This window comes from Amia ocellicauda, chromosome 3 (genome assembly GCF_036373705.1).
Source record: "Amia ocellicauda isolate fAmiCal2 chromosome 3, fAmiCal2.hap1, whole genome shotgun sequence".
NCBI lineage: Eukaryota > Metazoa > Chordata > Actinopteri > Amiiformes > Amiidae > Amia > Amia ocellicauda.
In genome coordinates this window covers 2,281,266-2,350,664 of record NC_089852.1, presented here as the reverse complement: position 1 = coordinate 2,350,664, position 69,399 = coordinate 2,281,266, and the positions used below count along the sequence as shown (strand labels likewise).

Here is a 69,399-nt window from a genome sequence, read left to right as displayed (position 1 = left end):
TGCCGTCACGGCGCGCCTCACAGAGAGCTGACAGGCCGGTGGTGCACATTCTCAGGCGGCTTATCAAGGTGTCAGTGTAGACCCCCCCCATGCGGAGACGTTAGCCCAAGCCTCTCTGCGCTGCTTCCTCTCCTATAGCTGCATGATCGCGACAACACAGCCGCTTGAAGGGACAAGACTGTGGGCGGGCGGGGGCAGCGATCAGAGGAGACGGCGGAGAGACGGGACGGGAGGATGGGGGGGACAGAGGGACGGGGGCGGCAGGAGCTGAGCTGAGAGGCTGGCAGGTCAGAGAGTGCAGATGGCAAGTAGGTGGAGGTGTGAGGCTGCGGTGCACGGGGACGCAGGGGACACTCTCCCGAAGAATAAAGATTAAGGCTGCTGGTGGCAGCCATCTGTGGGAGTTTGATTCGGTGCGGCGCTGATGGCAGCGGCAGTGTGAGTGACAGCCGCTCGTCTTCAGAGCGAGACTTCATCTCTCCAGGGCTGGAGTGGAAGCCATTGCAACATGGCCGCCTGTTTTAATGACCCTCTCCTGTTCCCTGGACTCAGTGTGTGGTTCCCCTCTATTGCCACAAGTGAAATGTAATATAAACGCATGTACAGCGGTTATAAATATAGAAATATGTCAAGACCATGAAAAGGGATTCATTATCAAATAACTTGTCTGTCTCACAAGCAGGCACTTTGCTCAGAGAGATAGTGACCCGGTTCTGTAGCTTGTCTACCCCAGGCAGGTGGCTTGAGAGCGGCCCGGGGTCCCCCAACATAATGTCCAGCATTACTGGTCCCCAGGGGAGAGGGGAGCGGGGGGGGTGTCTGAGTGCCAGGACATTTAATACGACCCTGTTTTCAGAATTAATCCTGGTTCGAGATTTCAAATGTGTTTCAGCCCCCGAAGGCAGCTCAGATCGCTTCGTCTCTCGGCGTCGCTCGCCTCCCGGAAACCCTGTTTGAATCGCACGTTTCATCAGGGGCCCGTTTACCTCCCTTTCATGAGTGTTTTGATGTTTCTCTTTTTTTTTTTGCTTGCCGCCTGAGCATCAGAAACAACAGAAACGTGTTCAGTTCGCACAGCACCCGTCGCCCCCAGGCACTGCGAGGAGGAAATGAATAAAGTGGTAGAATTCAATAACACAGCCGGAATTTTTTTTTACTTTTTTGAACACTTTGTTTTTACCTCTGCTCTTCAGAAGCCGCACACAGAAGCGGCAGGGCAGCACCGCGCTTTGAGGGCGAGGCGGGGGGGAGGGCTGCGGTGGACAGTCACAGAGCAGACCCCCGTGCCGTCCTGTGGTCACCGAGTCACCGAGGTCCCTGCACCGCGTTACACATTCCTCTCAGACAGTGGATACCACTCCATGGAGATCACACAGACCATTAGACATAGTCCCTCTCGGTTAACGTGCACAGAAAACCTTATGCTGGTTCTTTGCCCACTACTGTCGGCACCGTACTGTGATGGGGGTCCGATGTCAATGAGGTGAAGAGCCCAGGATCAAGGCTTCCCAATTCAAACCAATTTGGTGCTACAAGCTGTGACTGGGAGCTGCTGGGCGGTGGCACACAGCTGGCTGGCAAGACGGGGACGCGGTGAGATACAGTACATGACAAGCAAGTTACACAAATGCGTTACACAAAGTGAAATCTGTCACAATGCGTTCTTCATTTGCAAAGCAATATCATCATATTTGTTTGGGTTTTGTGAAGGTCTCTGTGCACGCTGTGATGTCATGACTATTGTTGTTTACTGGTATTGTTAAAAGAGCTTACATTAATGCACCATCAAGCCTGGAAATCATACTGGGAGCAATATATCTGTGATTTTCCCATGTCCATTGACAATGAATGATACCATTTCTAAAGCACTGTCGGGACCCTAATGTCTGCGTTTATGACTGAGGTGAATTTGAACGCGAAACATCTGGCCAGCTGACAGGGAAACTGATTGATGCGCCGAGATGTTATCAGATCACAGTAAGATCATCAATGTAACGTGCAATAAATCACTCCTGATGAAGACAGTCATCCTGTTAATTAGGTTTCCATGAAGGTGTGGAGGCTTGCTGCTGTAGATTTATATATATTATATTCTCTGCCCTGATCTGGAGATTTAACTGGCTGTAGGTGGAGCAGCCGGGGTCTGTGGTCTCCGAGTCAGTGCGTTCTCGCCCATCCTGCCTTGATTCAGTGTCAGGCAGGAATCTGAGGTTTAAAACTCACTTTTTTAACTAATTGGTTGTGGGTTTTCAGAGCCCACTGTATAATGCGCTTGCAGTGCTGCGTTAGTCAACTCTGCGCCGCGAAACACATCAATTCCCGGAATATAAATGCATCTCAGCAAACAAGAGGAAGCGGATCTGTCACAGCTGTCACCCAGTTACAGCTTGGAAAATGTCATCATTAGGCAAAGAGAACCGTTGTGTGACATATTTATCAATGCCCCTCTCCGCCGTTCACACGCACGCACACACACCGTCTCTCACACACACACCGTCTCTCACACACACACACTCGAACAGAGTTATATATATATACGGATATTAGGGGCTTTTAATAATGCCAAATAAACATCCTGCAAATGGGTCCCATCAGAAATTAATCAACATTTCTTCCTCCCCCTTCTATCTTTCCTTCTTTGCATTTCTCATTTTATCCGGCGCTCAGTTCCGTGCGAGATTGCTTCTGAGTTATCAAAGCTGGCACAATGACTGCAGCCCCAGCCGCCGGTTCTGACAGACCCTTAATAAAGAAAATGGAGTGCCAGCGTGAAGCAGTCAGCCACTCTATATTCATTCGCTTCTCCTCGAAATAGCTCCATGTAAAACCAATTTCCCCGCCGAGGCGTCTGCTATCCATTTTGAGTGCTGCTGTCCGCGGGCCGCTTTGATCGTGGTGTCTCCAATACTAATTGGCCCCGGGAAAGGGCGGCCCGGCGCGCCGTTCCAGCGGCACGCGACTCGTCAACAGGAAAGCGCTCCTGTTCAGAGGTGGACAGGAATCACAGCAACACAGATTAGACCGCTGGAGAGGAATCGGCCCGGTAATGGGGAGCCGTTCTGCAGTTTCTCTGCCACGCCGGCCCGCCGCAGTCCTAACCGGCGCAGGCAGCACGGCACTCGCGAACAGGAGCCTCCTCACGTGGGGCCACACCACACCACGCCAGATGTCTCTCACCACAAAGAAAAACAGTAACCGAGCACAACTAAACACACAATTAAAACATAGTTATCCGCTCACAACAACCAACACGCTGTTTTCACGCAGAACTGACATGTGTACGTCACGCAAATGCGGTTTGGTGTCCATATGACAATGATACACTTGGAGTTTATTAACTTATGTTATAGTACCGATAATATGTTAATCCTAAGGAAGTTATTTGAAATATATACTTTAAATGCTACTTGCAAATGGCTTCTGATGTAATTACAATACACTGCTGATTTAATATCAATCCTGCGTAGTTAATGTCCGCTTAACAAACAGGAAGCAGGCGAAGCTACGGAGGGCCCTCTGCGTCCTATTCCTACAAATCCAGTCTTGTCCGCTTATTTATGTATTTGTTGATAACTGTCTTTATGTATTGACGTATTTATCTCTGTATTTATCTTTGTGGAGACCGGCTCCTTTATCTGCAGCTCACACATGGAAACGAGGAATAATGAGCTTTTGTGCTTATGTGGCTCCGAGCCGGGGTTTTCTCTAACTGATAATGGCGCGGCGCTCGGCGTTGATGCATGGATATGTATTTATCTTGCCGGGCCCTGAGCCGCTGACAGGACGCCTCCATTGAGACGCGCCACTCCATCACGGCGTCAATTCCCATCTCCATACGCTGAATACCTACCAGGGAAAGTGGCATTTATTTCCAGCTGTCATTCATAACTGCTGTATTAAAGAGTAACTGGAGCGCAAATGACATTTTGATTGCATTTCCTGAAATGTATTTTTTATTTTTTTTAACCCGTCGACTGCCCGACATTTTTTTGTTTTCCCGAACGGTGCCGTCAACGGAAGCCGGCGCTCGGGAGAAAGATTACCCGGCGCAATCTGCAGCCCAAGACAAACACCTTGTCATTACCCTGCCCTTGGCTGCGTCTGAGCCGCGGCACTGCCAGGGGGATCTCATGTAAAAGGACATCTGTACATTACCGCTTCTGCTCCAGCGCGCTTCTGCCGGAGACGGATTCCAACTCTGAAACGGAGGCTCGGGTATTGGAAGGGGAATAAACTATTTATACTTCTCCCCCCAGTGACACAATCCAGCGGCTGAAATCGCATAAACTTCCCTTCCTAATAAATAAACAAATAAAAAACATCTAAACACTCTTTCAGGTTCTTTATTAAAAAGATGGCAACACAAACCTGAATAATAACCCCGGCGTAGTCTGATGTGTTAAATTGAATTCCGTACAACCGCAGATGCAATTGGAAAACAGATTAGTCAAATCAATCAAATAAAACCTCATGCCGTCGCCCACCTCTCCGGTGAGTTCCAGCCAAGCGATTTCCACCTCAGACCTCCCGTGTCTTGTAACTCGGTTGGGAGTGAGAATGAGGGATTGGATGTTAAATTTAACCTTCAGCACCGTTATAAATTGTCACCAGTGATGGAGCTCCCTGTCGGGCCGGCGAGTCTGAGAGGAGAGGCAGTGGACAGACGTCTGGAACCCCGATCCCATTAGTGGATATGGATGCAGTGTCAATTAACAGCAGTAAATGAGTATGCTAGGGGGTCGTTAGGTTAATCGTTTGTACAAAGGGCCTGCTGGGAGGCAAGTGGAACTCATTTCCGGCCCCCGAGCCCCCACGGCGCTACATCCTGAATGAGGACAGAGGCCCCTCTCTCTCCCTCTCTCCCCCTGGCATGGTGGCTCTGCTGCCAGGTAGCAGTGCCTGAAAACCACTCCATACCGACTGGGCAATCGATGGGTTTCAGATCTTGTGCCAACAGGCAAAAACTGCGCCAGAGGATCCTCACAGGCCCACCTCTGGGTTTTGGTTTCAAGGCAGAAGCTGGAATTGAGAAATGCATGCGAGGATGGGGGTAGGGGGGTTGTTCTCCACCAGTGGCTGGTGGTGCCGCTGTCCCGGGGCGGACTCTGGGGTGCTGACCCCTCCGCTTGCCCTTAGTGCTAACTGTGCGGTCTATTACCTATATGTTTGTTCCCGCTCGTTCGGCAGGGCACGTCCTGCGGGAGGATGTTTAAATTGCTGCTGCACAGGCAAACACTGAGTCAGCAGACTGGGAGAGCCGGGCCGGATACTCCACACCGACAAAATTAAAACCCATTCATCAAGTGCTCAGGACACCAGGCGCAAGACAGGGATGGCAGTGTGTCTGTCCAGTGAGGGTTGGGGCAGCGTGGTGGCGCGTCTGTCCAGTGAGGGATGTGGCGGAACTGGGGACTTTGCTCCCGTGGAAGAAGCTCTGTTAGAGGAACTCATGGACCCTTGCTAAGGGCCAGTCCCCGGGCCAGGTCAGGGAGGTCAGGGTGTGAGCTCAGACTGTGAAGCAACATAGACGCAGCTGGCGGAGCAGCATCCCGGGAGCCCGGCAGGATCGTCACTCACTGAGACGCATAGTCCTCGCTGCGGTCCCCTCTCACACCCCTGAGGTCACTGCCGTGCAGCTGGGCGTCGGGGGGGAGACCCGCACAGCTGCCATGGCTGAGATAAGCAGCTGTCTGGCTGGCAGTCAAACCTTTCCGGCCACCTCCCAGAGTCACCCACTGGTGTCCTCCGAGGGAGTGGCGTAGGGACACATAATCCAGCCCAGCGTGGATGACCAGGGCAGGCTCAGGGACTGATCGCACAGCTCCCTCCCGCTTCCCCCACCCCCTCCATCCCTCCATCCCTCCATCCCGTGACCTGAGCGGGGAGATGAGCCTGCGTTTACAAAGGACCATGAATTATGTATGGCTGCCGAGCGGCAAATTGAAATTCAAGAGCTTTGAGAACAATATATATAGGAATCAAATTAACTGGGATATGAACAAATCTGGATGAATATTGTATTAGCCATCAAATCCGGCTTTTTCATTATCTGGGAAGCCGCTGCCAAGCTTAAGCTCCAGCCCTCAGCCTCTTATTATATTTTCTCTTGAAGTTATTCAGCAGTCTGGAAGAGCTGCAACGCAGACATCGGCGGCCCAAACCAGCCCAGAGACACACTTCCTGTCCCGCAGACACAGTCCAGTGTGCCTTTACAAAATATATATTATTATTAATTTGTTTTCATTATTAGAGGTCCACGAGTTAGACTCAAAACAAAACCAACCTAAATATAAAAAAGAAACCCACTAAAACAATGGAACAAAGACAATGAACAGACGTTACCGGAGGATGAAAGCTGAATCGTTGGATGGAGACCCTGGCCAGAGCTCTGCGACACACAGCCCGAGGGCCCCAGGTCAGAGCGCTCCCTGCCTCCATAGCAGTACCAGCGGCAGGTGTGCTGGCATAGAGCTGGGGCTGCAGGGTCTATGTGGGACCCTCGAGCACAGCAGAGGGTAAGCAGGGGGTGGGCAATGATGGCCACCGACCCGCAACTCACAACAGCCTGTACTGAGGGAGGGAGGCAGTGATCTGACCGTCTGACAAACATTACACACCATGGCCAGTCTACCGACCACATCGAACCCCATTACTGACCTGCTGGTCATCGCAGCCCGCCGGCCCTGGGGGCTATAAGGCAGTCAGCGTGGCTGGGAGTCGGCTGATTACTATTCCTATTGCTATTGCTATTCCCATGGCTGTGAAACCTGGTCTGTGATTCATAGCAACCTTTTTCAGAATCAATTTCTGAAAAAAGAAAGGCAGAAAAGAACAGAACTCTGAGAAGACAGTTCAGTCAAATTAAACGCTGTTTGATCCTTCTCTGTTGAGCAGTGATTGGCGGCACAGGGGGACCAGGGCCCTGTGCGGACAGAGAGAGGGCTTCATTCCCTTGCCCCCCAGCAGAGCCGTTTCTGCTCCAAATGGCGAATTAATCTCCCGGGAGAGCGGGCCTCAGGGTAACCAGCCCATTAAAAGCCTGTCAAGCCCACTGAGGAGGTGCACTGCGGTCCTGGTGAGCATGGCACTGGCCGGAGGCTCCCCACTCCCTAATCCCATCCGGACCCAGTTGTCCGGGTGTCCGGGAGTCCCGTGGGGAGCCGGGGCCGCCCTTTCATCCCCAAACCCGGGTTTTGTTCCCGCTCAGCCAAGCAGAAAAGGCTCAGGGGCGTAGGGGGTGGGGGGTGGGGGGCGGTTAGGCGCTGCCTCCTCGGTTCCTCTGTCTCATCTGCCCGCCCGCCCCACCCTCGGGAACAGGTGTCCCCTCACGCTCAAAAGGACCAGTCAGACGGAAAGACTCTGACAAAGGACTATGAACTGCCTGGGAGGGAGGTGTAGAGTGCGAGCCCATACGGGCTGCATGGAGCTCCTCGCTCTCACGACGCCACGGCTTCGCCGGCTATTTAACTCTGACAGGGTCTCTGTGTATCGACAGGGGGGAGCAGCCGAGCATCCAGAGATGAGAGACACCGCCACCGAGTCACACTCAGCCCTCCGCCGGTATGAGGGACACAGAGCTTTTCCGGCACATGACTCGGCATCATCAACGTAGCCCCTTCACTGGGCAAGAAATAAACCGTGGGGAAACAGATCCATTAGATTTGATCAACCACACCAGAAAGACTGCCTGCCCTATGCAAGCCCTCCCTTCCATCCTCAGGGGTGTAAGACTCCCCCGTGCCTGGGAACCACACAATGACCTAACCACACAATCGCCTCCCCACAAACCTGTAGAATCATCTTAGGTCCGTGCAGTACACCACATTATTGGACCACTGCACCCCTGATGACAGCTCAGAATCGCAGGATATGCCATGACCTAAGCTTGACCCCTAACCCAGACTGCCAAGGGTTGCACAGATACCCTGGGAGGAGGGGAGTGTCACATGATCAGTCAGCAGCCCTGAGTGATGCATCGGTAACCTGGTGGAACTGACACCAGAGGAGCTCCAGGGGTGTGTGTGTGGGGGGGCTCCGTCGATACAGAGTTGTGGCAAGGTGAAGGTGAGCACTGCGCCACATCACGCCAACATCTCCTGAGCAGAAGTGCCCGTTCTCCAGGGGCTCCTCATTAGCACAGCTGTGTTTCACCTCCTCGCCTTGAAATTGAACAACGGCACGAACATCCTCGCAATCACAGGCATTAATTAATTTATACAACAGCAATGTGTTCCCCTGTTAATTGAAACCCATTAAAATGCCGCAGCGTTCAGTGCGAAGGCCGGGGGGGTTCCGCTCGCCGCATTAGCCCTCACCGGCTCCCGGCTCTTCACAGCTGAGCAGCGGGGTCGGAAAGCGGATCCTCGCGGACGCTGCGAGTTCACAGGGTCCCCTCAGCCATCGCTCTCTCGTGCGGATGCACAGAGAGGCGCGGCCGCAAACGAACGCCCGGCGTAATCTGCCGACGGCTTTCGAAACGTACCGGTCTTCCTTGCTAGACAGATGCCAGAGCTACACGATGTTATGGCGAGACAGAGCAGGGAGAGCAGAGCATCAACCGCTATAAACAAACTGAGAAAAACAACTTAAAGGAGCAAACTTCTTAAAAAAACAAATAAATAAATAAACAGCACAAGCAGTCGAGACAAGCTCTGAAGCGCGAGAGAGCGGAGAGACGTGGGCGGCGGGGGGGGGAGAAAGTTCAGCGGTGGAAGAGGAGTCACGCAGAGGTGAGCAGGAGAGTAATGGCCCCGTCCAGGAGTTCAGTCTGTGTGTCAGCGTGGTTTCTGTCTGAGACGCAGACCCATCGCTCTCCCTTCGAGCCTGAGACGCTGCGCCCCGCGGCCCCACTCTCATTATTTAAATCCGGCCCATTACGGAGTCGCGTCGCTGGGCGAGGGCGCTGAGGGGCATTGTCTTTATGGCTCCGATACCTCCATCAGCGAGAGAGAGCGGCCCGGCCTCCTCCTGCCGAGAGAGAGCGTGCATCCCGCCTGCCACCTTGCCCTGCCCAGCCCACCCCCTGTGTGTCTGCCCCTCTCGACTGCAGGTCTCCACGCCGTCTGCACGCCCACCGCCACTTCCCCCGGACCGTCCCCGACTGCTACGACTCTCTAGACCAACTCGCTATTATAGTCTTTTACTCGTTAAACTGGCCACCTTTTGACACCTTTTCCCCTCATAAAATGCAGAAAGTTCCCTTTATCCATATTGGTACTGATATTATTACTTTATGACTCCTGACTGCACCCACCTCCCTCAAGGGGCATGCTGTCTGCTGCCACCCTGAGTGAGCGGCGCCGGGCCGGAGGACTTTTAAAACCACTGCAGCAGTAAAACCAGGCCACATGGCCCTCTGATCTGTCATCGCCTCCCACTGTGAAATGCACATCTTCCCTGGCTTTCCGGCGCAACCCTGGCACTCCGGCAAGATGAAGCGGTTCTTTAAAAAGAAACAGGCGCCCGGCTTCAGAAGATCGTCTCCGCCCCCATGAACCTTTGTGCCGGCAAGAGAGATTCTCCCCGGGCACATCTTCCCAGTATCCATGTCAGAAGGAGTATTAGAAATGCGTGCATGAAAGCATACTTGGAGAGAGTTTCCTTGCAAGTGAACCGTTCTGGGTGACCTTTTGAGTAGAAGAGCAGGGCAAGAATTCAGGCGTGGAGAGGAGATGATATTTGCTGCTCTCAATTCGCTCTCCTCTCTTTCGGTGCAGTTCAGTGCGGCGCCAAGTAACGTCCGGGACCCAGGGTGAGGGCACCGGCCGGGCAGGGTGGAATCGATGATACAGTGATGCTGTAACTAACATTCCCTGCTGCATTTCTCATATGATTTGGGTAGATTTCATATTCAAATCATAAGAAGAAGAAGAAGCAGGAATTTTGCCATTTCTGTTTTGGCGAAGTTTTCCTACGCAAAAGCAAATGCCTTTTCAAAGAGACCTCCGCCTCTCTCTCAACCTCCCCTTCCCCAACAACTTAAAAACACCAGTGTGGAGAGAGCAGGGTCGCCTTGAATTCCCAGGGAGACGCTGACAAAAGAGAAGCATTCTCCGAGACGGGCGCAGAGAGCTTTTTACGGCGTCTGGGCTTTCTTGTCCTCTTTCTTTCATTCTTAATGCTTTCCTGCTGTCAATATTGGCCTTTCGTTCTGCGTTTTACCGATTTCAAGTGCCTGCCTATTGAAGCCTCCTTGTCAGGATCTAAAAATAAGCAGCCGCCAGGGCACTCGAGCCCCAGGTGTGCCAGTCTGACGGGATGCGTTACTCTCCCCCGTTCGCACAGAGCCACCAGTCCCTTTGTCCAGTCCAGGCCAAAGGGTAACAACATTGATTATCCTAGAGGCTGTTTTATCAGAAAAGAACAAAAAATACAGTTTTTGCTCTCAACTTTTGAATTCATTATTTTTTTCAATGAAGGCATACACATACAAACGCACAAACACATTCCTGTAATCTACAGTTCCTCCTCCGTGGTTCGGTTCATTTCGAAACCCAATAATCGATCTGTGCTTCAGACTTTCTTCTCAAGTGCGTGATTCTGATTTCCTCACCGACGTCCTGCTGTTCAGATGCCCTGATCTCCGGAAGACAGCAAAGAACATTCCCGGCTGCGAAAGGACCGGGACGTCCCCCCATATTCAATACTGTGGAAGCCAGACTCGCGTGTCCTGCAGACAGACATTACAGACTGCACCGTCAGACACACGGCCTGGGCAAAATGTCAGCGCAAGAGGCCCTCCTGGCCAATCGACTGGGAGAGTCGAGAGAGTTCCCACTCCACAGCGAGAGCCTGTTCACAGTAAATCAGTGCCACTCCACAGTGCATTAGTGTCACCGGAGAGCGGCACCCCAAGCGGCGTTTCTGTCCCATGGAACCTGCCAACGTGCTCAACGAGGAGAGGAAGCTCAAGCGGATTCATACATAACTCACAATGACAAGACCGCCGTGCTCAGGCACCTCCGTTCGGAGCCCCAGGAGAGCGTCAGGGGGCTTCTGGCGTCTCATGACAAAACTAAAGCATTTAAAACCACTGCAGCAGTAAAACCAGGCCCAGTTGGACCACACCCCGTTGACTGAGCTCTGCGGTGCTCCCGTTCACCAGCAAGGGGGCCTGGGGCTGGACTACTGTGGACTGGTGCATGAGGGCAGGCGGCTGCATCCAGTTCCGAACGTCTGAATGCCCTCCCTCCAGGTGACCCCAGGGAGAGCAGTCTGGATGAGGACTCTGAGAAAGACGGCTATTTTTAACGTCCCCCCAGCAGTGCTGCGCTCTCCCTCCATCACTCCACAGCCACACGCTCAGCCGGCCCTAGATGAACTCATCAGTTCTTCACGGACCAGACTGTGGTCACAGAGCGCACGGACAGCCGCAGAGACCAGCTTCTGTGGAGACGGAGATGCCCTCAGCCTCGTCACCAAAGAGAAGCGCACGGGGACGACTCAAGACCGTTCCTGAAAACTGCCTGTCGATGGCAGAGGATGCTGCCAAATCAAAGCCTCTGACGGGCTGATGAAGCCGCCCCTAGAACACTCCGTATCTGGGCAACTGGGGGTCTCAAAGCCCACCCACGAGCAGGCATTAACATTCCCCCGGCACAGCCGCCCCGCTGCTGCCCCGCTGTCTCTGCTCCGGCATCGCCTCGTTATTTATTTATTTATTTATTACACTGGAATGGCCTGGCAAGGGGAAAATAATGAGCATGAAATAGGATCTGTAATTAAATTCATGCTCACCAATTAAACCCGATTGTTACAGAAGCTTTTAATTTGAGGAAACGGTGACTGACTGGCAGCAGAGGCCCAGCACTTAGTGAGTGCGTGTGTGTGTGTGCGTGTCTGTCTGTGTGTGTGACTCTGTGTGTGAGTGTGTGTATGTGTGTGTGTGTGTGTTTGTTTGAGTGAGAGTCCACTATGTATTTGCCTGTGCGGCACTGGACTGGTGTTTGCGGCGCTTGTGTCCGTGTGAGTGGCATGTGAGGGAGGCAGTTGTCCACTGAATTGTGTCTCCTGTCAGGCGCAGCAACAACAAAATACAAAACCATTTCTCATAGACGGCCCTCTTCCATTAACTGCGTCTCTCAGCTCATTTATAAAACGGCGTGGAAAACACCGGCTCCTGCGGCTCCGTCCCTCCGCTCAGCTGCCCGGCGGCCACTAATGAAGATTGAGCGCCGGTAATGATTTCCTTCTAGATGAAGAACCTGGACTTGTATTGGCATTATGCAAATAGCGATGCGATCAATGTTTGGACTTCTCTGATTATTATAATTTTTTTCCCGACAGAGCAAGGAGTGAAAATTAAAATTATAATAAGCATGAAGACGGACAGATCTCCACAGTGCCGGGTGTGACGAGACCAGTGCCTACACCGGAAGCAGCTGTCCGGCCCCTGTGTGGTCAGAGCGGTCCCCCCCCCCAGTTTCATCACATTCCTCAGTTTGTGTGTCGAAGGGGGGGATGTGGGGGGACCTGAATGGAGTCCAAAAAAATATCTGAAGAGGCCGTTTTCATTATCAAGGCAAACAGGGCGCAGCGCGGACAAACAGCGGCGGGACAAAGGAGATAAATGGAAGTGTTAGTCGTCATGGCAACACGCGCCGTGTGTCTGTTTTAGCGGGGTGGTGGGGGGGGGGTGCAGCAGCGGTTACAGGAATTCGAGGCAATTATTTACACTGCGAGACCTGCAGGATCCGTCGCCGTCCCCCTCTTTCTGTCTCTCTCTCTCTCTCTCCCTCTGAGCCCGGTCCCCCTTTCCCCATCACAGCCCCACGTCTCTCTCTCTCGCTCTCTCTCTCTCTGTCTCTCTTTCTCTCCCCATTACAGCCCCACGGCCCTCTCTCGGGGCAGTGGCAGAGCATAGGGAGGGGAGCTGTGTCCAGCCTCCCACTCAGACACACGTGTGACGGGTGTGCCGGCCGGCCCGGGGGGGAACGGACGCCCCCCGCTTCCTTCTCATGGTCGAAACTAATTTCGACAGCGAGAGTCAGACCCCGTCCCCCTCCACCGCCACTGCTTAACAGAGACGTCAGAGTCAGATGGGAGAACTGCAGCGATAACCAAGCGCCCATCGCCCGTGAGAGGGGAGACGCAAAGAGTGATGCCCCAAAATAAACCTCAGGTGCTCAGCATGCTTATACGGGTGTGTGTCCCGGTTTCTCCAGCCCTGCACCCTAGACACCTGAGGAAGAGGAGCGAGAGGAAGGTGGCAGGGCGTGAGCAGTGAGACGGAGGGGCTCTACGGACCACCGGGACTCTGGCGGCGCCTATTGGTCTCAGCCTCTTGTGTCTGAGGGGCAGCGGTCAGCTCTGCATGCTTGCTGAACTTGCTGGACTGTCCCTCAGTGGGGCCAGGGGACCCTCCAGGGTGTGCTGGAGGTCCGCCAGCGTGCGGGAATGCACCTGGCATGGAGGAGGGTCTGTGGTGCCCGAGTCAAGGCTGGAGAGCTGGGGAGAGAAGTGGCAGGCAGGGCACGGGGTGGGGTTGGGGGAGAATTTACATCACTATGCAGCAGCAGGGCAGGGGGGTGTTCAGAGAGAGATCAAAGTCTCTATGATGCGTCTCTAATGGACTGTGCCGTTTCTCCAGTCTCTTCACAGCGAACAAAACACTGCGGCGCGGACACGGAGCATCACCGCAAGCGCTCAGTCACTTGGTTACACACAGAGCGTCACACACACTCACACACACCGAGTCTCACACACACACACACACAAACAGACACACACACACAGACACACACACACACCGAGTCACAGACACACACACACACACATACACAGCGTGGTGGTCAATGAAAACTGCAAATAACATGTTAAAAACAAAGGTGCATTTTGCTCGTGTATGTTTCTTTATGACTAATTGGCAGACAAGGTGAAATCATATCTAATGATTGGAAAAACAAAAACTCAGCTAAACGTAAGAGGATCATTCTGCGTTCCACATCGGATGCGAATGGATTATCTCCCCTCTCCCTCCGAGGCGCCGCTACCTGACGCAATCGACAGCAACTGCAGCAACGCCAGCTTTCCCAGAGCAACAGCTTTCCCACCTAATCTGCCGAACAAGACAAAACCCCGCCGGCGAGATCGGCTCTGCTAATACCGAACAAGACGCGCGGGCCGATGCGCCGCCAGACAACACTTGGCCGCGAGTTGTATTGTGAGACACAAACCGGAAAGGATTTATAGACAGAAGGAGGTAAACAGAAAAGGAAGACAGGACTGAAATGCAGAATCAGCTGCCGCCCCACCCCCCCGACTGCTGGCTGTGGCCCCGGGGCCCCCGCACACAGGGGGCTTTACTGAAGGAAAGAAAACGACACATTGCCATTTAATTCGATCACACTTTCCTCCAGGGACCCGGTCGACCTGTGAGGATGGATTGCAGGAGATTGCAGAGTTCAGAGCACAGACACAGCCCCAAAATAACACACACACGCACACGCACACACACACATACACACTGTACCGCAACGGCTCTGTTGATACTAGTAACACAAGCAGAACAATATGCAGCGCAATCATAGAGCTGCCCCCCCACCTCAGCGCACCCCTCGCCGGTCGATTCAGCTGGTGTGGGAATTATGTGTGTTGACAAGATTTGTGTTTCTTCAGCGAGCGTTTATCCCCCCCACTCACCCGTCTCGGCTCCCGAGCTCCTCTTCAGACCTGGCGCGGCTCCCCCTCCGCTACTCGCTCGGCAAGAACCGGGCCCACCTGAACAGAGCCTGACGATATTTAAACCATCAGACAGGACAGGGCTGTGGTCACTGTATTTCAACGGCCCTGATCCTCGTGTTGATGCACAGAGAGCAGTACAGGCGGGGCACAGTCTCCTACACTGTTCAGTCTTCTCTCTAATATCACCCCCTTAAAGGACAGGATCCGTGTCTTTCAGGTGAGAAAGGAGCCGACAAACTGTCTCTGGTGCACCGGCAGGGAGGGTCACACCTGCGGATCTTCAGACAAGCATCGGGGTCCACCTGGGCTCCGGCTCCCCCGCGCAACGACACAAACCTCATCTGGCATCTCGGAGTCCTGTGACTGTCATCAGCCTGCGAGTCTACGTGCGTATGCGTGTGTGTGTACTTGTGCGTGTGCATGTGTTTGTGCGTGTGTGCGTGTCCAAGTGTGTACTTGTGCATGTGCATGTGTGTGTGTGTGTGTGTGTACGTGTACATGTGGCTGTGCATGTGCATGTCTACCTGTGTGTCTGTATGTGCATTGTGTGCATGTGTGTTAGTGTGCATGTATGCGTATATGTGTGTGAACATGTGGGTGTGCATGTGCATGTCTGCCTGTGTGTGAGTGTGTGTGTGTGTGTGTGTGTGTGCATGCTTATGTACATGTGTATTTGTGTGTACGTGTACATGTGGGTGTGCATGTGCATGTCCGCCTGTTTGTGTGTATGTGTATTGTGTGTGCGTGTGCGTGTGTGTGTGTATGTACGTGCGCAGGCAGATGTAAACGGGGAGCCTGGAGTTGCATTCGCGGTAACGAGATCACAAGAATGATTGGAAATCGACCGAAATTCAAAAGCTGTTTCAGGGCCTTTGTGTGGTTTTGATTTCAAGTCAAGTGATTTGATGAATCTGAGATTGCCGGCTGATGAGATTCTATTTTGGTTCGAGGGAGAGGGCACCGCGCCGGCCAGGCTCCACCGCGGGGATGTTGACTTTACATTACAGATCCCTGCTCCGCGGTTATCACCCTGAAATTGCTTTTCTTATTGTGAGGATCGCCTGACTGAGATTATTTATGTTAATGAGGATGAGAGCTGACAGCGATATCAGGGCTGAGGCGTTATTCCCCAAACCCCCTCCTCGGTGTATCTGGTGCTTTTAAACACGAGCCGCATTCGCCACACCTCGATTAATCCCCTTTCACTCCAACACGTTTTTATTTTATTTGATAGAGATGCCTTTTCCTAGTGATCACTACATAAGTGCATTATTAAATATCGCCCCGCAGGGGAGTGACGGTTCAAATCGCTTCAAAATCACTTCCATTCCAGCGAAACTCCGCAGAGTCTCCAAAACACATGCCGTAGATCGGAACACCACAGTACCAATTAGGAGAGAGATCATTTCCAGGCCAGTTAAAGCCCCAAAAGTTAACGAGACAGGGTCAATTAATATACTGAGACAATAACGATAAATACAAAAGTGTGGCACACACGACTGTGTCCTGGTTGCCTTCACTGGCATCTGATCCACACAGTCAATATTCCTCATTAGCTGCTGTCCTGTCGCAGGCCGCAGAGTCCGCCATCGCCGTAACTGCCGATACGGCTGCACCCGAATCGCCAACGCACTCTTCTCTACTTCTCCGCCGTCGCAATTACTCCAGCTGTTTTATACACCTCGTCTAGTAAGCCTTTACAATTAAATGATCCCGTTAGTTGGCACTGACCTCATTAAGCAGACGTGTGGGTTGGCAGGGACGGCAGGTGTTGGGATAGAGGACGCCGGCGTGAAGGACAGTCTGCGGTGGCAGCAGCTCTCCTGCCGAACTGTAATTAAAACAAACGAGACAAACCGAGGACGGAAATACCGAAATTGTCTGTGCCCATCTCTCGCTGCCGTTTTGCACTCTAATTCATTTCAATGAATCAAATCCAAACAAACAGACTGTAAATCCTGATTGCTTTCGCCCACCAGCTGCTTGAGTTTTTCGGAGAAACGACACGCTCTCCCGAGCACGAAATTCAAAGTTCAGGCAGGGAATCCAGTTACTTTTTTGTCAAGATTTCAGAAATTGTCCACACTGTATTATAGACCTTGCTGGGGAAAGTGAAATAAAAGAGAGAGATTTTGTGGTAGTTTTTTGGGGGAAAGTGTGCAAGGCAGACCAGAGCATCTCACAGCGCTATTAAATAACCATCGGCTCGTGTTAATAATTCATTCCCGATCTGAATACAGTGCCGCGATTCACCCGCACACTTAAATGTTTCAGTCGCTGGACCTTCAGGGGTGAGATTCACTTAGTTAATTGCCGTGGTTCAGAACTGCCACAGCACCGGGGGCGGGAAGGCTGTAGGATTTCTCCATATTTAGTCTGTCCTTCAATTTTACAGACAGACTGTGTTCCCCTGTGCTGAGAGGACCGGGGATGCCGTCTTCCTCCGTGGACAGACAGAGAGGAGGGGAGACGTCTGCCGGATGACAAGAGGGCCACCAGACGGGAGCAACGGGCAGGGTGGGGGGGCAACACCATTGAAGTACACAAATGCCCCGGGCTGGGGAGGGGTGGCGATGGCACTGGCCTATTGTTCCTGGCAGTTTGGGGGCTGCCATCCGCTTCGACGCCCCGCTGCTCAGTGCCGGTCTGGCCCCCAGCCCAATCAGTCCCGCCCCGGACCGGAGACAGCGCACTGGCTCTGCCCTCTCAGCACCGAGGTCCGGGCCGCTTCACTCGCCCCTCCAGGCCTTCAGGGGGACGAGCAGGAAGTCTCGTTCTGCACTATTTACTTCTTAAAAATCTCCTGGCTCTTGTGTGTGTGTGTGTGTGTGTGTGCTTCTCATCGAAACATGCTTCAGGGATTCGATTTTCGGTAATAAGGGAGACCATTAGCCCGTCCACACCGCTCAGCTCAGCACAGTGTTCACCGGCAGTTCCGGTCTGCTGAACTGAGAAACTGCCGAGCGGAGGAGGAGGGGAGCCGGAGAGCTGGACTCCGAGGCGGCGGGGAGCGCCCAGGTGCCGCGGATGGGCTTTTCGCACAGAGATCGTTCGCCTGGGGCTTTGATCGATCGGGTTTGGGTCCAATTAGCACAACAGTCACTGCCTGTGAATCTGTGCCGCTTTAAATCACACACGGTGCAGTAGAATAAAGAAGCACACAAGATATTGGTTTTTAGAGGCAGTGCAAGGCAGTTTCTCATTTTTCTACTCAATGGGAACAGAGACACACTCTTCGTCTCGTTTAGGGAGATCAATTAAAGTACAAATAGTGCCGTAGCTTTAGCCCGGGCTCCACTTGTTTTTCTTTTCTTCAGAGTCTGGTGCAGAAGCCTGTAAAATCACAATCCATCACTCAAGAGTCTTAGAGAGAAATAAAAATCCTGGGCCTGATAGGCACATGTGAGAGAGCCGAGTTGCAGGAAAGTGAAAGAGAAGTAATTGGCGGGTCGGGGCTGGGGGCCACAACTGAGGGACACAGATCTTGACACGACACAGGAGTGAATTCATTATGAAGCTGAAGTGATAAATGGGGAAGATACAGAATGCCCGGAGAGATGTGTTTGGTTCAGATATTATGAGGCGACACAAGACGCACAGCGGAAGGCTGGGAGACTGAGATGTGCTCAGGCAGGAATATAGTGTGTGTGTGTGTGTGTGTGTCTGTCTGTGTGAGATTGTCTGTGTGTGTATCTTTCTGTGTGTGTGTGTGAGATTGTCTGTGTGTGTGTGTCTCTGTGTGTGTGTGTGTGTGTGTGTGTCTTTCTCTGTGTGTGTGTGTGTGTGTGAGTGTCTGTGTGTGTGTGTCTGTGTGTGTGAGTGTGTGTGTGTGTGTGTCTGTTTGGGTCTTTCTCTATGTGTGTGTGTGTGTGAATGCGTGTGTGTGTGTGTGTGTGTATGAGTGTGTGTGTCTGTGTGTGTCTGTGTGTGTGTGTGTGTGTGTGTGTGAGTGTGTGTGTGTCTGTGTGTGTGTGTGTGTGTGTGTGTGTATGTGAGAGTGTCTTTGTGTGTGTGCATGTGTGTGAGAGTGTCTGTGTGTGTGTCTGTGTGTGTGTGCATGTGTGTGAGAGTGTCTGTGTGTGTGTGCATGTGTGTGAGAGTGTCTGTGTGTGTGTGTGTGTGTGTGTGTGTGAGAGTGTCTGTGTGTGTGTGTGTGTGTGTGTGAGAGTGTCTGTGTGTGTGTCTGTGTGTGTGTGAGAGTGTCTGTGTGTGTGTCTGTGTGTGTGTGTGTGTGTGTGTGTGTGTGAGAGTGTCTGTGTGTGTGTCTGTGTGTGTGTGTGTGTGTGTGTGTGTGAGAGTGTCTGTGTGTGTCTGTGTGTGTGTGTGTGTGTGTGTGTGTGAGAGTGTCTGTGTGTGTGTCTGTGTGTGTGTGTGTGTGTGTGAGAGTGTCTGTGTGTGTGTCTGTGTGTGTGTGAGAGTGTCTGTGTGTGTGTGTGTGTGTGTGTGTGTGTATGTGTGTGTGTGTGTGTGTGTGCGTGTGTGAGAGTGTCTGTGTGTGTGTGTGTGTGTGTGTGTGTGTGTGTGTATGTGTGTGTGTGTGTGTGCGTGTGTGTGAGAGTGTCTGTGTGTGTGTGTGTGTGCATGTGTGTGAGAGTGTCTGTGTGTGTGTGTGTGTGTGTGTGTGTGTGTATGTGTGTGTGTGTGTGTGTGTATGTGTGTGTGTGTGTGCGTGTGTGTGAGAGTGTCTGTGTGTGTGTGTGTGTGCATGTGTGTGAGAGTGTCTGTGTGTGTGTGTGTGTGTGCATGTGTGTGAGGGTGTCTGTGTGTGTGTGTGTGTGTGCATGTGTGTGAGGGTGTCACAGGGGTTCGCTGGGTGCAGTCGGGGTGATGCATTATTGAAGCCAGGGCTGGTGCTGAGAGCCCAGTTGCCATTGGATACGAGCCGCACACAGGGGAGGCTGGGTCAGCGCTTCTCTCAGCGCTGATCTCTCACGGAGAAGAGCGAGGAGCGAGAGAGTCCAGCTGGACGGCTGATCAATTAACCCCCCGACCCTGCGACTCGAGCACGCCTCACACGTGACACCGGGTTGCACAGTCAGCGCTGACAGCGGCCCCTAATCCCAGACCAGACAGGGTGTAATTACTGGACTTGGGTCCCTCGGTGCCAGCGTCCACCAGGGTCCTCTTGGGAAACAGACGAGGTACACACACCCCAAATCCCCATCCAAACAATGTGGGGAAGCAATAAAAAAGACAAACACAATGCTAGGGTATATTGTCAAAAGTGTAGAATTGAGAACAAGGGCAGTGATGTTCAGACTGTACAATGCACTAGTTAGAGCTCATCTGGATACTGTGCACAGTTCTGGGCTCCACACTTCAAGAAAGATATCGCTGCTCTAGAGGCAGTTCAGAGGAGAGCAACCAGACTTATTCCAGGTCTGAAGGGAAAGTCCTACTGAGAGACTGAGGACCTGAACCTTTTCACCCTGGAACAGAGGAGACTACGTGGGGACTTGATCCAAGTCTTCAAAATCATGAAAGACATCGACCACATCAAACCAGAGGAGCTTTTCCAGATCAGTAGGGACACACGCACCCGGGGACACAAATGGAAATTGGGCTTCAAGGCATTCAAGACAGAAAACAGGAGACACTTCTTCACACAGAGAGGCGTCACAATCTGAACCAACTCCCCAGCGATGTGGCTGAAGAGACAATTTGGGAACATTCAGAAACAGACTGGATAGGATCCTTGATCACTTAGTTATTAATGGACACCAAACGAGCACGATGGGGTGAATGGCCTCCTCTCTTGTCAACTGTCTTAATCTAGAAATTTCAGAGCCTCTGTGCTCCAAATTGGGCTGCCAGGTTCCCATTGCGTTTCATCTGCCCTTCCAACTGCATTCACTAAATAAACACAAAACATCAACAGAGGGGTATTAAAAACTCTGAGTCATTTTCATAAGCATCGTTTGACATTTGAAGTGAATATCAATAGCAGCGAGCCGCGGTACGAACAGCTTTTTCAAACCTCGTTTCACCAACAAAACAGTGATACGCCGAAACTTCAGCTCGGCTCCAATCTGAGTTTTTCAATGTCATTCACCGCATCCAGCTGCTGAACGCAGAAGTCAAGCTGGCTTCTGTCATCGTAGCCGGCAGGCAGTGTCGGGGTTTTAGCCAATGGGCTGCCGGGAGGAGAAGTCGAAGGGGCGCGTGTGTGACTCCCCAGATGAAAGTGACGCAACACACCGAAACATCTGTAACGTTGCTCCTGCACGTGCAGTGAGACCGGCCTCCAGCTCTCTCCGGCACGGCAGCAGGAATTGGGAGTGCAGGGTAGTGCCCCCCCCCCGAGATCCACAGCGGGAGGCCCCCGGTGCAAGAGAACGGATAACTGGCCGCTCGGGACTTGGACTCTCAGACCTGGCGCTGATCCTCCTGGGGGGGTGGTTGGCACAGAGTCTCGGTGCCGAGCCAAACGCACAGAGCCACTGAGGAGTGGGGGTGTGTACGGAGGGGGGGGGGTTGCCTAAGGGACGGAGCTTCACCTCCACAAGCTGCTGCCCGTCGCTCCGAGCCCACCCCCCCTCCATCAGCAGCAGGCCAGGACTAGTCTCCATGGAAACCAGGTCACGGTGCCACGGCAAAGCGAAGCGTGCGATTCGCGGCTGCGACGGTTACAGGAATCTGTATCGATTTTGCCTCCACATGGGCGTAAGACTTAAGTACATCACAGCGCCAGGGAGGACGAGAGCCCGGTATCCCCCCCACACGCACAGGCAGGTGACCCGAGTGTCTGCAGTCAGTGCCCAGCACAGGACCGGTTCACCGTCCGCCACAGCCTGCCCACACCGCCTCCACTGCCGCTGACCCGACTCTCGGTACATACAGCCGGAGTCACTCTGGAGCCACGGGCACCACGGAGGAAGAAGAAAAGCAGGGGGAGAGAAAACCTCACGCTTTCTGAAAGCGGTTCGGTGAAACGGAAAAGTTTAATCGCATTAGGACATTTCCCCCCCCCCCGCTTTCACTTGCAAATTCCTCAGCCGGATTTTCTCCCGCTCTGATCTCGCTGCTCAGGGACACAGATACCGGGGAGATAAGAGTTCTTCACACTGGCGGTATTACTGATGCAAAATTAAAGCAGTTTTTACCACACCTGGGGTGGGGGGGGATGGGGAAATGACCTCCAATTATCTCCCCTCCCCCCTTTCCTCTCCTCTCCTCTCATCCCCTTCCCCGTTTCTCCTCCACTGCTCTCTCTCTCTCTCTCTCCTCCCCTCTGACCCCCCACCCCCGGTCTTGTTCTCTAATTCCATTTATCCTCTTATAAAAGACAGAGATCAAAGGTGGGGGCGCCTTACCACTCCCGGCCTTTGTGCCGTCGCTTTAACAGGGAGACACATTATCTGCCGTGAATATAGCACTTTTGGGGGGGGGAGGTCGATCTTTGTCCGTCTTTTCCGGTTCGTCCCACGATCGACAGCTCCCATTGTCGTGCCCCGCCAGCCTCTCCACCGCCACACCACCTGAAGAGCCACGAGGATTAGGCAGTAAAGTTCAAAGCCGCGCCGTGTGGAGGGGGGGGGTGACTAATGGGAATGTGGCGTGCTCTTTGCTCGGGGGGGCGGCAGCTCGCACAGACCCTCGGCCTCCTGGAACCCGTTCGGCTTGACAACTCCAATCACAGGCAGGCGCTTGACGGTACAGACTGCCTTTGATTGTTGAAAAGAAGCAGAGCGTTGGGGGAGGGAAACGAATCTTTAAATCCGGGGGGCACCCAGCCGGGCAGACGAGTGAGCCGAGCCGGACAGAGACGTGGGGTCTGGGGTCCTGTGTTCGTGTTTGTGGTCTGTCCGTGTTGTTGTCCGGGGGCTTTGCCGTGTTTGTGTCGACCGCACCGTTCCCGGATCCCGGCGACTATAATTCACCAGCCGCTGTGCTGTAATTTCCTCATATCGGGCCCCGCACTGCTGCTTTAAAACCGCGATGAGGTCAGAGCGGCCGAGCTCTGTGACTCACTGCCGCCCCCCCACGCTGATCCTAACGAGCGTGGATCAATGAGGGATTGATTGGGTGGATTTTATACAGAATAAATAAATAAATAAATAAGTGAAATTCCAGCCTCGGAATTTGACCGCAGCCCTCATGTGTTGAGCCGGGCACACAGACACAGCGTCGTAATGAACAGTACAGAACATCTTCCATAAGGACCTGTACCCCGTGTCTTTGTTTCTTAATTGTCTGTTCTCCTTTTCTGGTGAATTACACTGGGGGGAGAGCCGGCCAGGGAGCTGAACTATATATATTGTTTAAAGTGAAGAAATTAAGCAAAATGCTCGAGGAAAGCCCTAAAGTATAGCAACAGAGCTCTCCAGACACGACAGCTAAACCCCTGAACTTCACTCTCTGCAAACCCCGGTGATTGTTCCGCACCGAGCAGGACGGCCTGCCAGAGGAGCCCCTAGAGGCGGTGTGGGGAACTGCAGGAGTCCACTGCGGGAATTCCTGGACACCTGTGGGGTGCGAGTGTGAGTGAATGTGAGTCTGTGTGTGTGAGTGCGTGTGTGTGTGAATGTGTGTGAGAGAATGAGTGTGTGTGTGAGTGTGTGTGAGAGAGTGAGTGAGTTGGACTGGGGCCTGGACCTCGTGATGCCTTTGTTGGGGGAACAATCCCGCACCTGTTCCCCAGTCCAGCCGCACACATTAATAACGCAGCGCTGCCCCCCCCCCAGTGTGCAAGACTGGCAGAGCGCCAGGCTGGAGGTAATGAGTCGCTGCCCCCCCCCCCCGAGCCCAGCAGGGGTCCGGCGGACAGGCCGCGTCTCAATGGGAGATAAAGTGGTTTACAGACCGGCCTCTCACTGTAGCCACACATTCAGACCTGCTGACACAGAACAGCGGCCTGGTGCGTCAATCTGAGGAACATGCTGCTGTCCAGCGTGTCGACTGAACACGGATGAGAAGCAACACACAATCATAGCACAGAGCAGGGAATGGCTTCCTCTCACCTCACATTGTGTTAGTGTAATATTGTGAGCTGACAGTTGTGTTTATGCGTGTGTGTTTAGCTGTGCATGTGTATGTGTGTGTGTGTGTGTGTGTGTGTTTGCGTGTGCGTGTGCGTGTGTGTTTGGGTTTGAGTGTGTGTGTGTGTGTGAGTGTCAGCATCTGTGCCGTTTGCTGACCTCTAGTCGCCCGTCCCTCGCTGACCTCACTGACTGCTCCAGCACATCCTCCGTAACCGCGGACCCCCATCAGCACCGCTCGGCCCCCCGCCCCCCAGCGAGTGCGTCTGAGCTGCCGTGTGCCGCGCCCGGCAGCCTGACTCCCCGGCCCCGCCGCTCGCCCTGCGCTCTAATTACTCCGCTCTCCCCGGCACCGAGGCCTCTGTATGATAATGAGCCGCGACGCTGGCCTTTAAATGTCAGCCATTCAATTCAAACAAAGCGGCCCGTCCCCAGTGCGTCGTGGCTCGGTCCCAGCCGCGGCTCCTTCAATATTATGACTGGCCGCCGCAACGCGAGCGGTAATTAGCGGATTCTAATTAAGATGAATAAATATTTTATCTCAGCCGAGCTAATTACAAGGAAGCATATGAAAGTGGGAGGATGTGCCGGTCTCCAGGGAGACGGAGGGCCGGGGGGGGGCGGCTGCCGTCACCGGAGCTCGGAGACAGAGGCTGCTGTGAGGCCGGCCCCCCGCGGCACCCCCTCGCCCCGCACACACACACACACACCTGCACAAGCGATACACACACCGCTACACAGCACTGGCAGCCACACAGGACCGGATATGGGTTTCAAGCGCAGTTCATATAGATCCCCCTCCCTGTTCTTGCGCATTACATTTAATTACCCTTTACAGCAAATCCCCCTTGACAGTAAAACAGGAATGCATAAAGCTCTCATTTACATCTCTCTCCCATTATTATCATTTTCAAACTGTCCTTTCTGGCCTCACAGCCTTGTTTTAAAAGCAGCCAAAATAAAACTATTGAAAAGTTAACATTAACTATCGAAGGCACCCCAGTGGCGGTTCTAGACCCTTTCAAATGGGGGGGCATGGCTAGGGCCAGTTGTAATATTAGGGGGGCCATGAATTTCTGCGGGGGGCGGCGGGTGTTTTGTCCGTGATGCTCGGTTAGCTCGGTGGGTGTTAGTTAGGGGGGCCACAGGGGGCGCCAAGCTTGCTGGCCCCACCCCTAAAACCCGCAGTGTTGTCAGATTCCAGATGCACCGCTTCCTCTTCCTGTCCCCCGGTGACGACGCTCCCCCAGACCCCATGGGGCAACGACGCCGGGGTGCGGGCGGGGCGGAGGCCCAGGACAGCCGCCGGGGAGTCTGGCACAGCTGGCAGGGCGATGGGGATGGGGAGCTCAGAGGCCGTGGGCTCAGATCCTCCTGGCTCTGCTCTGGACAGCTGTTTCATCAGACATTGGCATTCACACAGCAAGCCCCCCTGCCCCCTCGCCTTCTCTGGTGCCGTCAGTGCCGTCCCCATCCATCATCAGAGCCGGCCTCCGTCCCCCACGTCCCTCTGCCCCCCCACGTCCGCGGTCCTAAGCAACAGTATCGAGGCTGAGACGTCCTGGCGGGGATCCCACAGGCCAAGAGGGACTGTCCAGAGCCCTGCAGACTCAGATACGAGGGCAGAGTCCCAGCTTTTCTCTGCCCCCCCGCTTCGTCTCCTGCCCCCTGAAAATGAAAACAGCTTCCTCCTCCTCCTCCTCCTCTCCTCTCCTCCACTGAGAGCATTGTCCATTCCCTGGTCACTGGTCACTCGAGCAGCTGAGCAAAGTGGGAGCCACAATTTGAAACCGACTCTGGAACAGAAATCAGATTCAAACAGAGGAGTTTGACCCCCGACTGTCACCCCTCCACACACACATACACTCTCTCTTTCTCTGGACGGAGGTCTGGATTTTCCTCCTCATACAATAAACGATAAACCAACAGCACAGACTGACCCAGGCGGGCAGTGCAGGCGCGGCCCAGGGGAGGCTGCCCGTGTTCACACATCTGATCTGTTCTCACTCTACGTTTCAGTGTCACGACTGACCCGTGTGGAGTTCAGCAGGACACTATAGAAATAAGAAAGAAAGAAAAGGAAAAGAGTGAAGGAAGGAAGCAGAAGCAGAGAGGAGAGGACAGCTCAGACACCAGAGATTTATCTTCTCCAGATAGGCAGTCAGGACAGAAGGCAGTAGCGATGTCTGCTCCAGATTGGACCCTCGCAGCTCTGTAGCCCAATTCCACACGGGACCCCCGTCAGAGGGGCTCCACTCCTCTCCTCTCCTCTCTGTCCCCAGAGTGCGCAGCATCCCCAAACTCTCAGGGGCCCAGAGCCCAGTCACAGCAGCACCACTAGGCTACACTGCCCCCTTGTGCTGGAATCAAGAACTACACCTCCTGCCACTGACACCAACGATATACACCAATCAGCCATTACATTATGGCATTATATAACATTATATAATATTGTGTAGGTCCCCCTTTTTCTGCCAAACCAGCCCTGACCCGTCGAGGCATGGACTCCACTAGACCTCTGAAGGTGTGCTGTGGTATCTGGCACCAAGACGTTAGCAGCAGATCCTTTAAGTCCTGTAAGTTGCGAGGTGGGGCCTCCATGGATCGGACTTGTTTGTCCAGCACATCCCACAGATGCTCGATTGGATTGAGATCTGGGGAGTTTGGAGGCCAAGTCAACATCTTGAACCCGTGATTCATCAGACCAGGCCACCTTCCTCCATTGCTCCGTGGTCCAGTTCTGATGCTCACGTGCCCATTGTAGGCGCTTTCGGCAGTGGACAGGGGTCAGCATGGGCACCCTGACTGGTCTGCGGCTACGCAGCCCCATACGCAACAAACTGTGATGCACTGTGTGTTCTGACTCCTTTCTATCAGAACCAGCATTCACTTTTTCAGCAATTTGAGCTACAGTAGCTCGTTGGTTGGATCTGACCACACGGGCCAGCCTTCGCTCCCCACGTGCATCAGTTAGCCTTGGCCGCCCATGACCCTGTCGCCGGTTCACCGCTTTTCCTTCCTTGGACCACTTTTGATCGGTACTGACCACTGCAGACTGGGAACACCCCACAAGAGCTGCAGTTTTGGAGATGCTCCGACCCAGTCGTCTAGCCATCACAATTTGGCCCTTGTCAAAGTCGCTCAGATCCTCACGCTCCCCATTTTTCCTGCTTCTAACATCAATTTTGAGGACGAAATGTTCACTTGCTGCCTAATATATCCCACCCACTGACAGGTGCCATGATAACGAGATTATCAGTGTTACTCACTTCATCTGTCAGTGGTCATCATGTTATGGCTGATCAGTGTATATAAGAACATAAGACAGCGTCCAATCGAGAGGAGGCCATTCGCCCCATCATGCTTGTTTGGTGTCCATTAATAACTAAGTGATCCAAGGATCCTATCCAGTCTGTTTCTGAATGTAGATACACCTCTACCCTGATATAATGTGGTCAAGCAAAAATGTTTTCAAAAGTCGAAACACAAAGCTGTGCGCATTTACACAGTTTTTTCACTTTCACTCAGATCTTCACTGCATAAAAACAGTCATCCGCAAATCATTATTAAAGTCATATCGTTGACAGTTTAAATCCCTTCATGAAATTTGTTTAGCGTCATTGTAACCTTTTCTATCAGTCTCCAAAATATTTTCAAACTATTTCATAATTAACAGATCGTATTACTTAACAATGTCCGTGTAACATAGTTGGCCCAGTGACAAAGTGGCCTGTGCTCCTGTCTGCTAAAACACCCAAATCCTTTTTCACAACAATTTGTAAGAATGTGTCCTTACAATTTTCTGATATTTTATGTGGATTTTTCATTTTCCTAACCAATACACACAGACCAAACAATTGCTGTTGATGAAACCACGTGGTTGCATTTAGCAGTGTTCAGTACATGTTTTAAGTAAGCTTATAAAAGAAGTGTTTGTATATAAAGATAGGAGACACAATGTATCCACTGTAAAACAGATTTATTTACTCTATACATCCTGTGAGCTCTGACAGAAATTATTTGCTGACTTTAATACCGGAAATACTCGAGGCCATAGCATTTTCCATATATCGTGGTTTCACCTGTAATTCTATAAGATGTTTGGCTCCCGAGGGCCACGTTATATCGGGGTAGAGGGTGTGTATATATTATTGATTTGTATGTTTGTGTTTGCATTTCTTTCCTGCATTTACTTTACAGTTCCATCTGTACAAGACAAACTGGCACAGAGAGAGGGAGTGGAGATCAGGATGTGGTTCAGCACCCGCGGTCAGAAACGTCCCACACAGAGGCCCCTCCTGGGCCGCGTGCCGGGCTGCAGTCACACAGCCGCTCCTATCCTCGCCCCCTCGCACGCCTGCCGCGCCTCGCACTCCTCCGCGGTCCCGCAATCGCTCCCCATCCACCGCCGCCCCCGCGCTCCTCCCCACAGCCTGGCCGAGGGTCAGCCCGGGCGAGCTTAACGCAGCCTTCCGCACCGGGGAGGGACGCGCACAGACTCCCGGGCTCACCAGCTGTTTCTGTGACTGTAATCCCGGCACAAAACCTGCAAGAGGCCAGCGCCAGGGTTTCACCACACTAATTATCACACCCTGAGTTTACATACTTTACAGGGAACAATCTGGGAACATTGACATCAGTACATAGATCACCACGCCACCCACACGCTTAGGATACCAACAAAAAAAACACCTCTGAACAACAAAATTATAAATCAAGGAAATGCGTTAACACCCCCGCTCCACCAGGCCTGCTGACCCACTCACACTCTCTCAGCTGGGGCCCCAAGTGTGGGACAGGCCCCAGACTGCCAGGTGTCTTTCTTGTCCGGGCAGGGGGATTTCGCTTATTAATAAAAGACACGTGGACGGCGCTTCCTGCGGAGGAGGAGCAGAGCGGGGGGGTCTGTCAGCCCCCAGACTGGGAGGGTTGAAACCGATCTCCCAGGTAACCGGCCCGGCGGTCAGGCTAAGCTGGAGAATCAGAGCCAGCTGCTTCCCTGGGTTACGGCACAGGCGCGCCGCCGGTGCAAATCTCCTGATTGCGCCGGTCACATGACAGGAAGCCAGGCCAATAAAGAGGCAAATAACAATAATTCAATAAATAGACAATGGAATGAATAAGCCGTAGAAAAAGCCTGCTTCACTTACCGGCAGGCGACACACAGCCAATTTACAATAACCGTGCAGCACAGTAAAACGTGGACAGCAGCCACAGGGTGACCTGAGCGCGGTTCTTTGTGACAGGTACAAAAGACATGTATAAGAAAACAACAGCGGTAACGAATCGACTGCCGAGTCTCAGTCCGGTGCCGGGGTGTTCTGACTGGCAGGGCTGTGCTGTGAGACAGGTGAGCGGCGGGATTGATCTTCCAGGATCTGCTGTTTGTTGTCAACCAGGTGAGGGGGCCCACCCAGTTGTGGCCCCCGTCTCTCTCTCCCTCCCAGCTGGGCTGCGCGGCCCCTGGGCAGGGTGGTCCCGGGGTTGGGGGGGGCAGTGCAGACACACCTGCTTGCCGCAGTGGAAACTTGCAGCGGAGGGATTACAAGATAACCAGCTTACTGAGGCGCTCATGTGATGGCTGTGGTCGCTGCTGACCCTGCTTACACACTCAGATTACCCAAAAGGTGGAAGCAGCTTTAGTGCACCTGTGCTCTATGCCTTGGGACCGCCGGCGCTGAGGGCCCTGCATCCCGGAGACACCGTGCCGACGCAACCAGGACCTTCCAGCCCCGAGGTGAGAACCAGCCTCTCTGGACCCCCGAGCCACCCTCTCAGTCTGTTGTAGCTGCACACAGCCCTGCCCCGTCTCACTGTCTCCCTCTGTCTCTGTGTCCCTCTCTGTCTCTGTCTCCCTCTCTCTGTGTATCGCTCTGTGTCTCTGTCTCTCTCTGTGTGTCTCTGTGTGTCTCTGTGTGTCTCTATCTGTGTCTCTGTGTCTCTGTGTTTGCAAGCATTGTGTTGTGTGAAATGCAGTTTTATCGCAATCTGTGATATTTACATTGCTTTACACAATTTTGCGTTTGTTGTTGTTGTTAATATTAATGGAGATTAAGTTAAACAAAATCTGACTGCCCCAGAGTGGGAAAACTGCCACACTGTACTGCTGGGATCCCAAGCAGGAATTGTGTCCCAAGTCGAGCCTCTTCTAACTTCAGCACAAACACTTCAGAGCAGGACGTACATAGATTATTGACAGCGCTTAAACACTCTCAGAACAACACCTATAAAATCTGCTTTTAGCACGGACACACGTTGATATTTTCATCAATTACAGGTGGAACGTAAATCAGACATTCGTGTCTAATGGTAATAAAACTGGCCCAGGGAGAGTCAGCAGCTGTGCGGGTCGACACACTAAACTGCTTCTCTCAGACGTCCTGGATTCCTGTCCTGCTGTTTCATGACCCGTATTAGCTGCCATCCTGATCCGCCTGCAAATTATACTGTCCCTCAGCTGAGGAAACTTCAGTGCGGCCAGTGGATGGACTTCTCTGAGGAGGAGACTTAAATCCTCGTTTTACTTTTTTGGAGGGTGGAAAGTATATCTGTAGAAATGTTCACAAACACGACCACACGCACCACACACACACACACAGACCTATCACAATGAACAGCTTATTGTGTTCAATGTCTTGCGGTTGAAAAGTGCCTGCCTGTGAGCGCTGTACTGGATCAATGGATTAGTCAGCAGACAAAGGGGGATTTTGTCACAGAATAAGGATTGGGCGTCTGTTAGGAGAGCACTAAAGAATAATCTAATTAAAGAGACATTTAATTACCTTAGCAAGCAGCCCTGCTTTTCCACCCTGAACCACGAAAGCAAAACAAAAACAGTTCAGCTGGGACGGCATGGCCTGCACGAGCCTGGGGAAGGGCGAGTGTTTGAACGTGGCCCCACCACCGGGCCCTCAGCACCACAGTGCTGACACAGCACCCAGCCCTGCACCCCCAACCCTCCGCTGATACAGAATGGAAGTGTGTCAGGGATCGTGGTCCGGCTTCAACAGAGACCTGAGATTAAATCCTAGACCTACAGACTCCAGCTCAAGAAGAAATGTGAACACAGACATATATTTTAAATGTCATTACAGCTCACACCTCTATCTGTGCAGATTCACTCAGAGTAAGGCAACAAGTGCTGTGTATACAGCTCTGTATGAACTATACTTCACCACGTGTGTACCATGTTACACCACACTGCACCTTGCTGTATTTTACCACAGTGCACCACACTGCAGTCTTCTAGGGGACAAATGTGTCACAGAGTCAAATTTGGCCAGAAGTCCCTTAGGAAATGTCTTGTTCCCTTATGACACCTTGAAGCCGCCTTCTGTCACACGGTGTCTTTTCCTTATTGGGTGCGAATTTGCATGGGGCTTTCCATTGTATGATCAATAATAATAATACATACATATAATCAAAGTAACTGAACACACACGCTACACTACAGCTACTAACCTGCTTAGTAACTTTTACACACTATTCGAGATGCACACGACTCCTACGCTAAACTCTACTCCTGCTACTGCTATTACAAACTTTACAAAATAACACGTCCAATAATATACCCCGCGCACATCACTGGCAGGTCAAGTATCTTCGGATAATTTCAATTCTGTTTCAAATATAACAAGCCGCAGTGGGTACTTACCTAAGAGCAGAGAATCAGCGACACAGAGGCGCATCAAACACTGAACTAACCTGCAGTGTGACAGCAGGCACACAATCATCGTGGCTATGAGTTCAAAACACTTAGAAATATAAAGGTTTAATTTACTTTCGTTGGCTTAATTGAGCTCTTGCGAGGCTACAGGTTTAATACATACGGCTGCCTCTTCAGGAGGAAAGGTGCCTCTGTTTGCTTGCTTGCCGGACCCCCGCGCTGTTAGGGGGGTGCTGGACAGCGCCGCGGTGTCGCAGGTCCGTCCCGGCGCTGTGAGCGGAACACCGGGGCGGGTCCAGAACTTTTCAAGTGTGGTGGGCAGCCAGGACGGGACAAAGATGTATCGTGGCGATTTCGCCTTGGCTTTGTCTAGATCGGATAGTTCCCTTGTGATTGTGACGTCATACACATCATAGCCATTTAAGAATTGCGTGTTTTTTAAGTTCGAAATGACGAATTGCGTGGCGGTTAGGCAGTATGGCTTACAGATCAAGCTACATGATACATACAAAACATGTAAACATAAAGTGCTTAGCTACCTACATTTGTCATTTATTTGTAATACCTCAAAAATCACCAAATGCTGCTTTTATCAATTTTACTATAAGTGTAATTGACTCATTCACAGCAGTCCCAACCCTGATTGTGAATCAAAGCTATTGTTTCTAGGTTGTAATAGCTAGCTGCTAATCAAACAGGATGCACTGCTGGCATGCTCATACAGTCAACATGTAACAGGTGACTGTTAGCAACAAACGAAATCCTTCACGTTTAGCTGTCAAGAAGTTTCGTACTTACGTGAAGAAGAGGTTACTCGCAGATCTCTCGGGTGGATGCGGTCCGTCGTGCATGGGTCAGGTGGGAAAGTCTATTTCAGCCTGAGTGAATTTGCTACTATAAAATAGGCTCACGTTTACCAAACCTACCACGATCATGGCAGCCTCACACAGTCAGAGGCAGGGAAATATTGATTATACATTTTTGTAATTAAATTAATTCACGTTCATTATTAATTAAGAGGGACTACTACTAATATCATTTTTACAGTTTTAGTGATAAAATAAGCTGTGGCTTTGACAGGAATCTTTGCCATTTCTTTAACATGGCACACTATACACTTTAGTATGTTTTTACCATGTTTTTTTTTCCCCCTTGGTTTTACATAATATCTATTTCATACCACACCTCAAGTCTCACACACAGGTCTCACGCCTCAGCACTCATCTCACTCTGACACTCATCTCCCCGCGTCGACAAATCCCCCCCCGGAAAAACACCGCTGCCAGCTCCCACGTTTGGAGATGCCCTTTGTAGGGTGCATTGTTGTGAATCAGAACACAGCCAATGTCTGTGTGTGTATGTGTGTGTGTGAGTGTGAGTGTGTGTGAGTGTGAGTGTGTGTGAGTGTGAGAGTGAGTGTGTGTGTGTGTGTGAGTGTGAGTGTGAGTGTGTGTGTGAGTGTGTGTGTGTGTGAGTGTGTGTGTGAGTGTGAGTGTGAGTGTGAGTGTGTGTGAGTGTGAGTGTGTGTGTGAGTGTGAGTGTGAGTGTGTGAGTGAGTGTGTGTGTGTGTGTGTGAGTGTGAGTGTGTGTGTGTGTGTGTGTGAGTGAGTGAGTGTGTGCATGTATCTGTGTGTATGTGAGACAGTGAGTAATACCAAACGAGCTCAATGGGTCAAATGGCCTCCTCTCGTTTGTTAACTTTCTTATGATATAGAATCGCTGTGCAAAATGTATTGAATAAATATTACTATGAAGCACAAAAGCTGTGGGAGAAGTTAGTGATTACTGGAACAGACTATAATAATAATTATTATCATTATTATTATTATTACGCTCAGCCTGTTCCCTTGGCTGAGGGCAAATAGCTATTTAGAGACAGCAGGAATCTCCTTCATTCATTAATAATAATAATAATAGTGTGACACAATAAGTGTTTAGCAGGCTTTGTGTTCCCCACACACACCTGTTCAGTATCCAGCTCAGTCCCAGCAGGGCATTGTGGGAGCAGCAGACCCCCAGTTCCTCAGCTCCCCTGTGAGCCACACAGCTGGGGGAACACACCAAGTTCCCAACCTGTCAATCAATTAAATTACATTAAATTACATCACATTAAATTAAATTAAATACCTACACACTGAAGTCCGTGCCTGCCCGTGTGTCTGCAGAGTGATGCTGCGGTGCGGGCAGCTTGTGCCCTGACTCCGACTCCGAGCTGCTGCTGTGAGGAGCATGGCTGCAAAAGAGCGGGGGCCCCTGAGAGCCCTCCTCCTGCTGACCCTGGGGGGGGTCCTTCGCTCCCTGGTGGGAGGTCTGCAGCCCGCGCACCCCCCCCTGCTGCCCGGACAGCCCTTCCTGATGCTCTGGGGGATCCCTGACACCCTGTGCGAGGGTCGCCCGGACCCCAGCGCCTTCGGCATGGTGGTGAAGGGGGGGGGCGCCACACAGAAGTTTGCCATTTTCTACCCAGACACTCTGGGGCTGTACCCCTACTACGACCTCCAGGACCAGCCCGTGGCAGGGGGGCTGCCCCAGCACAGCAGCCTGGACATGCACCTGCTGAAGATCGAGGCCGACGTGACGGCCGCCCTGCCCCCCCCGGACTACGCTGGCCTGGCCGCCATCCACTGGGAGGAGTGGGCGCCGCAGTGGAGCCGGAACCGCGGCAAGAGGGAGATCTACCAGCAGCAGTCGCGCCAGCTGCTTCGGCAGTTCTTCCCCGACTGGACACCCGCCGAGCTGGACAAGTGGGCACAGGTGAACATCCAGCTCTGATCTCCCCTCCATCTGATAACTGTCCCCTGTCCCCACATAGCTCAGTTATAACCACAATCATAGCTCAGTTATAACCACAGTCACATTCATGGCTTAGTTATAGCTATAATCATAGCTCAATTACAGCCAGTCACAGTTTGTGTAGTTGCTGGGCTGGGGGGGGGTGCGTGGCTTGTGCTCACCCTCACTGTGTCTCGTGTCCCGGTGCCGCTCTGCAGGTGGACTTCGAGGCTGCCGCCCAGGCCGTGCTGCTGGAGACGCTGCAGGAAGCCCGCAACCTGCGGCCACAAGCCCTCTGGGGCTTCTCTCCATACCCCGACTGCTACAACTCCGGCCCTGGACAGCGCCTGGCCAACTACAGTGGCTGCTGCCCGGCGGCGGAGATGGCGCTGAACGATGAGATGCTGTGGCTATGGAAGAAGTCGGCGGCACTGTACCCCTCCCTGTCACTGGACAAGCTGGTGGGTGGCACCCAGGGGGCGCGTCTCTACTCCTCCAATCAGATCCGAGAAGCGCTACGAGTGGCAGCCCTGGCTGGGACCGCCTACGACCTCCCCGTTTTCCCATTGGTCAAGAGCGTCTACTCCTCCACCAACACCTTCCTGTCCGAGGTGAGCGTCAGCCGGCAGGGCAGTGCCATAACTATACAACCGATTGTGACTTCAATTATTTATTCCTTGGGCTGATAATTTATTCATGTGGCAGCTTGTTTCCCTGCAGGAGAGTGAATGTATCCTCATGAAGAGGTATCAACAAGGATCACAGTGCTACGTGTCCGATCCCAGGCTGCAGTGATTCTGTCACCGTGATTGTTTTCAGTGGCGGGGAGTGAAAGGCCCTGATCTCAATGGCTGGTGGCATCACCACACCAGTATTGCAGCTGTGGAGAACTCAGGGCCTGATAAGAGAAAATCGTTTTACAGAAAATCTCTGAACTTCAGATTTCTGTTTACCGAAAAACCTGAACCTTCTGCCGCCCCCCTCCACACAGTCATCCATTTTAAACAGCCGTCGGCTTTTCAGGGTTTAACTTGCTGTTCCATCTCGGGCGAGAGCGGAGGCACAGAGCTCCTGTCAGCCAGGAGAGTGATAGATTAATGGGGTTTGTGACTCACTGCCAGATAGTATCTCCCCGTGCATGGGCGGCGGCAGCCCTGACAGAATCTCTGGCGCCGTGTTAAGACTCTGTGTCATAAAGCAAAGGCACGGCCAGACAGAGGGGCGGGGGGACGAAGGGTGGGCGTGGGTGCGCTGGGGGGGGCTGAGCTTCACTTCAACACAGCTAACTTACTTTGGGTGTCTTGGCACTTTCTACGTCACGCACTGTTTAACCAGATGGGTACCCGTGCTGTGTGCTGTGAAGAGAGAGCGAGCAACGCAGTGTCTACTGTCCCACTGTGTCTGACCCCCAGCCTGTCTGTCCCGCAGGCGGATCTGATCAGCACCGTCGGGGAGAGTGCTGCCATGGGGGCCGCTGGCATCATCATCTGGGAGAAGTTCTTCTCCACCAAGACCCAGGTAACCATCCCAGTGTTCATCCCTTCATCCATCACTCTGTCTCCATCCATCCATCTATCTCTGCATCCATCTATCCATCATTCCATCTCCTGACCCCCCTGACCCATCCCTGGTGTTTTCGTTGGCAGAGAGGCTGCTGGGAGCTGGCAGACTTTGTGCGGGGGGTGCTGGGCCCATACGCGGTGAACGTGACAGTGGCGGCACAGCTGTGCGCAGAGGGGCTGTGCCGGGGGCGTGGCCGGTGCGTGCGCAAGAACCCCGAGGAGCCCGCCTACCTGCACCTGCCTGCGGGCAGCTTCCGGCTCTCGCCCGACCCCAACGGCACCCAGGACAGCCTGCTGGCGCTGGGCGAGCTGCAGCACGGCGACCTGGAGGCCTGGCGCCGCCAATTCCACTGCCAGTGGTACGAGGCCCTGGAGGGCACGGCTGCTGACCAGGTGTCTGTGGGGTCAGGGGTCAGCAGGAAATCTGAGAAGAAGCCCCTGCTGACAGAGAGCCCTATGCTGACCGGGAGCCCCACCCTGATCTTGAGCCCCACCCTGACCTCAAGCCCCACACTGACCGGGAGCCCCACGCTGAACCACGGCGCCCCCTGTCTGCTCTGCGGCAGGCCCCTGCTGCTGCTGCTCGGGGTCCTGGCCTGCCTACCCGCCTGCGGACTAAGCTGACACCCCTGTCCCTCGGCCCAGCTCGGCACGTCTCCCGGCTCACAGCGTCCGCACACCCTCAGAGGCCCAGGAGTCTGGCACTACCAGCACCACACCGGGAGCAACACCCGCCCCCCACCCTATTTCTGTCCCAGTGAACGGGACGCACTGACACGGCCCCCGTACCCCACCCTTCAGTGCGAAGTATTGTTTCTCTTTTTCGTTTATTTGATTTCCCTTTTTTATTTTCTTTTGTACTGTATTTTTTTGGTTTCTCAGCAATGCTTTGCTGTGCTTGCCTATACTGTACTGTGGGTGTTTGTTTGATTTGTACATGTCAGAAGACAGGGCTGGGGGGGGTGGATAAAAGCAAGAAAAAGAGGAACAGAAAAGGGCTAAATTTATCCTGCACGGACACAGACTCTGCAATAAGCGTTGGTGAATGCAGAGCCCCTCCTCTCGGCTGTTATCCTCGGGGAGGGGGGGTATATATTTCTAATTATAGATATTCACATTGCAGTCACGGGACCAGTGAATACACCTAGAGCACAATAAAGACTCACTCTGCGATACACTCACTCTACTCAGTCGACACTGTACATACCGGTGATCATTTTGTATGATTATTGTACAGACACTGAATAATAAAGTTTACAATAAATGTCGATGTGTGTTCCTGTATAATCCATTGATTTATGAACACGTCAGTCGGGGCACAGATCCCCACAGCCAGCGGGGGCTGAGCTTCACTGCAGTTTTACTGGAAAAGCCCCCAGTGTGTGATCAGCACACAAACGTACACGCACACGCACACACACAGACAAACAAACACACAGAGATTAATTTTCTGTCTCTCTCACACACACATTGTTTTTCTCACTCACACACACACACAGACACACAGAGATTAATTCTCTGTCTCTCTCACACACACATTGTTTCTCTCACTCACACACACACACACACACACACACACACAGTGGGTGTTAATTCTTTAACCGGGTTGTGTGGACCCTGTGAACAGGTGGGGTTCCACTCCCTCAGAGACAGGGGGTCCTAGGAGCTTCTTCGGGAATGATATGCAGTGCTTGTTGTGTCTAAGGCTGGCCAGAGGAAATCTGGAAATCCTCCTGGGATATATCTGGTTCGGCTGCTATATCGGGAGCAATTAACAGCAGCAGGAAAGAACACCCCCCCCCCCCCGGAGAGCAGCCCTCGAAGTGAACACAGCCAGTGTGACGGCCGACACCGTTTATTTGTACAACACTGATTAGAAGACAACTACATCTCAGCGAAAACAACAAATCAATGCTAGGAAAAAAACAAACCTCAGCCCGTGGCTGGGGCTGCACTGGGGCTCCTCTCAACTGTCTGGAAGGTCTCCTGGAGTTTCCACAGCCCTGCGCTCCACACCTCCGCACTCACCACTCACTCCACTACTTTAACTGTAACCCTGCCTGGATATTCATCATGAACGACTGCCCAAGACTGAGCCAAGGGGCAGCCCTCACCGCAGGGTCTGTGCACTGCAGCAGCGGGGCCACAGTGTAGCTGGAGGGCAGTGCGTTGGGCAGTGTGTTGGGCAGTGCGTTGGGCAGTGCGTGGTACAGCATGTTGGGCAGTGCGTTGGGCAGTGCGTTGGGCAGTGTGTTGGGCAGTGTGTTGGGCAGTGTTTTGGGCAGTGCATTGGGCAGTGTGTTGGGCAGTGCGTGGGGCAGTGCGTTAGTATGTTTCAGCCTGAGAAAGGAGGAGGCAGGAGGTAGTGCTGTCTGTGGTTCAGGTCGCATGTGCCCGAGTTGCTAAAGTGCGTTCAGTGCCGGACCCGGCGCCACACTGACACATGCTGCAGGATACAGGTCTGGTCTTTGGTACAGTGTGTTTGGGTGGCAGTGCTGCATACGATGACAAACTGTCATCATGTTTCTCATTTAAGTGTCTTTGCTATAAAATCCTCAGCATAGCTTTGAATTCATATCACAGTGCATTGATATTGTAAACCTCTGTGCAGACCTACGAGTCTCTGACCAGCTGTCAGTGTCCCTGTGTCTCTGAATACCTGAGTCCCCGAGTCCCCAGCCAGCAACACAAGCCACCCCTCTCCCCTCAAGAGAGTCTCACAGGTGTGCAGCTTCTTCTGTCTCCTGATCTGGGCAGCAGGGGGCGCTGTGCCCTGGCATCCGCACCCCCCTCAGATTGGGAGAGACCACAGGGTGCTCAGGTCAGCGAGGAGGAGGAGGAGGAAGAGGAGGGTGCTGCCGGGCTTGGGTCTGTGCGCCAGGCTCTTGCATTTGTCCCCAGCCCAGCCCTGGTAGCACTGGCACTGGAAGGCGCTGCGCATCGTTGCCCTGGCAGCCCGGCTGAGCTCCCCACGCACCGAGACCCGCCCCCCCCCTGGCTGCACCGCGATGGAGAAGCTCTGGCTATCGAGGTGCAGGAAGGCGTCGGCCTCGGGGTCCCGGCGCACACAGCGCCCCCTGCTGCTGCACAGCTGCTGGCTACACAGGCGAGCCGCCGTGGTGACGTTGGCCACGTAGGGACCCAGAGTGAGCTCCAGGTAACGGCCGAGTTCCAGGCAGGCGGACTGTGAGGGGAGACAGAGAGTCAGAGGGTCATGGGGGCAGAGCACACCAATACACACATATACACACTGAACACACACATGCTGACACACACACTATGCACACTGCACAGACACAGAGCACACTGCACATACATACATACACACACAGAACACTGCACATTACATATATGTCTGTGAGCATGTGAGAGTGTGTCTGTGTGTATGAGAGTGTAAGTGCATGTGTGAGTGTGTGTGAGACCATGAGAGTGCGTGTGTGTGTGTGTCTGTGAGTCGTTGCCTGTTGCCCAGGGCATCGTGCCCTCTTACCCGGGTACTGGAATAGTCCATGCCGCCCCACAGCACCACTCCACTGGCCCCCAGCGCTGCACTCTCACCAATACTGGACACCAGATCCATCTGAAACAGCCAGACAGACACACTGAGCCCTCTGACCTCACGGCAACACCGGCAACAGGTCACAGAGTCTCAGCAAGGTGAACAGGGACAGTGTGGAGCGCTGGCAGCACCGGAGCCCCGAGCCGGGCCACAGCCCCACTGCTGCCATTACTCAGTCATTATAGTGACCTTTGAGATGTTTCAACCACTCATATACATTAATATGGACGACATACACACACTGCTACAGTACAGGTGTTCATGTGAACGGATGTGTCCTGCTGTGTTCACTGTGAGCCACTAGAAGAGAGCACTGAGCTCAGACACACGGTCCTGCCACTAACAGTAGGAATAACAAAATCTATGCGATCAGCGGACGCTGTTTTTTGTCAACTCGTTTATAGTTTGCTATTCCTTTGAAAATATCGTGCATTTCCACCTACCTCTGTCACAAATGTTTTGGACACTATAAAAAGGTAAATGGATGTTTCATATTACTTGAACACATCCTGTTTAACACATCCCCACTTCCTGTCAATTAGCAATCGTAGTATCAGCTCCCAGTGCGATTCCGCATTAATTACTGACGTGCAAAAGCTAACAGAACAGACTCTGATCTTATCCAGCGGTATCCCCAGCCCTCCAGCCTGTCCTCCACTCACCAGTGTCAGGGGCGTCAGGGAGTAGGCGTAGAAGGGGCGGCTGTAGACGAAGACGGGCAGCGCAGTGGGCGACTCAGTGGAGTCCGCCACCCTCAGGGCCTCTTGGACCCGTGCCCGCACAAACAGCCGGCCCTGGGGCGAGGAGCGCAGCGCCTCCACCAGGTACACCGAGGGGTACAGCGCCTTGCTCTCCGCGAACAGCCAGCCCAGGGCGTCGTTGCGCCGCAGCTCCAGAGGGGGACAGTGGCCAGTGTAGTTGTGCAGGCCGCGCTGGTACTCGTGGTTGTAGCAGTCGGGGAACAGGTACAGGCCCCACAGCCCCGCCGGGCGCAGGCGCCGGCCCTGACGCAGTGTCTCCACAAGGAACTGCTGTGCCGATGAGTCAAACTCCCAGATGGCCTGTTTCTCCACCTTACAGAGAGAGGGAGAGAGAGAGATGGAGAGAGGGACAGGGATAGGAAGAGGGAGGGAGAAAGAGAGGGGGAGGGAGAGTGATGGGGAGAGAGGGAGAGAGAAATTGAGGACTATTAAATGGGGTGAAGACACAGAGACACAACAAAAGCAGATGAGAAGAGAAGACAGAGACGGGGGCTCAATAAGGTTTGTTGTAGACAGATGGACACAGACAGAGGAGCAGACAAAAACACTGACATACAGACAGGAAGGCAGAGACAGACAGACAGAAACAGAGACAGTCACACAGAGAGACAGTCACACGCAGAGACACAGTCACACAGAGGGTTCTGTACCGGAGCTATCAGCGGGCACTGGGGTGGCAGCTCACCTTGCCAGGGGGCCAGTGCGGGTGCAGCGCGTGGACAAGCTCCCGGGACTTGCGCTGGTACACGTCCTTGCTGGCCCAGTTGCGCTCCCACTGTGGCCGCCACTCCTCCCAGTCCACCACGGCCAGGCCGGAGAAGCTGGGCCAGGGCAGGGCGCGCTGCACATCGCCGATCATCTTCTCACTGTGTGCCCGCAGGCTGGCATTCTGGGGGCACCCACCGTTCACCGGCTGCCCGCCGCGGTTGTAGTAGGGGTACAGGCCCAGCTGGTCCAGGTAGAAGATGGTGAGGCGATTGCCAGAGAAGGCCTGATCGGGGTTGGCCACAATGCCGTACCCACGCAGGGGGAGAGGCGCCCCATGCCGGATGTGGCACTGTTGGGTGGGCGCATTCCAGTACACCAGGAAGGGCTCCCCGGGCAGCACAGGGGGCACCGCCTGCTTGGCACCCTGGCACAGCACCACCTGCAGCACCTGGGCGAGGAGCAGGGCAGCACAGCGGGACACGGCACAGCCCAGCGGAGAGATGGGAGACCTGGCCACCTGTCTCTCCTCCTCCTCCTCCTCTTCCTCTTCAGCCTCCTCTTCAGCCCACAGCTTAGCATTGACTCTGCGGGGGGCAGTTAGAGGCAGTGAGGGACTGCAGGGCTGCACAAACCCTCTCTCTCATTCTCTCTCTCTCTCTCTCTCTCTCTCAGTGACAAAGAACTCTGGGAGCGTCTCAGTAACACAGAGACGCACACACACGCATACAGATGCAGACACACGGACACAGACATGGACAGAGACGCCTTCACACACACACACTCCCACACCAGCGGCCCTGGCGAGGGGGGATTCTGCGAGAGCGTGGTGTGGGGGGCTGTGTGTCTGTTGAAGAGAGTGACTCTCGTCCCCGTACTGAAGACCGGTATCTGACCCAGGCGCTGAGCAGCTTATGAAGATGAATGTGTTTGTGTCCCCGGCGTCACTGTGCCCCTGGACTCCTGACCTCTGGGTGGAAACTGAGCCCCCCATCCCCTCCGCTCCCACAGGAGTAACTGGAGCCTAGTCCAACGGCTCTATCAATAGAAAGGGTTCCCCACCCCCTCCAGACTGACACACACAATGCAGTCTATCAAATGTGTGTGTGTGTGTTCAGTGTGTGTGTGTCTGTGTCTGTGTCTGTGTCTGTGTTCACTGTGTATGTGTGTGTGTGTTTTCAGTCTGTCTGTTCAGTCTGATTTTGTGTATTCAGTCTGTGAGTGTGTGAGTGTGTGTTCAGTCTGTGTGTTCAGTCTGTGTGTGTGTGTGTTTTCAGTCTCTGTCTGAGTGTGTGTGTGTGCGTTCAGTCTGGCTGTGCAGATGCCCCAGGGGACAGGCGTGCTGTGTGTAGGTGCAGCCCATCCATCAGTAAAGACCCACAGAGCTGACCCAGTGCCTGGTGCCGCCCAGCCCAGCCTGGTGCCGCAGCAGCTGAACCCACTGGGCCGGAGAGCAGCCCCTCACCATCAGATGCTGATGAACCTGCAGGGATGAACCCGAGAGAGAGGGGCAGGATGGGCCCGGGGCAACCCCCCCAGTGGCATTAAACTCACAATAGATTATGAAATGCACTCTGTGATGGAAAAAGTAAAAACATTCATATATTAAGAATGGTGCTTTACAATATAAAGTGTCCCCCGGGTCCAGAGCTGCGTCCCTCTGACTGGAGATCACAGAACCTCAGAATAGATTTGCTCTTTCGCAACAGTGATGTTTTATTAAAGCTCCTCTGCGCCTGAAATATTCATCAGTGTTGTGTTGTAACACGCAGGTCCACTTTAACCCTTAACAACCAGGCACAGATTGGGGGGCAGTGAAGTGGGCATGGCCAGCTGTGGCAGCCGCTGTGTCGGGGGGGTGGGGGATCATGTTTAAGAGAATAGCCCTGGGGGTGTGGGTGTGGGGGTGGGTTATAGCTGTCAGCCTCCAGGGGAGCAGGTGTTTTACTTATACTGAGAGCTGGAGAAGCATTAAGATTCATTCAGCTGAAGGGGGGGCAGTGTTTTGTCATCTGATGCCCTTGAGCAGCGTCCCTGGGGGGGCGCCGCAGACAGACCCCTCTCAATCTGGTCCCCTGGCTGCTCTCATCTCTCAGCTTCTGTTAATGGGGTTCCCTGGCAGAGCAGCTGAGCGGCCGCGCAATTAGGAAAAAACTACAATAACATTTAAAAAATACACGGAGAAAAGAGAACATCATTGTAGCTACATGGCTCCAGTGAACGTACTTCCAGTTTCCATCTGTTTCCCTTTTAGGAAGCTGAAAAACTTGTCATAAAGGCAATTACAGCCATGCAGACCTGCGCTCACACACCGGGACCGGGGGTTCACAGCACACCGGCAGCGCTGGCTGGGGCACGGCTGCTCCGGCACCGAGAGAGACAACACCAGGGTAGCCTCCCTGCTCCTGGAGTGAGGAGTGTCTCCTGGTGTTCGGTCCAGAGAGACTCTGAGACACTGCGGGGGTTGTGGAGCTCAGGGACACAGGCTGGAAACACCGGCCCAGCTACCACAACCCAGAGCCCCCCACAGCCGGCCCTCCGCAGCCTCCATAAGGCAGTGTCTCTGCGAGGAGCGACTGGACTCGCCCTGTTAGACACCCCTGATCACTCTGAGCACAAAGCACAATAACCTACGGTGAGTACAGCGCAGCACAGCACAGCACACTACAGCACCACAGCACCACACGACACGGTACAGACCATTTCATGTACAAAGAAAATGTACTTTATGAAATAAACCACACACAGGAGAGAATGAGAGATGCCCAGTATAACACACGAGGGAAGCCGAACTCAGGTGCGCTCTGGTTACCTGCGCACCCCCCACCCCCTGCTCACAAAGGAAGCTCTGTCTGCCCGTCTTTGTGCATGTCAGACAGACACCTACACTCCAGCTACCGGCTCCACAGACTGACTCACTGACTGTCTCTCTCCTGGGGTCCCTGAGAGAGACTGACAGGTGTCCAGAAAACCAGCACAGAACACAGAACACAGAACACAGAACACAGAACACAGAACACAGAGCACAGAACACAGAACACAGAACACAGAGCACAGAACACAGAGCACAGTATACAGCACACAGCACACCCCCACTCCAGAAAAGACAGAGACTCACCGGCACAGAGCAGCAGCCATGGCTGGTCCAGCCCCCCCGTCACACAACACAAGTCACTGCTGTGCTCTTGTCACATAATATCAGGTTAAGGTTCAGTGAGTCAGGCTGCTACCGTTCCACCCCCACCACCTCCCCACCGTCACTCCCACCCACCCAGCCTCCCTCTCTTGCTCCCTCCCTTGCTCTCTCCCTGTGCTGCTCACTCTTGCCGGAGGAGCAGTCTGGGCGCTCTGAGGTGGGGTCCCTACACTGGGCCGGCGGTCCAGACCAGCCCACTGGAGGCTGGCAGGCAGGCGGGGTGCACCTGGCTCTCTCCCCTGTGCCAGGAATGGTACACTCCATGCCCATATGTTTGTGGGGATCAGGCTACTACCCTGTGGAGCTCCTCCCCTCACCACTCTCCCCCCATGTGCCAGCTATCACTCCTTCTCTCTATCTCTCCATCTCTCTTGCTCTCTCCAGCTGTCTCTCTCAGTTTCTCTCTCACTTGCTTTGTCTTCCAGGCACTCCCTCGGTCTCTCCCAGCCTGGAGATTGTGCACTTCAACATCACAACCAGCAAACAAGAACACACTTTCTGTCCCGCATGGCAAAGAAGGACACTGCTTCTCCTGGATACCTCAGTTCCTGCAGCACTTAATCACCGGGGCGCCGACCTCGCCTGCACTTACCAGCAGAAGGGCCACATGTCACTGTGAACCGAGAGAGGATCCAAAACTGGAATTATTTTGCATAACTGATCCAAGCTGTCTATTCTGAGCAGCTGGGCGTCTTCCCAGCCCTAAATATAGTTACTGGGGCTGTTTTCTCCATCTCAGACAGCTGAGGCTGCGGGGGGATCTGCAGCTCAGGAAAAACCCCAGAGACACAGGGGGCCTCCTGTCTGTGTCACAGAGAGGGCCACACGTCAGAGATTTGTAGTGCTGTCATTCTTCCCATCACATCACAGGCACACACTCTCACTCACACTCACAGCTCTCTCTATCACTCCCCTATCTGCCCCCTCTCTCTCCTCTCCTCTCCACTCTCTCTGTCTCCTCTCCTCTGTCTCTCTCTCTCTCTCTCTCTCTCTCTCCACTCTAGCCAGGCTTGCATTGTGAGCAGACTCTATAGCAACACATTCATTGAGACACAATCCTCTGTCTCATGGCTGCAGATCAGTCTCCATTGTTCCACTGAGCTGATGAAGGCAGGTGTTTAGGGCTGTGATCGTAGAAATGAATCAGTGTGATTTTACCTGGACCGTAAAAGGCCGCTGTGACCCCTTCGCTACAGCTGTGGGAGGGACAGAACTGACCACAGGAGCGGTCAGCGACGGGGAGAGCGGCCACAGGCTGGCCTCGCACCCACACGGGAGTACAGAACACTCACAACCTGCAACGGCACTCTTGTGAGTAGTTTTATTATCATTATAAGATGAGGATATTAGAAGAGGAAGAGAGCCCTGACGTAAAGAAAAGGTGGACAAATCACAGAGTACAAAACAGAGCACGCCAGCTCCAGCCTGCAGCCGCTCCCATGTGTGTTGTCAGGCAGACACACTAACCGAGGGGGGCTGGTGACTTCATGACAGAAGGTCTCCCTGACGATGACACAGCCGTTCCTATTACCAACAAGAACGGCTGCCCATGGTGACTGGCAGCCCTGGCGCTGTGCCCTCTGCCAGGCTGGGCAGTGCCGGCCGTGGGCAACTCGCTGCAGCTGCTCGGAAGCAGAGACAAGCTGGGGATGGCGGGGCCGGCTGGGAGACAGAGCACGGCTGGTCCTTCGTCACTCTCCCTGTCCCCCACTGCCACTGCCACCCTGCTCCACTCCCCAAGGGCTGCCCTCCAGCACCCAGTGGCAGCCCTGCGCCCAGAGATGCCCAGCCACCACCTGTCGACCGCCAACCACAATACAATGCCCTCTGTGTCAAGAACCCCCTCCCCAACATACCTCCCACCCCCCCACACTGGCCAAAGGCTTAGGCACTTGCAGACCTGGCCGGAGTATCTTTTATACTCACAATGTCAATCTGGAGGTCCATCAGAGGGGCAAGGAGGAAGCCTTTAAGAACTGGCAGATACAAGATCTGGGGGAGCTCAGGATCCCATGATGGGACCCACCTCCGGGGACGGTCATTTCCCCCTGCTGGAGCCCGAGTCCAAGATCTTTTAATCCTTTTATGAATGATTGCCTTTTAAAATTACTTTTAAAAATGAATTTTAACTCTTTTTAAAGATTTAGTTGTTTTTAAAACACTAGTTGTTTGGGTTTTTTTTTGGTTTAGTTTTGTTCTATTTTTTTGTCAAATACATTGACCGTTTTGGATTTAATTTTAAATGCATTGGACCATTTTGGTTTGTTTTTTATTTTTACCTGTTTAATTGTTTCTTTATTTTGTCCAGTGCATTTTCAGTTATTTTCAATGTATTTGACTCTTTCGTTGGTAGCATTTTTGCTTTAATCACGTTTGTTTTGTTGTTTTGTTTAAGCACATGTTTATTTGAGTTTATTTGTTATATTAATCACAAAGATTTTAAAAAATTTAAGTGATTTTAAGAATTGATTAAAAAAAAATTTAATCACAAGTATTAAAATTTGATTGAATGTCTTTTATTGTAATGTAAAATACTTTTACCAATAAAACAGTATTTTATACTCACAAAAAGTGCTGGTGTGTTGAGGCACACACACACACACACACACACACACACACACGGCACGCACATGGTCACGTGACATGACATGACCCCTAAAAGCAGGAATGCAAATGGATTCTGCAGAGGGGGGAGCGGCACACAGGAAAGTGGAGTCCCTTGCGGACCGATGCTCTGCACTTAGTGTTCTCTGGCTCAATGTTAAGACTCTCCTCCCAGCTGACCCCCAGCCGTGCATTATGAGAGATATGAGGGGGGGTGTTAAAAATAAACCCATACACACTGTCTTTCTCTCTTACACACACACACACTCTGCATGATATTTTTACAGCTTGGCCTCATTTAACTAATAGCATGATTAACCTGTTTGCTTTGGCTTCCTTCTTCTTATTAATAAGTAATTGGTAAGTAGTTTATTTATTTTCATATTTCTTTATTATTCATTTCAAATCACGTATCCATCATTATTATTATTATTATCATATTTGTATTCTGCATATAAAGCACTTTGAGGTGCCCTGACTTCTTCTTAATATTATTATTCTGGTTGCTGCTTCCCGAAGCCCTGAGCCTCATCGGTACCCGGGCGTCCCTCTCTCCTTCCCAGGGGGCAACAGTGACCTAGGAAGCGCTCCTGCTCAACATGCAGTCCTGGCACCTCTGCTGCCACACACACACACACGCACGCACACTCACACCTGCTGCCATTTTCCTGAGCTGCACGGAGTGAATGCCCATCTACTGGAACCATCTGCACAGCCTCATTTCCAGCTTCTGCACTACACCCAACCTGTTTATTTATAAACCACTACAGAAATAGTCAATTTCTGCTCAGGATGGTTATGCAATAGAAACAACCCCCTGACATACACACACATACACACACACACACTTACTCCTTCCCCCCTCCTCCTCCACAGTGATTTAAATACGGGTTGAGCCCCTGTGACACTTCAGAAGCTTCACACATGCAGGAAGTGAGAGAGCAGCTGCACGCACCCTCCTGAGCTCACAGCACATCTGACCGCCGCACCGCACCGGGACCTACAGGCCGACTGCCCTTGCAAGCATGGTGCGTACCGACTACCACCCGACACCAGCACGGGCACCGCACACACACAGTACACGGCACACAGCACACACAGATATATAGATTGATAGAGACAGACAGACAGAGACAGACACACACACACACACACACACAGATAGTTAGAGACACAGACAGACCGATAGATAAAGACAGATAGAGAGAGAGAGAGAGATAGAGACAAACAGACAGACATACAGACAGTCAGTCACAGTAAATAAAAGGCAGCTTTACGGCACCCCTGCCACTGTAAATATATTGCAGGCAAAACACGTGATTGTCAGTCTCCCTAGACTGCGTTCATGCCTAAACTGCACCTGTGTGAAGAACTGGAGGACAGACTGTTAGACTGTTGATCCAGCCGGGAGCCGGGAGACTGAAGCCGGGCCGGTCAGAACAGGGATGTCTGGATCAACTGCTGCTTCTGCTGCATGAACCCCGGTCACTCCCACTTCTGGACAATTCACACCTTTATTCACTGCATTTCTCTGTGTATCGTCACACAGATGCCCACATTGTATGATATAATAGTGTAAATATAGAATTGTTTATATACACTCACCTAAAGGATTATTAGGAACACCTGTTCAATTTCTCATTAATGCAATTATCTAACCAACCAATCACATGGCAGTTGCTTCGATGCATTTAGGGGTGTGGTCCTGGTCAAGACAATCTCCTGAACTCCAAACTGAATGTCTGAATGGGAAAGAAAGGTGATTTAAGCAATTTTGAGCGTGGCATGGTTGTTGGTGCCAGACGGGCCGGTCTGAGTATTTCACAATCTGCTCAGTTACTGGGATTTTCACGCACAACCATTTCTAGGGTTTACAAAGAATGGTGTGAAAAGGGAAAAACATCCAGTATGCGGCAGTCCTGTGGGCGAAAATGCCTTGTTGATGCTAGAGGTCAGAGGAGAATGGGCCGACTGATTCAAGCTGAAGAGCAACTTTGACTGAAATAACCACTCGTTACAACCGAGGTATGCAGCAAAGCATTTGTGAAGCCACAACACGTACAACCTTGAGGCGGATGGGCTACAACAGCAGAAGACCCCACCGGGTACCACTCATCTCCACTACAAATAGGAAAAAGAGGCTACAATTTGCACAAGCTCACCAAAATTGGACAGTTGAAGACTGGAAAAATGTTGCCTGGTCTGATGAGTCTCGATTTCTGTTGAGACATTCAGATGGTAGAGTCAGAATTTGGCGTAAACAGAATGAGAACATGGATCCATCATGCCTTGTTACCACTGTGCAGGCTGGTGGTGGTGGTGTAATGGTGTGGGGGATGTTTTCTTGGCACACTTTAGGCCCCTTCGTGCCAATTGAGCATCGTTTAAATGCCACGGCCTACCTGAGCATTGTTTCTGACCATGTCCATCCCTTTATGACCACCATGTACCCATCCTCTGATGGCTACTTCCAGCAGGATAATGCACCATGTCACAAAGGTCGAATCATTTCAAATTGGTTTCTTGAACATGACAATGAGTTCACTGTACTAAACTGGCCCCCACAGTCACCAGATCTCAACCCAATAGAGCATCTTTGGGATGTGGTGGAACGGGAGCTTCGTGCCCTGGATGTGCATCCCACAAATCTCCATCAACTGCAAGATGCTATCCTATCAATATGGGCCAACATTTCTAAAGAATGCTTTCAGCACCTTGTTGAATCAATGCCACGTAGAATTAAGGCAGTTCTGAAGGCGAAAGGGGGTCAAACACAGTATTAGTATGGTGTTCCTAATAATCCTTTAGGTGAGTGTATAATAATAATAATGGACCCTGAACATTTTTTCCACAGACTTCTCCAGGGCCCCTCAGACTCCTGGTCCTCCTGCTCTCCTTCCTCCACGCTGGCTGGACCATGTACCCTTCCTACCTGCCCTGCAGCAGCCTGCAGCACAAGGAGGTGGACTGCACGGCCCACGACCTGACCAGTGTGCCCCAGTTCAGCTCCCCCACCGAGCAGGTACAGACTCTGCTGCTGTCCGAGAACCGCATCGCCCGCGTCTCCGGCAGCTCCTTCCTCTCCTTCCCCCACCTGCGGAGCCTCAACCTGAGCTGGAACTGCCCGCCGCCGCCCCGCAGCGCCCAGGCCCCCTGCCGGCTGGAGATCGACAAGGGGGCGCTGATCTCTCTGCAGGAGCTCCGCTACCTCGACCTGCGGGGCAATGGGCTGGCAGGCATCCCCGAACTCCCCGGGTCGCTGCAGCACCTGTACCTCAGCAGCAACAGCCTCCTGTTCTCTGAGCCCCCGCCCGGCCCTCCCCTGGCCCAGCTGCAGCGCCTGCACATGGACAATAACTGCTACTACAAGAACCCGTGTGGCCGGAGCCAGGCGACGCACCCCCTCTTCTTCACCGGCATGCAGCAGCTGAGGTTCCTGTCCCTGGGGAACAACAACCTGACCGCGGTACCCAAACATCTGCCACCCACCATGAGGAAGCTCGCTCTCCCATACAACCACATCGAGGCCATCTCCCCAGGGGACTTCGCCCAGCTGCCCAACCTCACCAAGCTGGACCTGAGCAGCAACTGCCGAAGGTGCGAACACGCCTCCGACCCCTGTGTCACGTGTTCCAGGACATCGCTGCTCCTGGCCCAAAACTGCTTCTCCAATCTGTGCTCTTTGCAGTGGCTGGACCTCTCCGATAACTCCCTCACCGCCCTGAACGAGTCTGTCTTTGCTCCTCTAAAAAGCCTGGAGGTCCTGTACCTGAGGGACAACTCCTTGAACAAGGCGTCCCACAACAAGACCAACCTGACCCTGGGGAGCCCGGCCTTTCGCTTCTTCCCCCAGCTCAAGAAGCTTGACCTTTCCTACAACTACAGGAATTTAACCATATTCCAGAGGCTGGCTCTCACCGAAGACTTCAGGCACTTGAGACAGCTGGTCAGCCTGATCATCTCCGGCTGCTTCTTTCGAACCGTGGACGCTGCCTCCATCAAGCCCCTGAGCAGCCTCCCCAACCTGGAGAGGTTGGAGCTGCGACTGAACTTCATAAACAAAGTCAAACTGCAGACCTTCCACAACATCTCCTTGCTCAAGTACCTGGGGCTGGCGGAGAATGAAATCACCTTCCCAGTCCTCCGGGATCATCGAGGAAATGCACCTCACCACTTCGGCAGCCCACAGAACACCCTTCGGGCCTCCTCATCTGCTCTGCAGGATGCAGGACACAGTGACCCCCCAGGAATTACATCACCTATCCATTTGATGCAGAGTTGCAGGTCCAACAACACTCTGAACCTCCGGAGGAACAACCTGGTTTTTATTAAGAAGGAGCTCTTCGAGGGACTGGAGCACATCGAGTGTCTGATTCTGTCCTACAACAGCATCAGCCAGTCCTTCACCGGACATGAGTTCACCAGCCTGAGGAGCCTGAGGGTGCTGGACCTCTCCTACAACAGGATCAACTTGTACTTTAAGGAGGCCTTCTCCGAGCTGCAGCAGCTGGAGGTGCTGGACCTCAGCCACAACAACTACCACTTTGAGATGAATGGGATGGGGCACAAGCTGACCTTCATCGCCGGACTCCCCTCCCTCAAGATTCTAAACCTGGGCTTCAACTCGATCAAGGACCGCATCACCACAGCACTGCAGAGCACCTCGCTGGAGGTGCTGATTTTCAGGAAGAACCGCTTGGACATAATGTGGGACAAGGAACTCTACAGCAGGTTCTTTCAGAATCTTACCAGCTTAATCGAACTGGACCTGTCTATGAATCAGCTGACCCACATCCCACCTGAGGTCCTACTCAACCTACCACCCACTGTGAGGAATCTGTCCCTGCAGAACAACAAGCTCACCACCTTCCCGTGGGAGGCGCTGAGTGCTCTACCTGCTCTGGAGCGCCTGGACCTGAGTTCCAACCTCTTCTCTGTCCTCTCCAGAAGCACTCTGCCAGGCCTTTACTTTCCCCCACATGCCAGCATCCAGAGCCTTAACGTGAGCTTCAACAAGATCAACAGGATTGACAGGGACTTCTTCAAAAATGCCACCCAGCTCTCCAAACTGCTCCTGAGCGACAACGAGATGCGGGAGGTCGACTTCACAGACTGCCTGCTCACCCGGCTGGAAGTGCTGGACATCCGCAGGAACTCCCTGAGCTGCAGCTGCGACTCCACCTTATACACATTTGTCAGCAAGTTCAACTTCTCCATCCCTGCCCTGACCAACCAGGTGACCTGCGGCTCCCCGGAGGAGCTCAGGGGCAAGAGCATCTTCAGCAAGGATGCCAAACTCTGCCAAGGCACACTCAGCCTACTCTTCTTCCTCTTCTCATCCCTCCTGATTGTCCTGTTCACGTTGTTGCCCTTACTGAAGCAGCTCCTGGGCTGGGATGTGTGGTACACCTTCTACGTGTGGGTGGCCCAGTCCTGGGGCTCCCTCTACCGGTGCGGTGCGAGCAAGGAGTATGACGCCTTCGTGGTGTTCGACAAGGAGCAGGAGAGCGTGTCTGACTGGGTCTATAACGAGCTGCGGGTGCAGCTGGAGGAGGGTGGCCTGCAGAGCTTCAAGCTGTGCCTGGAGGAGAGAGACTGGATCCCCGGGCAGTCAGCCATCGAGAACCTGTACGATGCCGTGCACAACAGCAAGAAGACCGTGTTCATCCTGTCCGGGGACCAGTCGGCCAGCGGCGTCTTGAGGGAGGCCTTCTTCATGACCCAGCAGAGGCTCCTAGACGACAGCGAGGACGTAGCGGTGTTTGTGCTGCTGGGCAGGACACCGCGTGGCTCCCGCTTCCTGAAGCTGCGGAGGCTGCTGTGCCGCGAGACGGTGCTGCTGTGGCCCAACAACCCCCACGCCCAGGGCTACTTCTGGCACCGCCTGCGCTGCATCCTGCGCAAGGACATCTGGAGCAGCTACGACCGCAAGTTTAGCCTCGGCTTCGAAGGCTCATGAGGCCATGGGGTCCAACCGTCCCAGCGCTGGCCGTGTCTGGCCCAGTTCCCCTTCCATTTCAGGGATAGAGGGAAAGCAGTGAGCTCTGCAGGTGAAGAGGTCTACTAGAGGTTCTGCTATCTGGACACACTCCCACATGTGGTCGATGCCTTTCATGATTTTGAAGACTTGGATCAAGTCCCCACGTAGTCTCCTCTGTTCCAGGTGAAAAGGTTCAGGTCCTCAGTCTCTCAGTAGGACTTTCCCTTCAGACCTGGAATAAGTCTGGTTGCTCTCCTCTGAACTGCCTCTAGAGCAGCGATATCTTTCTTGAAGTGTGGAGCCCAGAACTGTCCACAGTATCCAGATGAGCTCTAACTAGTGCATTGTACATTATATTTTTATGTTATGTTCTTATGTTCTTAATTAGATGAGTGTCTGTCTGACATAAGTGAAAGTAACACCGATTTATGATTATGTGATCATTCTAAAGATCACTGACTGCACCTTAACCTTGCTGATTAGTTTACCCTGTAAAATTGTTCACTCCTATGACCTAAACACTGTAAAAACTTTTTTTTTATTAATGCAATTAAGTTAATTTATTATACAATTAGTAACTGCTTTTAATATTTGTTCAAAGTTGGATTTCAGCAACTTCTGCTGTGCACCTGTAATGCATAGTGTATTGAACTCATGATTCAGATAATTGATGGTGTGATTTCTAAAGATAGAGTAGCAGGCAGTTTATTTAAAGCTTTAAACAAATACAGATAAAAGACTGTGAAGTATGATTAGGTTTCAATTGTGCCTTTGAGATATTGAACAAAGTGTACTTTTATGTTTTGTTTTACATTGTACCTAAAAGATAAGTCTCCCTGTCATTTTGGCATTGTGATAAAAGTACTAACGTGTATAGGACCTTCAAAAATCAGCTTAACTGTAGAGATAGTACAGTTATGGGGTCATGAAAAGCGATGAAACCCCCAAAAATATTAATTATTGACCGTACGTTTACTCTGTTTTACTGAAATACTGGCAAGTGTCATGTGAAGAACTTTTAGTCCAGCCGCAGTAGATATTCGAGATGAAGAAAGCATTTAGAGGAAGTCCCCGTGTCGGTGGAACGGAACCGTATTTCCAGCCAGATTGTGAATCGCAGCCGCTCCCCCCACCTTCAGCACCGCAACCCAGCGCTGTGACAGGAGCTCCTGCTGACGGCCATCCTTGCAAGAACAAACGCCTCCTGTCCTGCTGCCGCCGCACACAGCTGCCTTCCACACAGCGGCCGAGAGGGACGGTCCACTCGGTACCACGTCCACTCACGGCACCCGGGCCTCACTGCGTGTTTATGTCTAAATAAAAAGGTGACTGACTACACCAGTAACAGTATTTTTTCTGTGGTTGACCTGTGCTCAGCTCTACTTTATGTTACCTTGTCTTCAATCACCTCGTTTTATATGTAAAGAACAGCTCTCCTACAAACTCACACATGCACGCACGCTCACACACGCATTCTTTTGACTCATGTTACAATGATATTCTCTGTGTGGCTTATAGTGTAGGACAGTGTTTCCTTGTACATGGCATGATTGTTTTATTGTATTGTTTACTTGTTTGTGAAGCACTTTGCTGATATAAAAAAAAGGTTATAATCACTCACTCATTCACACACAAGACACATTCATTAATTCACACACAAGCCCTCACGAGAAACAAAGCAGAAGTTGTGCCAAGAGCGAGGAGCTGTGACGCTTCAGAGAGCAGGTGAGAGAGAAAACCCCCAGTCTGGGTGAAACGCAGAGACACGCGGACAGGGGCCAGGCCGTCTCCAGGGCCCCACGGCTCCGATCCGTCACTCGGTGCCGGCAGGCAGCGGCTGTGAGGGGCTCCGCATCCGACCCGCCGCCCTGGCACAGAGATGCACGGAGCAGGTGCCGCCACATGAGAGTGGGCCGCAGTCCAAGCCGGGCTTTTCCCACCTGCGAAACGCGAGCGCGGTGCTGGCGCGTGAAGCGGAGCTCAATCAGGGGAAAGACCTTAACACTGTCTAATAAACAAGATGCTTTTCAGGAGTAAACGACCGCCTGAAGGACACACACCGTCCCCCCTGACCCAAACTGCCAAACGACACAACACAACAGACACAAGGGCAGGGAGGCGTCCAAGAAGCTGAGCATGATCAGCCATTATGGAAAGGGACTTGAAAAGAACTAAATAATAATCAATGTTTTTAAAATAGCACTGCAATATTGTGTGTTGTGTTTAAACCCAGAGAAAGACACACACATGCAGTTTTGACTGTGTTGTCGGGGTCTTCACTGTCGTCTATGCCTCAGGGCAGATAGAGGCTGCACTCAAGCGAGAAGGACAAGTGAAAAGAGGAAGCGATCAGGGAACATCTGCGTCCGGAGAGAAAAATAACCTGCAAGAGGCGCGTTCAGGAACAGAGCTGCACTGATGCGAGGAGTGCGCGGTTATCAAGGAACTGCGATTCTTACTACGTGTGCAACTTTGACACGACACTGAAGTTGCCACTGTCGTGTACACTGTGAGTGCAGACTCGCCCCACTGCCCTACACCCTGCCGTGTAAACTGCCTCCTTCCAATAAAGACACAGACAACGTTTGCTTTTCAGTTTTTGTAAATTTATTGTGTATTTTAAAATATACAATTAGGACGAACGGTAATTAAAACCCAAGGAGAACTGAAGATCGTATCATACTTATTTACAGAGCTGGACATGATTACACAGGAACGGTTAAGTGCTGTTAGTCCCACCACCCCCGTGAGAACAGGGCCCCCCATTCAGTCCGTGCTTCCATCTGTGGGTCGGTCTCGGTGTGGGGGGGGGCAGTCTTCACACGGTCTGCAGCCAACCCCGCCGCCCTCCCCTCCACACGCACACACAAAAGCACACAGGACAGCAGCCACTGGGGCCCTGGAGTCAGTCATTTAGCAGCCAAACGCACGACACCCAGGCAGGGGTTATTAGAGCAAAGCACACATCCGCGGGAGTGGAGGGCAGGCTGGCAGGCGGGCGGGGGGGCGAGAACACGGCACAGGGGAGAGGGAACGGGGGGGGGGGTTTGGGGGGACAGGAGACACACCAGCCTGCAGACAACACCTCCTTTCCAGTCAGGGGCCCGCAGACGACGGAGGCTCCCAGACAGGCACGGAATAAAAGAAAAGAGGGAAAAGCCCAGTGGCTGGCGAGAGTCGCGTGCTGAGCAGAGCGGGGCGGGGGGCACTGCACTGCGCGCTACAGTCACAATACGCAAATGAAGGAGGTTCAGTTCAGATTCCAATACTCCGTGTCGCAGCGTTACTCACAGGGACCGGGTCCAAGACACACAACTCCACGACCCGGGACCTTCCCACCATCGCAGACCCCCAGTGTCCTTCTATTGCACTTCTGAACCTGGATATGTACCTGATGAGGCTTCACAGATGGGCGACCATCGTTCCGGGCCCACACACCAGCCCACACTCTGGGCCCACGCACCGCCGCGGCCCTTACACTTCTGTACACAACACTGTTTAATAATTTAATCTGGAAATCTAGTTGAAACAAAAACAAAAAAAAAAGAAATGCACTGCGATCCAAAGCCCAGTCTGTGCGTCGCCTGCGTGTTCCTGCCCCTCTGACCCGACGGACCCGTCTGTCCGGACACAAAGGGGACGGGTGGCCGGTCTCCTCAATGGGGGTGGCGGGGTCGTGGCGCCCCGTTGAGCCCAGTCGAGGCCACCGGCTGAGGTTCAGGGAGGAGTGTCCGGGACGAGGGCGGCGCAAGGACCAGGCGTGGGACAGGAAATGCGTGTGGTCGGGGGTCGGAGGTCAGGGTCTGGGGAGACACCTTGCACCCCCCCGGCTGCTCTACTTGCACAGAGACTCCAGCGAGTCCAGCGTGCGCTTGATGTCGCGGATCTGCTTGGCCAGCGAGTGGATGGGCTGCATGGAGCGATCCAGCTCCTCACACCGCGCCATCAGGGTGTACATTCCCTGAGAGAGAGAGAGAGAGGGGGAGAGGGAGAGTCAGTGACATCACCTAGAATAAATTATCAGGCTCAAACCCAAAGGCTGAGGCAGATTGGGGGCTACAGGAGTCTGGCGCCCAATTCAGAGCCAAGCAGAGCCGGCACTGTGCCTCCCGTCAAACAGGGAGCCGACTGGCACCGCAAGGCGAGGTGCAGTTCACACTACGAGCACATCTGTCCCCACCACTCCTGAGCCCGGCCCGGGTCCCCCAAGAGCCCCTCTGTCTCACCTTTATGCTCATGTCTACGGACTCCCCGAGGCTGTCCACCGAATCCCTGTAGGTCTGGATGTAGCCGACACTGAGCGCCGTCATCTGCGGAGAGGAGACCCTGCGTGAGGCGGAGCGACCGTGGCAAAGGCACGGTACACACATCGCACCAGCATACGCACAGCAGCAGGAGTTTGTTCACTGTTTGTAATGTGTTTTATTTATGCATGCATCATTTATTTAAACCTAGTGAGAGTGAGATGACAGCTCAGTTTGGCAGGACCAGGTCAGGAGCAGGGCTGACAATACACAGCCTGGTTCAGGGTCGGCTCAACAAAGTTGCCACGGGGTCACGTGCCGAGCAGCGCCAGTGCTGGCGACTCTCCGGCAGCAGAGTGAGGTCCGACGTATCCGGAGGCCAATTCATTCAAGCTCAGAAGTCACGTGTGCATCAGGCATGGCTGCAGTGTGACTCATGGATCTAATATCTGTCTGCAGAGGGCATCTGCCATGGCACCCTGTACTTGCTCCACTTTGCTTTCTCGGAATTAGACGACACCCTTGGCCCTGACCGGGCGGCGTGCAGGAGGCCGGGGTTTGACTCACGTTCTGGATGGTGCCATTCAGACTGCGGGTCATCAGCTCCACGCTGTGCGCCACGTCTTGCGTGTGTTTCTGCAAGTCCAGCAGCACGGCCGGGTCGATGGGGGGGATATCGGCCGGCTTCCTCTGGGACCCCCGGCTCCGCACTGAGCTGTCCGCTGCACGGGGGGGGACATGAGGATCAAATAACACACAGTCACTGATACACACACACACAACACACACACACAACACACAGACACATACACTGACACATACATACATACATACATACATACAACACACACACACACACACACACACTCCACTCACAGTCCAGGCTCTGGCAGGAGCTCATCTTGATCTTCTGCTGCAGGTCCTTGGCCACGAAGTGCGTGAGGTCCCCATCGTGGCTCACGGTGCCCTCGAGCTCCAGGGCGCTGGAGATGGTGGCCCTGCGGCCCTCGGGCTGCCGGTCCCGGCCCCGGGGGCCACCGCACACCTGACTGATGCGGTCCAGACTCTTACTGTCCTGCAGGCGCGGCAGCCCGGCCCCCCCGACCGGGGCATTGCGCACGTGCACCTGGGCCATGACATGGGGGGGGCAGGCGGGCAGGCTGGAGGCCTGGAGGGGCAGGTGGTTGAAGGGGTTCGGTCTGTTCTTCTGAGTGGGGCTGGTGGAGCCCTCGTCCTCATCTCGGGGGCCCCCGGCAGCCTGGCAGGCCCCCCGGCTCTGGCCACAGGGGCCCCGGCGTCCCCCCTTCTCGGCCTCTTGCTCAGTGGGGGTGCTGGCGGTGCTGAGCTGTGGGCAACAACACACAGGGTCACCTGCACATGTCTCAGAGACAGACGCTGGTTGAGTGAACATGCCAGGCCCAGGGGGCGGGCTACACCTGGGCGGGTACCCCCACAATAATAATACGTGGGACTCACAAAACAGATACCCTGCAGGGCAATATACTCACCTCAGTGGTGTCTTCACTGTCTGCGAATTCTTCTTCTTCTTCTTCCTCCTCCTCCTCCTCCTCTCCTCCGCCTCGCCCCTCTCCAGGCTGCGCTCATCCTCTCCCGAGCTGTCCTGCTCCACCGCATCCCAGGGCGGCCGGCTGCCCCTCTGTCTGGAGTCCGGGATGGGGCCTTCCCCGGGGGGTCCCGCTCTGTGTCCCGAGGGGGCGCAGTTCATATGTCCCCCACCAGCGTCCATCTGCCGCCCCCTGCTCTGCGGGTGGGGGGCCGCCCGGCCGTCCTCCTCAAGGCGCTTCGAGGGCGGGGGGCGCGGGACGGCGGCGCTGGGGTGGCGGGGCGGGCGGCTCTCGGGGGAAGCGGAGCCCCCCATGGCGTCTATCCCGTTGGCTGCTTCCCGCACATCTGTGCCAATCACAGAGGAGTGGCTCATCCCTCCACCTCCTGAACAACAACAAAATGAAGGGATGATGACAGGTCTGTCACACGACACACGACACACACTGAGCAGCACCTACTTCCTCTTCTGGGAGCCACAACAACATGTGACCCCTGTGTGCGAGAACCTGGAAACCTCGAGTCACCCGGCCGGGGAATTTACTTAATGATAACTAATATATAAAGAAAGAAATCACAGGACTCCCGGAAGCCTGCAGTGGAGCAGCGTCGCCGCGGCCCGGCGCTCACAGGGACACCGGGACAGGGCCATGCCCGGCCGCACACGCACAGCAGACAGCACGGACCGGATCAGCCGCTCACACCCCCGTGTACTGCTGTAACAGCTGCAGTCTGCCTGCCCAACATGCCCCCTTTCAGCCGCTTCCGAAAGACTTAATACCACTTATAACAATGACCCGCCTCTTCCTTCCTCCGACACAAGTCCCAAGAACCGCGAAGCTGCTGTAATATCGGAAGCGAGAGCTGCTAGTAAACAGGGCGTCATTTGCGCATGCACTATAAACATAGTATATGTTGAAAAGAAGGAAAGAGCACCATCTCTGTGTATTATTAACCCACGACGGGTGGCAACTGTTTTGTCAATAAACTGAGCCGCAGTTCGCCCGTCTACAGACCCAAAGAAGGAGCGCAGGCGGGCTGACAAAAGCCTAAGCGAGTCCGAGGCCGCAGCCTCCCCTGCGGGCCTCCGTCTCTGTTCAGACTCGTCTGCGGTTTGATTTCCACAGCCCGTCCTGGGGGCCGTGTGGCCGCACTGAAGGCACCCCGGCGAGCGGCTGTGCGGATAAACGACAAGACTCACCGCTGCACCTGCTCCCCGGGTGAACGCTGGCCGGAGGCAGAGTCCCACCACGATCCCCTCCCGGTCGCATGAACAGAAACAGCGACGCGCACACTTCGTTCCGCCTGTGCATTTGCGAAACTATAAACGCGGCTGAACTGTTTTCATCTCTTTATAACAGTCCGTTGCCTCTGAGCTGTTTTATCCTCCATACTGCGGGCTTGGCATGTATAAAGCATGTACAGGTTCGCGTTTAGAAATCCTCTTACACCTGCACACAGGCCGGAAGACATTAAAATGAACAGGGGCTGCATTCAAACTAGAAAACACAGCAACTCACCACATGGGGGAGACGGAGTCTGCCATGTCTTTGAACCGGCCAAACCCAGGCATCGTTTCGTGCTTCACGGTTTCTATTTCACGGAGTCACGGTCGAGTTTTTCACTGAACATTAAACCTTGCATTGGGCCCCGGGCTCCACAGAAGTGCGATGTTTAAGAGCTTCCTTCAGTGGACCTATTAAAATGTGTCTTAACTGTAATTATTTCCAGTTGTACATATACTATATATATATATATATATATATATATATATACATACATATATCTACTCACAGATGAGAGATTCCACGTGTGTGGCAGGACACCCAGATGTGCAGTAGCATCCCTAATCGCTCTCATGGTGAACACTGTAACTGACACACCTACCGTCACACAATAGACAAGTGCTGGACAAGTGCAGAAGAAAATTGGAGCGTGGCCAATGGGACAGTCAGAGGACACAACTCCTTCCTGCTACAAAACAGTACTTCAATAAGATATGAGTGGGCCAGAAACAAGTCCATAGCATATTCCCTCAATACAGAGCATTGTAAACAATTTAGACCTCAATCTGCCATTCCTGAAGCCCTCCTGGGAAACTGGTTACTGCGGATGTGGTTTCTCTGTAACCGTGCGGCCCAGAGACGGAGCACCGCAGCACCAGTCCCGCTGACACCGGCATGTGTTCATTCATTGTGGTGGTTGCTAATTACTAACAGCCTACTCCGGTGAATACTGCAGTGGTAAATCTATAGGCTGCGAAATGGAATAAGCACCCCAGTAGGCCCCTGTGGTACTGCAGGGGTTCATGTGTGAGAATGGGGGTTTGAAACACATGTGTGTTAGAGTGAAATCAGAAGGGTGGTGGGGAGACGCATTCGTGCTGTGTGAGGTCATTCTTCAGGAGCAAGAGCGCAGACTAGCACATGACTGGTCTCTCTGGGCTTTCATATTAACTGTGGTAAATCATTAAGTCCCAGTCAGGACCTCAGGGTGAGACTCTTTAGCATTTCAATTCACTTGAGTTTATTATTCACAGGGTCGGGGGGGGGGGCAACACAGAGACATGTTCTGAATTTTCAATGGGCTTTTTATTATAAAGAAAAAAGGAAAAAAAAATACAGTAATCCCCCTGACCGAAACAGAGACTCAGACAATGCAGTGTTTGTGCCGGAGACGTGCCGTCACAGCCGGTCCTTGGTCAGAGACGGAGCGGGTCTGTCTAGGGTGCTTTCACTTCGGAGGTGAAGACACCGTCGCTGATGAACACAGAGACACTGTGCCGTTTCATACCGAAGTTAACGGCCTGTGTGCTGACGTCTCTGTCAGGAGGTCAGTCAGCGTCCCCTCTGCGTGCGTTGGTAATTCTCGGACTGAAAGAGCGTTTTCTCCTCTCGCAGCCGCCCATGCATGCCACTGTCCTCCTGGCAGAGGGCACGAGTCCCGAAGCCAACCAGAGCGCCGCAGCCCTCGAACGCAGGCTGAGCCCACGGCAGTATGGAAAATATAATCAACAGACAAACAAACATATATAGATTTATACTGCTCTGATATTTTCCATACTGCTGTGTGTGCAGCGCAGTCTGCCAGAGAGGACGACATCAGTGAAACCACATGTGTCGCTGTGTGGAAACCCTGTTTACCCAGAGACAGGCCTTTGAAGAGCCCGGCGCTCCCACAGAGGCTGCGCTGTTGCATCAGCCGGGCCGGCCGCAGCCGCCTGGGCTGATTAATGCGTCTCTCTGACAGGCGGGGCTCCAGCTGCAAACATCTGGCTCCCCGGGTCATTCCAGCCCCTTGGTGTGGTCAGAGGGAGGCTGGGCCCGGGGCCGCACCCTGCAGCCAACGCAGTCACGACAACAGTGAGTCCGCAGCAGCCCCGCGACTCATGGCCACAGTGCCCACTAACTACCTGCCAGGAGCTGCTGAACCTGCGCCCCTTGGTGGGGGGGTGCTGCCTTTACCAACATATCACCCTACTATGTCATGTCTCATCCCTCACTCGTGCTCTTTTTTTCCCTCCCTTCTTCTTTCCTAAAGATGATGGCTCTCGGGTGTCCTTCCTATTTCACTCCTGACCTCCTTCCTCTCTCTCTCTCCTTCCCTCTCACTTTCTCCCCCTCCCTCTCTCTCTTCCTCAGAGTCAAAAACCACAGCATTTTCAGCCACAGCTGCTGGACTTTGTCGAATCACTCAACCGACTGACAGCTGAGACAGCGCACCCAGTCCAGCCCAAACATTGCAACCAAGAGCAGCAGCACCTGCAGCCCGTCTCTGCCACTGTCGAGTCCGATTTCTTTCAAACGGCAGTCAGTGAAACTTAAATTAAATTAAAACATTTGTAGAGCAACTGAACATGGGAGAAGGATGAGAGAGAGAGAGAGAGAGAGAGAGAGAGAGAGAGAGAGAGAGAAGGAATCTGAGAGGGAGGATCTTAAAAAAACATTTTATTCCACAGAAAAGTCAACGGAGGAAAACCACAATGTTAAAACCACGATGACAAGTACAGACCCTCGCCAACGCCATGACCATTGAAAACTAGAATAAAACTGACAGCCCAGAGCAGATGTACTCCGACCACACGACAGCACACTGGGACTGTTATTAACAAAACTGCAACCATTGGCATGAAGGTTATTTTGAAATTATTATTTTGTATTATTGTCATCGAAAGGAAATTTTCTTGTCACCTAATCAATGCGTATAGATTCGAATATTGCATTTACTCAGTGTAAATGACGTCTCGGTGAGGAGTGGGGCGGCTGAGCACGGAGCCGCTGGCCGGTGCCAGAGACAGTGTGTTCAGGCACAGTCCGACCCCTGACCCCAGCACACTGGCCCATCTCTGCTCCTCCTGCCAGGGGTCATGGGTCAGGGGTCGGACTGTGCCTGCACACGCGGGGTCCTTTCTAAACTCACTAATGTGGGTGAGACTGAGTGTGATACAACCAGGGTGGGACAGAGGAACACCTGCTCAGCAGCTGCCACCCCCCCGCAGGAACAACAGACATGGACAGAAACGCAACGATGTAAACATGAAGGTTCTTCTTTAAATAAAGCGATAAATATAGCTTAACAAACCACAGCAACAAAACAACAATAACATTAGTAATAATAACATTAATAATAATAATTATAATAATAACAATAATAATAATTCTGTGCGGTTTCGTCCTCCTTGCCCTCAGGCGTGCTGTGACACACTCACTGTTTCACCCCCGTCCCTCCCCTCCCCATTGTCCACCACACGGAATGCTGGAATTCCGGGAATGGAATCAGAATTCTAACACCCCCACCCTGCAGCCGCACAGAAGCCGGCCGCTGGTCCGCAGTCACAGTCGACCGCAGGGCGTCTCCGCACCACGAGGACTGCGCTTATCTCAGCTGCTCTGCCTGTGCTGTACCCTAGCCGTGCAGGAGTCACACATTGACAGTCTCCCTCGGTGGCCTGGTGATGTGGGCGCTGGGAGTGTTACGGTTCTTCTTGCTGCGGGTTCACAGGAGATAACTGACTCAGTTCTCCGGTGGCCGTGCGGTGGGATGAGAGCGCAAATGAACGCAGCGCTCAGTGGCAGAGGGAGCCGCACGGCTGGCAGCTGCTGTCTGGCATTCGCCTCGACGCCACTGAAATCCCCAGGCACCGGGGTAGGGGGCAGGCGATCTGGGGTCTGGGGAGGGATTTCAAACATGCCACGCACACACACCCTGCTGAAGGAGGCGGCGGCTTCTGTGCGATTCTGCTCCCAAAGACGGGCAATGAATGGCACAGACCCGGTGCCACAGAGAAAACAATACATACGATTAAAAATAAATAGGGGTTTGACACACAACACTAGCGGGCCCGGCCGAGGCATGACCTGCACCGGGGCACCACCAGGACAGTTCTGGCACTGACACGCATGAGGCCCAGAAGTTCACACAGTAAGGTTACCAATTCACACAAGAGAACCCCCCCCCACCCCCGTACCACACAAATAAAGAGGAACATCTGCAAATGCACGGCTGGCAGAGCGCCGGGTTCCTCCCCTGTCCCGGCTGTGCCCGGTGATTCAGTGTGCCGACGGCTGTCCCTTGGATTGGTCTCATCTGTTTCTCTCACTTTTGATTTTAGAGCCTCATATCCCCCCGACCCATCTCCCTCCCCCACCCCCCACCGCTCTCCGCCGAACCCTGTCCTGGTGTCCGTGTCAGGAATGCTTGAGCTGCTCTCCGTACCACCACCACGCGCCACTGCGGCCCGGTCTCCCCGTCACCGTCCTGCCCCGTGTGACACGTGCGGCGTGTGGCGTGTGGCGTTGGAGTGCTAGGTGCTGCGCGGGGACCGCAGGGCTTGGGGCTCTGGTTTGCTCCTGCTCTTCCTCCCTCCTCCTCCTCCTCTGGGCTCCCCTCCTGGCTTCAGCTTCCCCAGCTTCCATTTCTTGTTCTTCTTCTTGCCCTGCCGGCGCCACACCTGCTCACAGTACAGGTCCATCTTGGACGGGTAGTCGATGAGCGTCATGACGTCCTGGTACCAGAGGTTCTGTGGGTGCGGGTGTGCGAAGCGGGCGGGGCTGTGGGCAGGGCCAGGCGGGCGCGGGGGCAGGGCGGGGCTGAGCACAGTCAGCTTCACTCGCACTGCCGTCCAGCGGAAGCTGTGCTCCTCCAGCTGGCAGTGATAAACCCCTGAGTGAGCCGCCTCAGCCCGTCGGATCAGGACCCCTCTGTCGATCAGAACCAGCTGCTCTCCCGATGTCACCTGAGAGGGGAGACCCACACACACACAGACAGTGAGAAAGAGACACACAGATACACAGAGACACAGAGACAGAGAGATGGAGAGATAGGAAGAAAGATAGAGACTGAGAGAGACAGAGATTGAGAGAGAGATTGAGAAAAAGAGACACAGAGACATACAGGGACAGAGAGACTCACAGAGAGACTCACAGAGAGAGTGGTCAGTGTCTCAGGGCTCACCTGGTGCAGCTCATGGCTGTTCTCTTCTCCCTCCTTCAGCCAGGTGACGGCTGCGTGTCGAGACTTCGGGAGACACTCCAGATACGTGCTGTTGCCCTCAGCAACCACCATCACCCTCTCCTCCACCTCCACCTGCAGTGCAGCTGGACACACAGACACACAGACACACAACACAGACACACAACACATACACACAGAGAGACACACAGACACGCAACACAGACACACAGAGAGACACACAGACACAGAGACACACACACACACACAGACACAAAACACAGACACACAGAGAGACACACAGACACGCAACACAGACACACAGAGAGACACACAGACACAGAGACACACACACACACAGAGACACAAAACACAGACACACAGAGAGACATAGACACACAGAGAGACACACATACACAGAGACACACACACAGAGAAGAGACACAACACACACAGAAACAGGGAGGCAAACAGACAGACAGACACAGTGAACTGTCAGCCGATTTGATTTGAGCAACACATGACATCACACAAAGTTACACTAAAGTATAAATAAGGTTATAAACCTTTATACAGAGAGAGTAAAACAGAGTGGCAGGATGTAGTGTAGTGATGAGAGAAACAGAGAGAGAGGGAGAGAGAGGTACTGAGAGGGGGATGAGATATCAATTGAGTGAGAGAGCCTGTTGACTCAACACCCTGTTTAACAGCCCCTCACAGGCCACTCGTGATGCTAATAGGACATTAATAGCCCCAATGACACATTTCACACAGTCCCAGGAGCCCCCCCTCGGCTCAGGGGTCAAGTGACTGTTGGTTTAAGAGCCCCGCTACATCACAGATGGGATAATTACCCTCTCACAGCCCGACAAGCCTATTAAAGGGGTCAATTGCCCTGGGAATGGCAGCCCCTGCAGAACAGCCGGGCTCCCCTCCACGGTGTTCACCCTGCGGTTAAGGGGGTTTAACTGGGGGGCTCCCGGGGGGCAGCGTCAGGGGGGTTGGTGATTGGGGGAAGTGCACGGCCAAGCAGAGCCAAGTGCAACTGGGCCGTGGGTTTCTGAGCACAGATAGACCCACAGCCGGACAGCTGGACAGATAGAGTGACAGACAGACAGACAAATAGAAGGACGGACAAACAGAGGGACAGACAAACAGATAGAGGGACGGACAGACAGAGGGACAGATAGAGGGACGGACAGATGTTTCTCTCACCTCCCTGTCTGACGCACTGAGTCAGTGGGTCTCGGGTCGCCTGCCGCGCGTTCCTCCTGCAAACACACATAGACATGCTGAGTCACAACAGTGTGAGAGTGTGAGTGTGTGAGAGTGTGTGTGAGTGAGTGTGTGTGAGTGTGTGTGTGAGTGTGTCAGGTGTGAGTGTGTGTGTGTGTGTGTGTGTGTGTGAGTTGTGTCAGTGTGTGTGTGAGAGTGTGTGTGAGTGTGTCAGTGTGTGTGTGAGTGTGTCAGGTGTGTGTGAGTTGTGTCAGTGTGTGTGTGAGTGTGTGTGTGAGTGTGTCAGTGTGTGTGTGAGTGTGTCAGGTGTGTGTGAGTTGTGTCAGTGTGTGTGTGAGAGTGTGTGTGTGTGAGTGTGTCAGGTGTGTGTGAGAGTGTGTGTGAGAGTGTGTGTGTGAGTGTGTCAGTGTGTGTGTGAGAGTGTGTGTGTGTGAGTGTGTCAGGTGTGTGTGAGTTGTGTCAGTGTGTGTGTGAGAGTGTGTGTGTGTGAGTGTGTCAGGTGTGTGTGAGAGTGTGTGTGAGAGTGTGTGTGTGAGTGTGTCAGGTGTGTGTGAGTGTGTGTGTGAGAGTGTGTGTGAGTGTGTCAGTGTGTGTGTGAGTGTGTCAGGTGTGTGTGAGTTGTGTCAGTGTGTGTGTGAGAGTGTGTGTGTGGCACAGGTCGCTCACATGCCCGGGGGCAGAGCCTCACCGGCGGGCAATGGGCGATGGCATGTAGGGGCTGCAGGAGGAGCCGTCCCAGGTGCAGTAGGGGTCCCTGGCGAGGCAGCACTCGGCGCAGGCCTGGCCGTACAGGTCACACTGGAACAGCGCCAGCTGAGCCAGGCCCACCCGGGAGCCCACGTACAGCTGCTGCTGCAGGGAGACACGGCGGGTCAGGGGGCACCACACACAACTACCAACAACCACCCGACTAAGGGAACATGACTGGTGTTACAGTACACAGGGAGAGGGGGAGGAGAGGGAGGGAGTGCTGTGACCTGCAGCCTCTTACCCTTTTCCTCGATAGCGCCATGGCGGTGATCGCAGACTGATCCTGCAGGGGAGGAGCGGAGAGACACACAGGTATTATTTTATATAGCGCCTTTTCGTGCTCAGCATCCTCTCGATGCACTGCACACACACACACACACACACACACACATGCACACGCACACACACACACACACACACACACGCAAAGACTGACAGATGGATCTATAGTTACCTTGAAGACTTGCAGCTCCTCCAGAGTGATCTCCTGACTGACCTCCTTGCCCTGAGGGAGATGGATGGACTTCAACACCAGCCCAGAGTCTGAAACAACACAACACAGAGTCTCACACAACATGCACAGTGCAGCGCAGAGTCTGAAACAACGCAGCAGAAAGTCTGACACAACACAGAGTCTGACACAAGACAGAGTCTGAAACAACACATAGACACAACACAGCACACCGCAGCCCAGAGACTGAAACAACACAGCACAGAGTGTGACACGCTGACTGTACACGCACACACTAGGACGCCTGTCCTGGCCCCAGGGAGCCGAGCTCGTCCTGTCCACCCTGCTGGACTCTGTCCTCCCATGAAGGAGCTGCTGCTGGGATATTCATCAGTGTTTTTATGTTACAATCCTCCCTCAGTCGTTCATCTACACCAGGTATGGGGGGGTGACACTGACCAGTCGCACAGCTGCCAAACTGCTGCCATTTCCTCCCGGCCGAGCGACTCTGTTTATCGCCTGTAAGCACAGACCCCCCACCCCCGCCCGCCGAGAGCTGCTGACCTGTGCCGATGAAGAGGACGTCGTACTGCCCGTCCACCGCCTCCACGCGGTCCACCGCCAGCCGGGTGAACTTGTAGGTCACCCCCACGCGCACCAGCAGGGGCCGCCCGCCCACCGGGGACACGGGCTCGAACATCAGAGGGTGAGTGCGGCTGAAGAAGATGACATCATCGGGGTAGTCCCGGGTCGAACGATAACCGCCGTACGTCTTGCTGGGACACTGGGGGGCGACAGGGAGCGCAGAGGAAGAGGCGAGCGTTATTTCATAAAACACACATGATTATTACCCTCCATGCTAACTGTATCCTGAATTCATTTCAATCCCCAGCCCTGCTCTTACTGATCCAAACCCAAGCCGCGGAGGGGGAAACTCACCGTGCCCGGCCTGGGGAAGGGCACTCGGCCAGTGTACTCCACCCATTTGTACTCCGGGCCCTCCTTGTGGGAGAAGTGTCCCTTGAAGGTCATGGTGATGTCCTGCATCCGGTACACGCACACGGCTGAGCCGTTCAGCACGTCACTGCGGGGGGAAGGAGGGGGACAGACATCAGTGAGCGCCACCGCGCAGCCACCCCGGACCCCTGGCTTTGAGACGTTCCTCCGTTGAGTGACAGTGCAACGGGGCCCAGGGCCGCACAGTAGCTCCCACGTGGCTCACAGGGAGACAGATCTGCTGACAGGGCATCTCAGAGGACACTGACCGCCCTACGCTGCCTGTCGTCACCGCAGCCACCGGAGAGCGGACGGACGACCCACCAAACCCGCCATGACCTCTGTCTGGGACTCGGCCGGCCCCAAGATTGAGGGCTGACGCTCAGAGATCGGTGTCTGTGATGCGGGTTTAAGTCAGAGCCTCCGGGCAGCGTATCAAATTTTCTCTCGCTCTCTCTGCTCGTCTGGAACTCATTAACAGGACGTAACAAGGCCCCGGCGGCAGCAGCTGGTCAGAGGCGTAGGAGCCGGGCGTGTGTGTCGGCGCTGCTGCCGAGTGCTGCGTCACAGATGAGCTCACTGCCAGGGCTAGTGCGGAACAGGCAGCTCACCATCGCACAGCACAGTGAATAAATATATATACATAAACTGGAGGAGCCAAACCCACAACCCGGAGGCCGGGAGTCTTGCAGATGCCAAAGACATCTGACTAATCTGGGTTTGGGTTTGTGGGGGGGTTGTATGAAACAAAATACATTCATATGTTTAGCTGCCTGGTTGTTTGGGTTCAGCGTTTCTTGCCGAGTTCAGTCAGGGCTCACGCTGCGCTGTGATCGGCCTGCAAGGATCGAGTGACTCTGTGCTTTACTGTTGTGAACACAACTCCACGTGACACCAGGGGAAAGTTTCTGTTCTGTGCACAGTGGTGGGCTGTGTGTGAGTCGTGTGTTGTGTGTTGTGTGTTGTGTGTTGTGCTGAGGGCTGAGTACCCGTGTGCCAGACTGGGTTTGAGAGGGTGCTGTTCTACAGTGAGTGCAGAGACAGACTCCAGCCAGGGGGCGGCGCTGTGAGGGAGCGGGGGGCGTACCTGGCCGTGGTGAAGAGGCCGTAGATGAGCGGGTTGGTCTTTTCTTTGCCATGAAGGATGAACACGTCCTCTGTGAGGGGAGCACAAAGCAGACAGCAGGTGAGCTCCCAGCCTCCAACGGGCCCTCGCCGCCCCCCGCCAGACCAGGGCAGACGCA

At 53.4% G+C, this 69,399-nt stretch overlaps 5 protein-coding genes across 6 annotated transcripts in view; 2 read left to right on the top strand and 3 right to left on the bottom strand.

The window, feature by feature from the left end:
* The first annotated feature begins 29,227 nt into the window (after positions 1-29,227).
* On the top strand, positions 29,228-36,928 carry LOC136747254 (hyaluronidase-1). Its single transcript, XM_066700199.1, has 5 exons — positions 29,228-29,397; positions 33,492-34,080; positions 34,317-34,709; positions 35,527-35,616; positions 35,745-36,928. Exons 2-5 carry the CDS (start codon positions 33,556-33,558, stop codon positions 36,282-36,284), a joined length of 1,548 nt encoding a protein of 515 aa, XP_066556296.1. The 5' UTR covers positions 29,228-29,397; positions 33,492-33,555; the 3' UTR covers positions 36,285-36,928.
* Positions 36,929-37,499: 571 nt separating this feature from the next.
* Positions 37,500-43,918, bottom strand: LOC136731653 (hyaluronidase-2). The gene is made up of 5 exons (XM_066697699.1): positions 43,804-43,918; positions 40,666-41,272; positions 39,882-40,292; positions 39,151-39,240; positions 37,500-38,844 (listed from the first exon to the last, which is right to left on the bottom strand). The coding sequence occupies exons 1-5, from the start codon at positions 43,821-43,823 to the stop codon at positions 38,452-38,454; spliced, it is 1,521 nt and encodes a 506-aa protein (XP_066553796.1). The 5' UTR covers positions 43,824-43,918; the 3' UTR covers positions 37,500-38,451.
* Positions 43,919-49,349: 5,431 nt separating this feature from the next.
* Positions 49,350-53,801, top strand: LOC136731637 (toll-like receptor 9). Its single transcript, XM_066697698.1, has one exon. It carries the CDS (start codon positions 49,403-49,405, stop codon positions 52,442-52,444), a length of 3,042 nt encoding a protein of 1,013 aa, XP_066553795.1. The 5' UTR covers positions 49,350-49,402; the 3' UTR covers positions 52,445-53,801.
* Positions 53,802-55,049: 1,248 nt separating this feature from the next.
* On the bottom strand, positions 55,050-58,648 carry borcs6 (BLOC-1 related complex subunit 6). The gene is made up of 5 exons (XM_066699735.1): positions 58,235-58,648; positions 57,586-58,054; positions 57,277-57,431; positions 56,692-56,775; positions 55,050-56,426 (listed from the first exon to the last, which is right to left on the bottom strand). The coding sequence occupies exons 1-5, from the start codon at positions 58,646-58,648 to the stop codon at positions 56,301-56,303; spliced, it is 1,248 nt and encodes a 415-aa protein (XP_066555832.1). The 3' UTR covers positions 55,050-56,300.
* Positions 58,649-62,204: 3,556 nt separating this feature from the next.
* Positions 62,205-69,399, bottom strand: part of sema3h (sema domain, immunoglobulin domain (Ig), short basic domain, secreted, (semaphorin) 3H) — a 24,517-nt gene continuing 17,322 nt past the window's right edge. Inside the window, exons 9-17 of one of the 2 annotated variants that reach the window (XM_066697692.1) lie at positions 69,243-69,312; positions 68,099-68,243; positions 67,724-67,943; positions 67,163-67,251; positions 66,950-66,991; positions 66,647-66,807; positions 65,938-65,993; positions 64,726-64,868; positions 62,205-64,507 (exon numbers count right to left, since the gene is read on the bottom strand). In XM_066697692.1, coding sequence (XP_066553789.1) covers positions 64,076-64,507; positions 64,726-64,868; positions 65,938-65,993; positions 66,647-66,807; positions 66,950-66,991; positions 67,163-67,251; positions 67,724-67,943; positions 68,099-68,243; positions 69,243-69,312 — 1,358 coding nt within the window. In that variant the 3' untranslated portion in view covers positions 62,205-64,075. Of the gene's footprint in view, positions 64,508-64,725; positions 64,869-65,937; positions 65,994-66,646; positions 66,811-66,949; positions 66,992-67,162; positions 67,252-67,723; positions 67,944-68,098; positions 68,244-69,242; positions 69,313-69,399 lie in introns of both variants that reach the window. The other variant, XM_066697691.1, reaches the window with a different exon arrangement.

What these genes read in the sequence shown, in the direction of transcription:
- LOC136747254 (XM_066700199.1), top strand. Translation starts at nt 33,556, where the DNA reads ATGGCTGCAAAAGAGCGGGGGCCCCTGAGAGCCCTCCTCCTGCTGACC. An exon ending in AGCTGGACAAGTGGGCACAG is followed by an intron (nt 34,081 to 34,316) that starts GTGAACATCCAG and finishes GCCGCTCTGCAG; the next exon opens with GTGGACTTCGAGGCTGCCGC. An exon ending in CCAACACCTTCCTGTCCGAG is followed by an intron (nt 34,710 to 35,526) that starts GTGAGCGTCAGC and finishes TCTGTCCCGCAG; the next exon opens with GCGGATCTGATCAGCACCGT.
- LOC136731653 (XM_066697699.1), bottom strand. Translation starts at nt 43,823, where the DNA reads ATGGCTGCTGCTCTGTGCCG. An exon ending in CCCTGACGCCCCTGACACTG is followed by an intron (nt 39,241 to 39,881) that starts GTGAGTGGAGGA and finishes TGGCTGTTTCAG; the next exon opens with ATGGATCTGGTGTCCAGTAT. An exon ending in TGGACTATTCCAGTACCCGG is followed by an intron (nt 38,845 to 39,150) that starts GTAAGAGGGCAC and finishes CTCCCCTCACAG; the next exon opens with TCCGCCTGCCTGGAACTCGG.
- LOC136731637 (XM_066697698.1), top strand. Translation starts at nt 49,403, where the DNA reads ATGTACCCTTCCTACCTGCCCTGCAGCAGCCTGCAGCACAAGGAGGTG.
- borcs6 (XM_066699735.1), bottom strand. Translation starts at nt 58,648, where the DNA reads ATGAGCCACTCCTCTGTGATTGGCACAGATGTGCGGGAAGCAGCCAAC. An exon ending in TGAATGGCACCATCCAGAAC is followed by an intron (nt 56,776 to 57,276) that starts GTGAGTCAAACC and finishes TCCTCTCCGCAG; the next exon opens with ATGACGGCGCTCAGTGTCGG. An exon ending in CCGTAGACATGAGCATAAAG is followed by an intron (nt 56,427 to 56,691) that starts GTGAGACAGAGG and finishes TCTCTCTCTCAG; the next exon opens with GGAATGTACACCCTGATGGC.